At 52.3% G+C, this 72,089-nt stretch overlaps 1 protein-coding gene across 1 annotated transcript; it reads right to left on the bottom strand.

The window, feature by feature from the left end:
* Nucleotides 1-37,526: 37,526 nt before the first annotated feature.
* On the bottom strand, nt 37,527-38,075 carry LOC109758149 (uncharacterized). Its single transcript, XM_020316993.1, has one exon. It carries the CDS (start codon nt 38,073-38,075, stop codon nt 37,527-37,529), a length of 549 nt encoding a protein of 182 aa, XP_020172582.1.
* Between the last annotated feature and the right edge of the window lie 34,014 nt (nt 38,076-72,089).

The following is a 72,089-nucleotide window of genomic DNA, read 5'->3' as shown; positions in this document are numbered from 1 at the left end:
GAGTGAGCTCTTTTGCGCTTAGTATAGGTGCTTAGGCAAATGCTTAGGTGCGTACGATGTGGTAGATGCATTGGAATGGAGGGGCGCCTTTATATGAGGGCAATGAGGGCAAACTGCATTGCATTCACATCGTGCAGCCTCTTTTCCCGGACCTCCTCCCATTACTTCCCTCATGCATTAATTGAAGGAGGATGCATTGGCCGTTCAACATATCGGGAACCGCTACTCCCTCCCTCGTCTGCATTAAAGCCGTATCGGGAACTGTGCCGCCCGCTGTCAAATCGAATACTTCCTCCGTCTAGGTGAGTATTAAGTCATCTTACGAAAACCAAATAGTAAACACATAGGCGTGGTGCATTAACTCTCACGTTGTTTCTTATTTTTTGACATAAATAGAGGAATCAACCAAGAAGAGATGTGGGGCTTGTATGCTTTTAATGACTTGAGAGTATCAAACATGACATGCAGTGGTCAGTTCGTTGCACAAGAACAAATACACCCCACGTCAGCACACACGCATCTTATATAGCATCACATCCAATGGCTATAAAAGATGAATGAGACCAAATTATATCTCATCTAGATGAGTTCTAGCAAAACTGTATTAATAATACTTAGTACTCCTGCGCCATGTATCATATATTAGTATCATGTAGTACTTTATTTATTGCCATGTATGACACATAGTACTCAACTCTCTCTCTTTCTTCATTTAATTCTATGACACCTCATCAAAATTTCTAAGGCTAGTACCATTACAACCAGCCTTAGCAAATACTAAACATTAAGTTCTCTCGTTTTCCTCCACCTTGGTCACCTAGACGGAGGGAGTATACCGCGCGGGCTTTTCCTGTGTGGTAGGCGGGGCAGTTCCGCCTAGTCGGTTTGATAGAGACACGAGAAGACGAGGGAGTAGGCTGCTGCAAACGTAGGGCTGTGTGATTTGACAGCGAGTTACTGCTGGACAGGTGGGGCCCCGTGATTTGACTTGCCATTATCATTTTAACTGCGGCGCTACGACCGGCGTGAGTCTCCCGATTCCTAACCACCTCCATACAGGTGCCTCTCCCAATGCTCCACCATGTAGTAGAGGCTGGCTCTTGCATGAGAGCCCACTTCTCCACTTTTTCCTTGCCTCTCTTTCCTCCACATATGCAAAAATGCCATGTAAAGCGCACTATTGTACTTACTTGCTCCTACAGGTGCTTAAGCTTTCCACATAGGCATAAAGTCTGATGTGGCAAGTTAATCAAGAAGAGAGAGACTAGTTTGGTGACCCAAGGAAGAAACGGTGCTAAGCACGTGTACCTAGGTGAAAAGACAATTTTGAGTCTATAGCTAATTAAATGAAGCAAACTTAGGAACACCATTTCATTGGAAGAGGTCACTCCTTGGCAATGCAATAAATACTAGTACTCCCTGTGTCCCATAATATAAGAACGTTTTTGGCACTACACTAGTGTCAAAAACGTTCTTATATTATGGGACGGAGGGAGTACGATGAAAGAGATAGAGAGAAGTAAAATAAATAAATACACTTATAGCCAACCTTATAGCCAAAACCTTGTTGTAGTATGAGTGACTAAGTGATGACTATGTATGACATGCCAACATCAGATAGCCTAACGCACCATGTTAAATCTCCAAGGGCGCGACCGCACGAGCGACGCGACGGTGGTGGTAGGCACGACCACGATACGGGCTGCTGGCAGCCCTTGGATCTGAGATCAAACGGTCGCATGCTAAATTGCTGAAAATTTGCAGAATAACCCTCCAGGATAGGATATTCACCCATAGGTCTAGAATCACGCCATGCAACCGTTCGATCTCAGATCCAAGGGCTCTCGGAAGCCCGTATCATGGGAGAATGGAAAGCCACTACCCTGCCGTTCGCACGCTGGCAGTTCGCTCCTACTCGTCCCCGCACGTCCTTCAATACTACGGCGGTTCGCTCCTAGTCGTCCCGTCCATTCACATTACGGCAGTTCCACTAATCCTAACCCTCCTCCCAAATCCATGGCGTCCCAAATCTCCCCGATCGGCGGTGAGTACAAGGTTAGAACCATCACCGGCGATGAGTTCGACGTCATCTACACCCGTTCTTCCGCGACGGTGAAAGGATGCCTTTCTCGCTTCAGACACATGTTCGAAGTCTCAGATGATGAGTGGGTCGCTGGGCTAGATGTTGAGTACACCACAGTCCTGGGACGAGAGAAGGATCTAAAGGACGAAGAGAGGAAGAAGCCCACCGTGATCCAGGTTTGCGTGCATGACTTATGCTTGGTCTACCACATATGCCATGCCGACGTTGAGTGCCAGGATTTTAAGGACTTCCTCGAGAGCAACCTAGTCAAATTTGTTACTGTAGACTTTGGTAAGGACAAAGAAGTGCTGCGTCGGATAGGCCTCGTTGTAGGCAACACCTTCGACCTCCAGAAGAATCGGCTGGTGTCCTCTTGTCAGCCTTCAATGCTGACCCTGGCAGGAGCCATGGTTCATCCTTCGTACAGTAAACTGGAGAAACCTCCATACACATTTCATCGTCATGCATGGCAGCGGAATGTACTAGATATAGACCACATCCACTACGCTGCAATGGATGGCTACCTTTGCTTCAATATCTACAAGGGTTGGATGAAGAGCAACAGCCAAGTGTGCGGTTCAAGCAAAGAAGTATCGGCCAAGAGGAAGAGGGACAAGGACGAAGTCGAGGACGTGGACGAGGACTCCGAGTAAGGTGGCAGTGTCGTTGCTCATGGTGGTTCTAATGCAGTGTCTACCGGAATAGTTGCAAAGTTTAATTTCAGGTGTGCTTAATTTACTTTGAGGGGTGTGTTGTGCTGAGCCCCCAGCAGAACTATGTTATGTTTCTTCTTGTTACTTTAACTCTTCAGTACGTACATACTAGTATTTCTTACATTTCATCTTTTAGTTGGTATAGTACTACCACTCGTTTCTTCACATTATATACGTACAATATATATGGCCAACATCATATAGCCAGTAATTTAGTTGTCAAAGAATTTCAGGGTGCTTAGTTTTGTCAAAGAATTCCAGGGTGCTTAGTTTTATTTGAGGGGTGGGTTGTGCACTTGTGCTGGACACCATTATTGTGACAAGCCTTTTCAATAGTACTATATGCATAATTTGGCGACGAGCGCTCTCTATATGTACCACCTTTTTTTAATTTCAAGTTTTGCTCCATGGCGCAATCCATCGATACTACTATTGTACAAAAGTGGAGTATATACATTTTTTAAAAGGCTAGAGGGCGAGGCAGTCTAGCTCGGTCGGTTTCACGAGAGGCGAGGGCCTTTGTGATTTGACGGCTCATTACTGCTGTCAAATCAAATAGTACTGCGCCGCCCGCTGCACGCCCGCCACCTCCATTAAACCCCCCCGTTAAACCCGCATGCAAACCGAGAATCCTACTCCTGCCACACGTCCGTTCATGAGCGGGCCGGAATTAAACGCAACACCGGCCGAGCTCCTCCCGTCCGCCCTCTGTTTAAACGAGGCCAGACGCCGGCCAAGCTCCTACCATCCGCCCTCTATTTACACGAGGCCAGACAGACAGCGGGCAAGAATCGCACCCCTCCGCCGCTCCCCCATCTCCTCCTTCACCATTTTCTCCACTCTTCCGATGGCTTCCGATGAGCCGTTCTCCGGCATATTACCCGGCTGGGTGGCCCGCCAAGCCCTCCGGATACGGGCGAGGCCGCTCGGTGCTTCACCAACCTCGCTAGGCCCGACGGAGCCAGTTGCCGCCCCAAGCAGGCGCGTGGTTCAGCAACTCGCTGCTCTAGTGCAGCTCGATGAGGAGTGGCGAGTTGCTCCACGCCGACACGGCGGCTAGCACGCCGGTACGGGCGCCGTCGCTGCCGCGTCGTACCGCGCCACCAGTGTCTGCGGTGGCCGCACCTCCCGTGTCTGTGGGCGCGCCTCCCGTGCCTGCGGCAGCGCCATGCAGGCAGAGACAGAAGCCGGGTGCATGGAGAGCGACGAGTCGGTGGCCAGCTTCTCCGTGTCCGCCGCCATCATCGAGGAGAAGTAGAACACAGGAGGCCGCCGCCACTTGGGACCCATGAAGGCCACCGCCGAGGCGACGACCGCGGATTCAGGTGGTTTCTTTGCTGCTTCGTCTCTTCCGAGGACCTTCGTCGACCCCGCAAGTGTCTGACGGACATGAGGAAGACAAAGGGATCCGCGGGCGGCCATTTAGAACTAAAATAAGTCTAGATACATCCATTTCTAGGACAAGTATTTCCGGACGGAGGGAGTATTAATTATACAAGAGAGCCGGATTGGCACCTCTTAGTTCATATAAATGTAATGAAATCCATCATGTTTATATGAAGATCCGGCTTTTTTATACGAAATCCTTCATGCTTATATGAAATCAGTCCGTGTTTGCACGAATTTCATCTGGTTGGTTAGAGTTGTAAAAATGTATGCCGCTGGCATTTGATGTCGTCCTCCGCTTAAGGAAGCGGGAGGAAATTTGCCGGCTGCCGTTGGAGATGCTCTTTATGCTGGAAATAATAGTCACATCCAATCCATTTGAGTTAATTGCCTGTATGATTGACCCTCTATAAAAAGTTAATTGCATGTACAGTGTACACGTGACTTGCAGGGTGGCTACAGCTTCGTACAGAAAGTTAAAAAGAAACAAGTCCATCCTTAATCTTGTATTCTAAGTACTCTGTGGGTTCCACTGTCAGTACAGTAGCGAAAGAAGTATATATTAAATAAGTAGAGTAATATATAATATAAAAATATAAAGTTAAAAGACAGAATTCGAACTCATGTCATCGCGTTGCGAGCATCCGGCGCTAACCAGCCCAGCACATTTTTGTTGTAGACCATGCTGGAGATATATCTCCATGTCTACTCTTATATATACTCCATTCGTTCCTAAATATTTGACTTTTTCAGATTTCAAATGGACTACCACATACGGATGTGTATGTAGACATATTTTAGAGTGTAGATTCACTCATTTTGCTCCGTATGTCTTTTCAGGAAGGGGTCAGATTTGTCCTTGATTTATTTATGAGGTATCCAGATGGCACTGCACCGCCAAGAAAAGAGGGTAACATCAAAATTATGGACTACTTTTTTGAGTATGTTGGTAAGGTCCGGTCATAGTCACTTGTTGAAATCTCTAAAAAGACAAATACTCCCTCCGGCCGGAAATACTTGTCATCAAAATGGATAAATGGAAATGTATCTAGACGTATTTTAGTTTTAGATACATCTCTTTTTATCCATTTTGATGACAAGTATTTTCGGACGGAGGGAGTAGAAAACAGAGTTGGTGATGATGGTGTGCGTGCCATCCTGCAATATAGGCCGTCGGATTTATATCTAACGGATAGGAAAGAAACTATGGCAATTTTGCGAAAATATACCCACACGTCTCTCCACGTTCGCAAATAAGGCCTTCCCTCATTCAACCTTTTCTCTCACAAGATAAACTACTCATACAAATGCATCTTGATGTTCCATGCAACGCACGGGCAGCTAGCTAATTTCTTTTAAAATAGTTGCTGCGATAATTGGGTTGAAGTGATATATTTTATGTCTGCCCCGAATGATTTCAGATTCACTAGTAGTAACAAAGAAAAGGTTGCCTTGTTAATTAACAGAAAACATGGTGAAAAATATCACATGAGGCCGGTAAAAACAAGGCACACTGGGTTCAGCGTCATCGTCACTACAGCTGTGCGCGCGCGAGAAGTCTACATATAGAGGGGGCTACCGAGCGAGGCACCGAGACACAATGTTTGAGAGAGAAACCAATTGACAGATTATGATCAGATCGAGTTGTCACCCTTCCGCTGTCATTGTTGGGGGGGGGGGAGGGAGAGAAAGACATATCGAGAGTGTGCGCGGTAGGCACAGAGGCACAACTAGCGAGTGTGTGTGTGTGTGTGTGTGTGTGTGTGTTTGAAAAAGGAGTAGATAGATTATTATCAAGATCGATGTGCCACCCTACTCCTTCAGTGCCGGGTAGTGTGTGTGTGTATGTTTGAGAGAGAACCCAGTCGATAGATTAGTATCAAGATCGAGGTGTCACCCTACTCCTTCGGTGTTGGGAAGTGTGGGTGTGTGTGTGGGGGGGGGGGCAGTGACACTCACATATCTCTACTCTTATAAAAAACAGAGTTGGTGATGATGGTGTTCCTGCGATCCTGCAATATAGGCCATCCGATTTATATCTGACGGACAGGAAGGAAACTATGGCAATTTTGCAAAAAGATACCCACACCCCTCTCCGCATTTGCAAATAAGGCATTCCCTCGTTCATCCTTTTCTCCCACAAGATAAACTTCTTATACAAATGCATCTTGATGTTCCGTGCAATGCATGGGCATCTTGCTAGTAGGGAGAAGGAGTTTGTGTGACACATATCTAGCTATATTAAGGGATAGGTAGATAGCATATGTGTGAGAGACATTATTATACTTTGAGACATTAGTGGCTGTGGGTGGGCGGAATTAAAGGGGTGGGCGTGTTAGACATAGAGAGCGTGTGTGTTTCTGTGTGAGAGACTTGTAGGATGGGGTAGAAAGACGAATTTAACCCTGATGGAGGGAGAGAAATACACGAAGTGCGCGTGTGTGATTCCGATGCCCACAGGGAAATGAGATATGTATGCGTGTGAGAGAGATTGCACAATTCATTCACGTATCACTATCTAGCGACCGTGGACGTGCATCGCTTGAACATAAGTCAATATCTACTTCGTATAGTGGCCAAAGGTACAATATCAATTCAACGCTATAAAGATTGGACACTCACATATCACATTTTTTTTCTATTTAAATAAACCTTTTCAGTTGTGCATGCCAAAGTTACAGTGATGTTTCTTCAAACAACCAATGTAGCTATCATGTATATGCACCATTGTTACTCTTGCATTCAAATTCATTAGTCTTGGATGATTTAAGTTTCTATTTTGAAGTAATATATGTAATATTCATATATGAATTCAACGGGTACGCAATTTATGAAATGGAGGCTATGTAATCATATGAGGTAACACTTTTAAGTAGCTGACTACAATATCCATTTCTTTTTGTGCGCCTCTACACTAATACGTCAATGCATTATGTTTAAAGTAAATAACCAATGGCACTAAATTATCTATTTACATGAGAAATACATAGGCTGAGCGTTTGATCCCTTTTCTTTGTGAATGCGCCACTACACCCGTACGATTGGCCGCGCCCGTGTGGACGTCCAAGTTATCGGCGCATCATCCCGAGTTATTGTCTTTTTTTCTGGGGTGGACTTCACACCAGTTATTAACTGTTGACGCGTGCCCCGTGTACACAGTCTAGCATGACCTTCCCGCTAGCACGGTCCAAAATTAGTTGAAACTGGATACGAACGATCCCGCGGGCGGCAAAATCTCCCGCCTCCTTCTAAAATTTCCGCCACCTTAGTCTTTAGCATGCGAAATCCCCCTTTTGTCCTTGGTGCACGGAGACCAACAGTTACAATACCGCCCTCATCTACATGATAGGTCGGGGCTGCTTTGGTAACTTCCGGTTCCCCCACTATACGGCACCCCCATTTCCTCTTCCCCTCCCGCAAAAAACGACTAACTCCACATCACCAGAGCATCTTACATCACGCCGTCCGTACTTCATCGCCCTTTCTCCCCTCCCCTCTCGAAACCCTAGACTGCTCATCCACCAGCGTACCATAGCCCATTCACTGCCAGCGGCATCCACCTCGCCAGATCTGCTTCTGCGGCCGCATCTACCCCTCCCACCTCCCCTGGAAAGAAGTAGACTGCTCATCCACCACTGTACCACAGCCCATTCAGTGCCGGCCTTGCCCACGACGCCAGATCTGCTTCGCCATTACTCTCGTCAACCGTCGCGCATCTGCAGCGGCTCATTCGTACTCCCCACCGGAGACGCTTCGTCCACACCCCCCGGAGCCACCCCATCGATGCCCCCGTCGATGGCCTCTGATCCTCTTCGCCGACACCTTCCTCAACCCTACCAGAGCCGCTTCGCCGACACCTTCCTCAACCCTACCGGAGCCGCTTCGCCGACACCATCGTCAGCCCTACCGGAGTAGCTTCGCCTATACCATTCTCAACCTTACCGGGGCCGCTTTGCCAACTCACAAGTCCACGGCCTCAGATCCGCTTCCTCGCACCCTCATCCAACCTACCAGAGCAGCTTCTGACGCCCCGTCCACGGCCGCAGATCCGCATCGTCGACACCACCCTTAACCCAACCACCGGAGCAGCTTCTGACGCCCCGTCCACGGCCGCAGATCCGCATCGTCGACACCATCCTTAACCCAACCACCGGAGCAGCTTCTGACGCCCCATCCACGGCCGCACATCCGCATCGTCGACACCATCCTTAACCCAACCACCGGAGCAGCTTCTGACGCCCCGTCCATGGCCGCAGATCCGCGTCGTTGACACCATCCTTAACCCAACCACCAGAGCAGCTTCACCTACGCCCTCGTCCACGGCCACAGATCCGCTTCGCCCACACCGTAGTCCACCCTACCGGAGCCGCTCCACAAACGCCCTACTCGACGGTTCTAGATCTCCTTACCGGACCCCGACAGCCAGCGCAGCGTCATCACCCTCGACATTTCTAACCTGATTCCCACCGTCTGGAGAGATGCCAAGCACCCGCCATGGCCTAGGTACTTGCCACCTTTAAACCCGTCCAGCATCACCTGCCCGATGTACTTCAAATATACTAACCGGTCGCTGTTACCTGTTATGCAGCTGGCAAAAACTACAAGGACGATGTTTCTTCTGGATCTAACAGCTTGGCCAACCAAGATCCTGGACTGAGGCATTGCTATGATCTTGTAAGCGCGTCTCTCTCTCTTGTATTGTTCTGTGCCTGCCAGCGTGCTTTGCTAGGATTTTCGACCAGTAATCCCTTTGTGTAGACAATGATTTCTACTACTGGCTGCTAAATTAGATATGTAGATGTCATACATGATACTACCTCGTACCTCCGTTCCTAAATATAAGTCTTTCTAGAGATTCCACTATAGGCTACATACGGAGCAAAATGAGTGAATCTACACTCGAAAATGCATATATATACATCTGTATGTGGTCCATACTGGAATCTCTACAAAGACATATATTTAGGAACAGGGGCAGTACATTACACAAAATCGTAGGTGGCATGTAGGAATTCCAGTGCACTATATTAGGCTTCCTTAGAGTGCCTGCTAGTCCAGCATACAGAGTCATGGCTAGTTTATGGTACGCACACAATCGTTAATTGGTGGTTTAAATATGCGCAAGGGATATGCAATGTAGTATCATGTAGAGATGTCTGAAATTAGCCGTGTCAACTTGCAGATAGGGTTACACAATGAAAAAGTACAAGATGTATGTGGCAATTTCATGGAACATCGCAAAAAAGGAGAGGCAGCAGTGAGCCTATACAGTGTGCTATGGTACGTCACTCCTCCATTGCAATCATCGTGACATGTTATTTGTATGCCAGTTCTATTAGCCAAGTTTCTTAGGGACAGTTATTACGAGTTATCCTAAGAAAATAAGCACCTGTGAATATAAGCTCCATGTGATAAGCCAACCAGTTCTTTTCATTGCGTTTTCAGCTTATCTTTGGTATGATCAGTGGAAAGCCTAGATTGCATTATATTTTTTTCATTTTGCTACCCATATGAAAATTAATTTGACTTGCAAACATCACAAATTGAACCCAGTGTAGTAATTAATATGATAGGAAAACAGACCATCACTATTTGCTCAAAATGCAAATACAAAGATACCATTTACTTGGCACAATCTACTTTGGTCAATGTTTTCCATAGAGATCCCATTGCCTAATTTAAACGAAGAACGCATGACCCACATTTAAATGAAGAACAATTATTTATTGAAATTCGATGGTCCAAGTGGCTGGTTATTATCGTATAGCAGCACCACCTGAAAGCATCATATAGCAGCAGCAGCTCATAGCAACTCATCATACAGCAGCAGCAGTCTGCAATTCATCATATACCAGCAGCAGCTCATAGCAATTCATCATATAGCAGCAGCAGGAGCAGCTCATAGCAATTCATCATATAGCAGCAGCAGGAGCAGCTCATAGCAATTCATCATATAGCAGCAGCAGGAGCAGCTTGTAGCAACTCATCATATAGCAGCAGCAGCTCATAGCAATTCATCATATAGCAGCAGCAGTAGCTCATAGCAACTCATCATACAGCAGCAGCTCATAGCAATTCATCATATAGCAGCAGCAGGACCAGCTCATAGCAATGCATCATATAGCAGCAGCAGAAGCAGCTCATAGCAATTCATCGTTTAGTGGATCAAAATGAAAATTTGGCAAAAATTCAGAGGAGATCCTCACCTTGTTGGATGAGCTCATCCTTCAATAACACCTCAAGGCCATGGCCTGGGAGGAGGGGAGGGGGAATAAGGTGCCTTCTGCCGCAGTGTGGCATCAGCCGTAGTTGTGCAGCGCCCGCCGGAGTAGTGCGTTGGACGAACCACAGTGGAGCAGCTGCTGGAGACCATGAGAATGAGGGGCGGCGCCAGAGGGAGGAGCAGCCAGGGAGATTAGCCCCTACCCGCCGGCCATGTAGCCTAGCTGGACATAGCATCGTCGAGGACCAGGCCAGATGGGACCAGTGGCGACGGCTCGCTGGAGGAACCCTAGTGCTGCAGGCAGGGGATCGAGGTAGAGGGAAAGGGGAGAGGAGATACAAGCGGGTAGGGCAATGAATGCTTGCATGTTTGTTTTTACTTGAGGGTCAGGTGTGACACGGGCGTCAACAGTTGCATTTTGAGTGTAATATAGGCAGACAACAGAGTCATTTCACTATTCCCCTTCCCTTCAATATTTAGTGAGGTTCTACCCGAAACACCCCCCTCCAAAGCGAAATTAGTTAAGCCCAAGCCCATAACTCAAAAATGGCTTCTTTACATCTTTTATGGCTTATTTTGACAATATGCCCTGAAAAGGCGGAATCGAACTGGCCCTTAACCTGCAATTCAATTGTGCGTGCAATGATGAATCACTCCTGCCTGCTATCTGTACATTTAGGCATCATCATACATGGCATAACCTAATACATGTGCATTCCATTGTAGAATCTGGAATATGCAATGTTTATGTTAGTTCATACGTTGCACATGATGTTTAAATGCCCCTTAATCTGGTCAGTCAAGTGATGGTCTTTAAGCCTCCTTCTTTGCTTCTTTTCTTGATATGTAAGATTTGCTCACACATCTGTTCAATTGCTTGTTTGCATCAGCCAGCCATACTAGGACTGTTTGCTTTGATTACTTGCTGTTCTTGACCTAACACTCTAACAGAGCTTGTCAACGATTTAAACACTAAGGGCTGCTGTAGTGGGGCCTTGTCTAACTCATAGGTGACATAAAGGTTTGGCTATACACTACAGTAGGCTCTCCAAGAGTACCTGGAGATCCAGTTCGAAGGTATGCCTAGTTTTTACATAGTGCAGACATAGTAAATGCTCATTTCATTGTGTGCAAGTGCAAGAGATGCGGCATGTTTCATTATGTGGTGTTGTTTTGTTATAATCTCATCCTTTTGTGTTCATAGACTGGAAAGTATGCATATTTATCTTCCAAGGAGACGAGTAACTTGTTTGTGTCACCTTGCAGAGGGGGTGCAATGAAGATAAGATTGAGGATTTCCAAGTACAAGATGTTAGGAAGGAGCCTTGCAAGAGAAGTAGGAGCTGCGCTGAGCCTCTTCAACCTGCTAAGGTAAGTCACTGTATGCAACTCAACAGTTCAATTCCTTGTTTGTTTCAGGCATAGTTAATTTTCTCTTTTCAATTGCTTTATTTTTCCTCAGTTAATGAGATGCCCAAATAATCATGCCTGATGTTCGGTACTTGTATCACTATTAGTTGAGATAATTAAAGGCCTTACCATTTAATTACTCTGCCGAAGTGTGCCTGAAGCTTTGAAGTCTATTAACCAACTATTATTGCATGAGTCTCACAATCTAGTTTATACTACGCTAATGATTGCATAGTTTTGCCTGCTGTAGTATGTTTGTATGAAACCCTCTGCTGTTCATTATGCTCCCTAAGACTTTAATTGAGGCACAGAATGGCCAACTGCTTGCTTACTTATACGCAACGTGCTGTCTAAATTTGTAACTTGTTTGTATTTTCGATTGGGCCCCAACATCATGCTCCTCTGGTGAGCTAAGAGGGATTTCTGTATGCAGGCTGCACAAACTATCTTTTTTATAATTTTTAAAATATCATCTGCTTATGCTTCATGACGTGTAACATTTTTTTTGAAAGTGACGTGTAACATTATTGTTAGTCCTGTTTTGCCATGTAGTACAAAATAGTGTCTTGTTCGCTTCACTGTTGTAACTATATTTTTGCCCTAGTCATGTGTACTTACAGAAACATTTCAGGATGAAGTGACATCAACACAAAGATCTGCGAGCAGTGCGGCATGGCCGTTACCGAATGATTATGGATTGGAATTGGAATGTGCTGATGTTCTCGAGCATCAACTAGTGGTGGCAAGACAATGTGTACATGATTGTCAACGTATAATCAACAAGTTGAGACTGGACATGCAGGTATTAGATGGAGGAGTCAAAAAATGAAACAAGACACTGAGGTAACCATGAAGGCATTGGAGATTTTGCAGACTGAAATTTGTGCTATCTAAATCCGGCCAATCCTATTTTCTTAAGAGATTATAGTTCAAATGGAGTTAAGTTGATGCGCGTCCATGATGTATGAGCTGTATTTGCCCAGTGTATGTAATTTGCTGTTTGTGTATGCTTTATTATCACCTGTGCCGAACCATAATGCCCAGTGGGTATAATCGGCTGTAATTTCTTTATTGTATAGTGTAGGATTATTCTACCTTTCTATGCCTTGATCTCTTTGTTGTATAGTATTGAGTAGGATAATTCTTTGAATATGCTATATCGTTCAAACGGGGGCCAACTCGCCCGACCATGGCCCTTCACGGGCCGTCGGATCCATGGGCCTTCTACGTCTCGTAGGATCCATGGGCCTTGTACGTCTCGTAGGATCCATGGGCCTTCTACGTCTCGTAGGATCCATGGGCCGCCGACTCATTTATGGGTCTTGTACGGGCCTTTAATGGGCCGTAGACGGGCCTTTAATGGAAATCGTATGTTTTATGGGCTGACCATAACGGGCCGTTAATAGGCCGTATTTGGTGATACTATGAAAATGGCCCAACAAACTAACGGTCCACAAACGGGCCGACTGTAACAACATGCTAAATTTGGCCCACAAGCAGAAAATGACAGTAACGGGTCGTAAGTAACCGAATGCTGCAAATGAGCCCAAGAATAAATGGGCCCTCAGAAGGCCGAAAGTTAACTTGGGCTGGAAACGGCCCAACGGAATAACGGGCCATTAATGGGTATAGAGTGAAACACTGTTCATTACGGGCCAGTTTCACCACGGGCCGTTAATGAGTGTAAAGTAATACACTGTTCATTACGGGCCAGTTTCAGCACGGGCCGCTAATGGGCCAAGAGTTACAAAGGGCCTCATATGGGCCGAAAGACGTCATGGGCTATACATGGGCCAGAAGTGAAAACGGGCTGGAATCATATTGGATGGCCCAGATGACGCTACTGGGCCTAAATCGGAGGGCGTAACGGGCCTTGGGTTAGCGGGCTGTAAATGGGCTATATGCGAACAGGCCATTAACAGGCTTTCCATGGGCCGGCCCGCCAGCTTTTGACCAAGTCAAACGGGCCGGCCTTTTCACAGGAATGGGCCACTATTGGGCCGTGCCACGTGTCGACGTATCATACGCGCCATCTGTCCAGTGAGTGGATGACATCTATCCCAATGATGAGCCGACACGTGTTTCCTCTAGCCAATGATGATTTTACACGTGGAAAATCCCCATTGGTCGGGGCTGTTAACGGGTTATCGGATCCAAAACCCGACCCGATAGCTTAACGGCATTCCGTTACGGTGGATGCCACGTGTGGGTCACCCTTGATGAAAGCACTTCTGTGACGCGCGATTTATCGTCATGGAAGTGGACACTTCCGTGATGATAATTTTGGTAATGTCATGGAACACTTCTACAACAGCACAGGTATGACTATCTTGATTCTGTCATAAATTTGTCATGGATGTAAATGCATGACAAAAAACGCGACCTACTGTGACAAACACGTATTTTTTTTGTAGTGTCACCTGCAGACCCGGGCATTTCCTCTGCGGGATGACCCATCAGCATACCTACAGATATAACTCTGTTAGCCGGTTTCTTCGCCGAACTCCATAAAAAGTTCGTTCAAGCACTTACTAAAAATGCCGCGTCGAAGCCTCTTATTCTCCTTTACGGAGTCAGCAAGTTGGGCCCGAACATCTTTCAGTTCAACACTCAGCCGGATATTGGCATCTTGGAGATCGTTTTTCTCCTGCCTGACCTGCTTAAGCACGCGCTCGCCAGCCTTTAACTGTCGTTGAGCATGTTGCTCATCCCCTTGCACTACCTCCGGATTAACCCCGGGATCATCTGCAGAATCTATCGTTAGATTTGCATGCATGCCGCATACTAACCGGTACATGTCATTCTTGTTGATAGAGACAAGTGTTACTAGAGGGGGCCTTCTCGGACTCCTTCATTGCGGCAACTGCGGCCCGTAGCTGGGCTTTGCACTCTTCCAGCTCTTGAGACAATTGGGTATTCTTCTCCGTAAGAACCTGCACATATAATGATCCTTAAATCAGTTGTGTCAACTGTTTCAAGTCTCAGGGGCTACTAATATACATAATCATCAGATTTTCTAACCCGTATATCCTTTACATACTGGTCCGTGGCTCTGGCAAGACCATTTTGAGCAGCACGGATGTACGCGTCTCCTGAGTTGAAGGCATCGAACGCCTCTTGGGAGAAACAAGCGTCACGGAGTACGGCCCGGCGACGCCTGTGATTCATAGCGCTCTCCACTTCGGAATGTGTAGCGGATAGCCTATCCGCATCCTCTGTAGGAGGAACATCTGGCGTTCGCCCCATGTTAGCGTTCGCCTCTATGTCCGGCTCTGGAGCCTGACTGGTGGAGGCGTGACCGGCGGCCTCTCTGGATATAGTCCGACGAGCGTTTTTCCTTCTAGGAAACATGGACGTTATTATATTTTAAAAGACGACAACCACAGAGCGGAGTTCTGTATCATACCTCTGTGACGGCGTCTCAATCCTGACCGCCTTCCTTTTAAGCCTACCCGGCTTTGGTGCCCCTTGTTGGTGAATCACTGCGGGTTCGGCATGGCGTCCCGAGGGCCTTCCCTGTAAGACACCATATGTGTGCGGTAGGTGAAGTGCAGAAAAGGCGATCCTTCTCGGAAGTTGGGACTCCGGTTTTACTTACATGCGATGCAGGGAGTAGTCCAGCATAATCGGCTATGATGGCCACCATGGCATAATCGCAGCTCAATTGATAGAACGTCCTGTTAATCAGTCCCACAAATATGTCCAGATCCTCTTCGAGTCCGGGATCGAGGGCCCGGTCAGGGTCCTCTGGTTGTGGAGGCGGGCTGTGGACCTCCCTCACAGCTTTTCGCAGCTCCTGCTATGAAACAGCAAGGTAAATATTTATGACAAACAAAGTGGGAAGGTCTGGAGTAAAAAGTGGCAGCTCACCCAGCTTGGAGGGTTGTACATGGAGAATCCATCCCGTGGCTTAATGCGGATGAACTCCTCTTCCTCTCCTTTGTACAAATCAGACAGGATTTTTGCTAGAGCAGCGACTGAGTCCAGTCCCTTACGACCGCAGCGGGTGGCATCGTCTTCTCCGCTGAAGTGCCACATGGGTTGTCCCCGATATTGAAGTGGCTGCACCCCCGCATTATACATATGGGCATAACCTCGATTATTGTCAGTCCTGATTGAGCCTGCGTTTTTATCCGGCCCATCAGGTAAAGAACTTCTCCGTTATCTTCCTCCTGGGGGCTCCGAGGGCTCCAGCTGTGGCGTTTCTTCAAGGGAGCGTTGTCGAACTCAGGAAGGCCCATCCGAATAGGGTCCGGAAGGGGGACGTCCTCCATATAAAACCACTCCGAAGGCCAGTCCTCGGATGTCTTCTTCGGAGTTCCGGACAGGTATCCAGTCCCGGCGATGCGCCATATTTCGGCTCCGCCCACTTGGTATATTGACCCCTCCTGTTTATGGGGTACGAGGCAGAATAGCCTCTTCCATAGCTCGAAATGAGCTTCGTAGCCTAGAAACAGCTCGCAAAGGGCGACATAGCCGGCGATGTGTAATATGGAGGCGGGAGTAAGATTATGCAGCTGGAGGCCGTAGAACTCCAGGAGCCCGCGGAGGAACAGATGAATTGGAAATCCAAGCCCTCTTAATAAGTAAGGGAAAAGGCATACCCGCTCCCCCATGGATGGGTTGGGAAAGCCATCCGCTTGCTCCCCGCCGTTGTAGGTGGCGAGCCCGGCTCGAACAGGGACCATATACGCTGGAGGGAGAAATCCCTGGGTCTGCAACTCTACTAATTGGTTGTGGGGGACAGAACACTTCTTCCAATTACCGGGCTTAGGGCTACGGGAGCGAGAGGAGGAGCTCCAATGGCCGGCCATGTTGGAATGGATTTTTTCTGGGCGCGCTCCGATGGATACTCGCTGTGGGAGGATGATGTGATGTGGATCTGAGAATCCCCGTCTCATTAATAGACAATTTACTCGCATGGCTGGGGTGGCAAATGTAAAAATGCCCTGGCTTCTCGCATTCGCTCGACACGTGGAAGATAGCCATTATTAGGCACAGAAGCCAAGGAGTGCAACATTTATGGGAAGCCGGACACTACTCAACAAGTATTCAGGATTTGGAGAAGAACCCGCCTTGCAATGCCGAAGACAATCTGCGCGCCGGACTCATCGCCATTCAAGCCTAGTTCGGGGCTTACTGAGGGAGTCCTGGATTAGGGGGTCCTCGGACAGCCGGACTATATCCTTTGGTCGGACTGTTGGACTATGAAGATACAAGACTCAAGACTTCGACCCGTGTCCGGATGGGACTCTCCTTGGCGTGGAAGGCAAGCTTGGCAATACGGATATGTAGATCTCCTCCCTTGTAACCGACTCTGTGTAACCCTAGCCCCCTCCGGTGTCTATATAAACCGGAGGGTTTAGTCCGTAGGACAACAACAATCATACCATAGGCTAGCTTCTAGGGTTTAGCCTCTACGATCTCGTGGTAGATCAACTCTTGTAATACTCATATCATCAAGATCAATCAAGCAGGAAGTAGGGTATTACCTCCATCGAGAGGGCCCGAACCTAGGTAAACATCGTGTCCCCCGCCTCCTGTTACCATCCGCCTTAGACGCATAGTTCGGGACCCCCTACCCGAGATCCGCCGGTTTTGACACCGACACGCACCATACCAAAGTAGCTCTTTGGAACAGGCTCATTGGGCCACAACCGGATTATGACGTTCTTCATGGCGTCGACGGATATCCTATGAAGCTCGGCCCATTGGGACATCTGTTCATTCAGCAATAGAGGGCGCTTTGATGCACCAAATTGTGACCAGAAAAGCTTCTCCATGGCATACCCCTCTTGTGCTTGGTAAAATTGTGCCGCATCAAAAGAACTCTTCGGCAAGTCCAAAAATTCAGTCGGAGAACTCCAGACCTGGTTCAACTGAGCATAGTCCGGATCGCCAAACTTAGTCTGAAGCAAAAAGGGCTTACCGGCCGCTATATCCTTAGCCTGCCGAATTTCTTCACCAGCTGCCCTAGATTCAGACCGAGCTTCACTCGCATCTCGTACGGCCTTATCAATTTTAGCCATTTTGGCTTTATTCTCCTTCTAAAGGTATTCACAGCGGCTGGCAGTATTCTTTAATTCAAGCGCCAGTGTGGATATTTTCTCCTCATTTTGGCGCTGAGCTGCTTGTTCGGCTCTTAGCTCAGCCGATGCCTTCTTGGCAGCCGCATCACTACACTGGGCCTGCTCCTTGGCCCGGGCTAGCTCCGCCCGAAGAGCTTCAACGGCGGCAGCACCATCTGCACTCATGCACATTTCATATAAAACTCTTTTCGGCGTCAGGCCTAAATAACAAACACATTGGTGTAAGGAACGCTCGAAATACATACCTTGCGAGTCGTCAAGACGCTTGTTGATCAATGCAATGTCATCTTCCGCAATATCCAGCTTTCGCTACAGTTCGACCACTTCCGTATTTCGGGTAGCCGCAAGTGGAGAGACAACCTATATTCCAAGTTAAATCAGGGTTAGTACCTGGGCACATCTTTTTGATCCTCCGATCGCTTCCTTCGGAAGGCAACCCGAGTCTCAGGGGCTACTGCATATACAACAGGTGCATTCTGTCAATATTATTCAATTGGCAAAACTATATCACAAACCTCAAAACCTCTTAGAAGGCTCGAGAAGGCCTCGTTCAAGATAGAACCCTTTCTACCACCGTAACCATCAAGGCACGGTGCTCCTCTGAAATGGACGCTTGTCGCAGCATGTCCGTCAGCATTTCCGGCGCTCCGGGGTCCACGGAATCCGCCGCCAAAGTACGGCAATCCTTTGAAGGAATCCGTTTACTCGCCTCCAGAATCGTCTCCGGCTGTAAACCGGACGGTTCGGGGCCGTCATTCTTGATTCCTGAACCCTAAGTGACAGAGGCACTACCTTCGGGTAACGCACTACTTGACGATCGGGAGGAGCCCTTCGGGACAACACATCGGTATCATCCCCCCCGTTGGGCGAGGAGGCCGGAGAATACGTGTCACTCTCCATCATCTCCGGAAGAAGGTCTCCCGAGGAGGAGGACGATTGAGAAACACCAGGCATTAACATGCGTGGATGTACATATGTCGGATGATTACTTCACTAATAGGAAAAGAATGAGGTATGTTTAAAAGTGCCCCAGCTTCACTTACGGTTTGGCCAGAGGTTCGTCCTCGTCATAAAGCCCTACGGCAGCATCGCTCGCCCGGCCCGAGCCCCCCGACGATGGCATTTTTCCTCTCTTGGAAGGCTTCCCCTCCTGATCTTCGGAAGCGGCCCTCTTTTTGCCATGGAGGGTTCCCTCTGCACCTTTGCCCTTGGACAAAGGGGTTTCGGTTTCCCCGAACACAGCGTCTAATTCATCCTCAGGGCGGGTATCACCTCTGGGCTTCCTGCTCTCGCCCCCCTCTGGGGACACCTGGTACGGTGTTGGAATCAACATTCTCGTCAGCAGGGCGGTCGCAGAGTCTTCGGGAAGGGGCGCCGGACACCAGATTAACACCGCTTTCTTTATCCAGCCCTATATAGGGACGGATTGTTCAGTATCTTGTCAAGAGATGCTTGAATGGAAGGTGTTTGGAGATTGAATACTTACCGCAGTGTCTGGATGATTGCAGTCAAGGCCAACGTCTTCGGTGGTGTCCGGCCATTGCTCCCTTTTCCCGAAATACAATTTGCACATTCCTTTGTGCGTGGTGCCGAAGAAGTGCTAAAGAGTCCGCCGCCCTTCTGGATTAAACTCCCACACACGGAGAGGCCGCCGCTAACATGGCAGGGTCCGGCGGACTAGCATTATTTGAACGACGTTGATAAGATCGATGCCCTTCTCGGTAAGGCTTCGGATGCGACTTTGCAGAGTCCGCACTTCATTGACGGATCCCCAGTCCAATCCCTTATTGATCCATGAAGCAAGCTGAATTGGAGGGCCGGGTCAGAACGCAGGCGTAGCCGCCCACTTGGAGCCTCGCGGCTCGTTGATGTAAAACCACCCCTGCTGCCATAGGTCGGAAGACTTGGTGAAAGATCCTTCAAACCAATCCGCGCTGGCAAGCCTGCCTATTATGACACTACCGCACTCTGCCTGCTCCTCCTCTGTCACCTACGGCCTCACGTCAAAGGTCTTGAGCCACAAACCAAAGTGCGGAGGAGTCCGGAGGAAGGCCTCACACGTGACGATAAATGTCGAGATGAGGAGAATAGAGTCCGGGGCCATATCGTGAAAATCTAGCCCATAATAGAACATGAGCCCGCGGACAAAGGGGTTAAGCGCGAACCCTAACCCGTGGAGGAAGTGGGACACAAATATTACCCTCTCACCGGATTTGGGGGTAGGAATTGTAACACCCCGCATGTAACTTTCCATAATTGTAACTCCGACTCTTGCCATTTTCGGCTATGTGTTATGTTATTCCCTCTGTGGTCGGGTTTTGTCTTTCGGTTTTGTATTTTGTCATGTCATGCATTTTCATATCATGTCATCATGTGCATTGCATTTGCATACGTGTTCGTCTCATGCATCCGAGCATTTTCCCCGTTGTCCATTCTGCAATCCGGCGCTCCTATCTCCTCCGGTGCACCCCTCTTGTTTTCTTTCGTGTGCGTGTGTCGAACATTCTCGGAATGGACCGAGGCTTGTCAAGTGGCCTTGGTATACCACCCGGAGACCACCGGTCAAGTTTCATTCCATTTGGAGGTCGTTTGGTACTCCAACGGTTAACCGGGCATCCGCAAAGTCCATTTGTGTGTGCAGCAAAACCCCCCTCAAAAACCAGCCCAAAACCCACCAAACTCACTTCCATGCTCTAGGTCGTTCGATCATGATCGTGTGGGCGAAAACCGCATGTCATTTGGAGCCTCCTAGCTCCCTCTACCTATTTATATGTGAGACCTCCCGTATACAAACGCAGACAAACCCTAGCTCCTTCCCTCGCGCCGCGCCGGACGCGTCCGCCGTCGGCCAGACAAAATCGCCACCGCACCGGCAGCCAATCCGGGGCCAACACGTGTCCCGCCACCGCCCGTACCGCGCCGGCCCGTCGGGGCCCACCCGCGGCCCTCCCGGCCCGTCGCCGCGCCCTCCCGCACGCGCCTCCGCGCCGCCGCCTCTCCTCCCGTCCGCCGGCCCGGCCACCCGCGCCTCCGCTGCGCCGGGCAGCGCCGCCGCCATCCGCCGCCGCGGCCGCCTCCGCCGTCCGTGCCACGTCGCCTCGCCGGCGTCCTTCCCTCCGCCGGAGCCCGAGGTCCTCCGGCCTCCCCGACGTCGCCTCGCCTCCTCTACGGCCTCTCCTCTCCTCCCGCCGACGAGCCGCACCGCCGCCCCGGCGAGCGCCCTCGAGGCTCGGCCCCGATCTGGATCCAGCCACTGTATGCGTTGACTTTTCCCGAATCCAAAATTCTTCCAAGTCTTTTTCTTTTACAGCATATTGCCATGTTCATCGGGGCATAACTCCTTGCTGGTACCTCCGTTTCACGCGTGTGATATGTCAAATTGTTCGTCTCGTGATGCTCTACATTTTGCTCAATTGCACCATGTTCATTAGAGGCCATCTTGATGCCCAAATCTCTGATGCAAGAGTGCTAGTTGCTAATATCTTCGGGTTCTTATCAGAACTTGAGGATTTGTCATTTTTGTATCATTTAATCTGTGCATCTTATGGGCATGAGCTCTACATGTGTTTTGTTGTATGCCATGCCATCTTTCCAAGGGTGTATGCCATGTATTTTTGTGATCTCTGTGGTGACTAGCACAAGCATGCAAAGTAGGCTCCGTAATGTTTCTGATTTCAGGGACTGTAATTTCTCCAAGACTTTGTCTGCTGTTATTTTGTTGCCATGTAAACTTGATGCTACAGAGAGATCCATGCATATTTTGGTGATGTTAAGTAAGGATGTTTTGTAGCTATAGTTGTAGTTGATCCATTCCTGTAATTGTTTGCAATTATAGAGTGCCATAGCATGACTCAATCTTGCTCTACTTTTGCTATAAAATATTTCTGGCAGATTCTTAGCATGATATGCAATTTTGCCAAGCTTGTTGTAGTTGATCCATACATGCTATGCTTATAATCTTGCCATGGTTAGCTTCATAAACATTCCATCTTGCTGTAAGTATGCTTGTTTTGTCATGCATTGCTCTGTAGTGAGTGCATAAAGCTCACAAAGAGGCCTACATATTATTGTTTCTGCTATGCTCTGTTTTCTGCGAAGTCTGGAACCTGATAACGAAACTTGCTATGTTTACATGCTTGCCATCATATCTTCTGGTCCTTTTTGGCTTATGGTCAGTAAGGGAATTTTGTCATATGAAATTAGTAGAACACTTCCATGCCTTGTTTTGCCATGTTAAGTTCCTGTAGCATGTTGATTTCGTGCTCTGAACATTGCTACCTGATGCTGTTTTCTGCCATGTCCAGTAATTTCAGTCTGTGAACCTGTTATCTTTTGCACTTTTGCCATGCTTGTTTGAGCTTGCTATGTTGTGAACTAGCCATAGCTCGGTATTCATCTTTTGTCAAGCATGTCCTGTAGATTACTGTCATATGCTTTGTTTCTATGTTGGAGTGCTGTAGCATTGTTACTTGTTGCATTCTAAGTGCTATCATGCTGTTAATCGCAGATTCGTGTCATTCTTGTTTTGCTTGCCATTTGCAAACCGTGCGTCCGTTTCCGGTGATCTTTATATCGATTTCGACCGAAATCATCTCATCTTTCTAGTGGCATTCTTGGTTTGCCAAGTTACTGCCTTGTTCATCATTTTCCTTCCGGAGCACGCGTATTCATCGCATATCATATCTTGCATATCATACATGTTTTGCATCATGTTGCTTGTGCATTTCTCGTGGTTGATTGTGGTTCCATTTGTTTGTGTTCTTGTCTTGGGTAGAGCCGGGAGATGAGTTCGTGAACGAGGAACCTGTTGAGTACGCTTACGAGGATCAAGCTTTCGACAACTCTGAGAACCTTGCAGGCAAGATGACCACCCCTCGAAATCACTTCTATCTTTGCTTTGCTAGTTGTTCGCTCTATTGCCATGCCGCGCTACCTATCACTTGCTATATCATGTATCCCATTTTTCCATGTCAGCCTCTAACCATCCTTTCCTAGCAAACCGTTGATTGGCTAAGTTACCGCTTTTGCTCAGCCCCTCTTATAGCGTTGCTAGTTGCAGGTGAAGTTGAAGTTTGTTCCATGTCGGAACATGGTTATGTTGGGATATCACAATATCTCTTATTTAATTAATGCATCTATATATTTGGTAAAGGGTGGAAGGCTCGGCCTTATGCCTGGTGTTTTGTTCCACTCTTGCCACCCTAGTTACTGATATACCGGGATTATGTTCCTTGAGTTTTGCGTTCCTTACGCGGTCGGGTGATTTATGGGACCCCCTTGACAGTTCGCCTTGAATAAAACTCCTCCAGCAAGGCCCAACCTTGGTTTTACCATTTGCCACCTAAGCCTTTTCCCCCGGGTTTCGCGAGCCCGAGGGTCATCTTTATTTTAAACCCCCGGACCAGTGCTCCTTCAAGCGCTGGCCCAAACCGAGCGATGTTCGGCGCCCCCTGGGCAACTAGGGTCTATGCCAACCCGACGTCTGGCTCATCCGTTGTGCCCTGAGAACGAGATATGTGCAGCTCCTATCAGGATTTGTCGGCACATTCGGGGGCTTTGCTGGTCTTGTTTTACCATTGTCGAAATGTCTTGTAAACCGGGATTTCGAGACTGATCGGGTCTTTCCGGGAGAAGGTTTATCCTTCGTTGACCGTGAGAGCTTATGATGGGCTAAGTTGGGACACCCCTGCAGGGTATTATCTTTCGAAAGCCGTGCCCGCGGCTATGAGGCAGATGGGAATTTGTTAATGTCCGGTTGTAGAGAACTTGTCACTTGACCCAATTAAAATACTCAACTGCGTGTGTAGCCGTGATGGTCTCTTCTCGGCAGAGTCCGGGAAGTGAACACGGTCTGAGTTATGTATGACGTAAGTAGGTGTTCAGGATCACTTCTTGGTCATTTCTAGATGACGACCGTTCCGTTGCTTCTCTTCTCGCTCTCTCTTGCGTATGTTAGCCACCATATATGCTTATTGCCGCTGCAGCTCCACCTCATTACACCTCCCTTTCCTATAAGCTTAAATAGTCTTGATCTCGCGGGTGTGAGATTGCTGAGTCCCCGTGACTCACAGATTCTACCAAAACAGTTGCAGGTGCCGACGATGCCAGTGCAGTTGATGGGGTCGATCTCAAGTGGGAGTTCGATGAGGAACGTGGTCGTTACTATGTGTCTTTTCTTGATGATCAGTAGTGGAGCCCAGTTGGGACGATCGGGGATCTAGTATTTGGGGTTGTCTTATTTTCATCTGGATTTTTACCGTAGTCGGTCTATATGTTTGTATTTTGGATGATGTATGAATTATATTTATGTATTGTGTGAAGTGGCGATTGTAAGCCAACTCTTTATCCCATTCTTGTTCATTACATGGGATTGTGTGAAGATGACCCTTCTTGCGACAAAACCACTATGCGGTTATGCCTCTAAGTCGTGCCTCGACACGTGGGAGATATAGCCGCATCGTGGGCATTACAGGAATAACCTGCCCCTTTGCAGGAAGCCGATGAAGGATTTCTGGGGTCAGATACCTCGCCGCGGGGAGCTTTGCGATATCCTCCTCCGTGACAGAAGAAGCCACCCACCGGCCTGAACGGCTGGATCCGGACATGATTGGGGCTGGTGGAGATTGGAACCCGACGGTTAGAACTCGAGGTGGCAGGGGTTGAGGAAGAAACAAGCGCAAAAGAAAAAGACGAGACTCGGTCCCTATATAAAGACCCCAAATACTGAGCGTCTCCACCTGGGTCTCGAAACTTACCTATCCCCAAAGAGTTGTGCCCAGGGGACGGTTGGGCTACCCACGCCTGCATTAATGAAAATCCAGTGAATAAAGGGGACACGATCTCTGCCTTGACAAGACGTGCCAGTAAAACCGCGCCCCGAGACGTGGGGCGACGTGCTAGCCAACGGTTGGAAATAGTAACCGGGCAGGCGTGATACGATGTCATAAACAGTTGTCAGCAAATTGGACTCGTGGAATATTGTATTCTCTGCAATTATATGCACAGGTCCGGATATACTTACTACATCCGAAGACTATTCTGGAGTTCGGAAGGAGGGAACCCGCCTTGCAATGCCGAAGACAAATCTGCGCGCCGGACTCATTGTCATTGAAGACAGGTTCAGGGGCTACTGAGGGAGTCCTGGACTAAGGGGTCCTCGGGTGTCCGGCCTGTTATCCTTTGGGTCGGACTGATGGGCTGTGAAGACATGAAGACCGAAGACTGTACTTGTGTCCGGATTGGACTCTACTTGGCGTGGAAGGCAAGCTTGGCAACCGACTATGTAAATTCCCTCTGATGTAACCGACTCCATGTAAACCTCGATCTCTCCGGTGCCTATATAAACCGGAGAGCGTAGTCCGGATAGAGATATACACATTACCATAGTCATACAGGCTAGACTTCTAGGGTTTAGCCATTACAGTCTCGTGGTAGATCATCTCTTGTAACACTCATATTCATCAAGATTAATCAAGCAGGAAGTAGGGTATTACCTCCATAGAGAGGGCCCGAACCTGGGTAAACATCGTGTCCCCCGTCTCCTGTTACCATCGACCCTAGACGCACAGTTCGGGACCCCCTACCCGAGATCCGCTGGTTTTGACACCGACACCCGCGAGAAAGCAATCCCGGAGCCACAAATCCATCACATGTCTCAAGTAACCAGTTCTAGTTGTAATATATTAGGATACAAGTCTGAACGTCCATTACCGTGGACACAGTATTCGAATATATAACTTCCCTGCAGGGGTGCACCATGTTACCAAACATGCTTGATTACTCTGGCCGGACACACTTTTCTAGATCATGCCCGGCCTCGGAAGATCAACACGTCGCAGCCCTACCTAGTCTCAGTAGAGAGGTCCCCACCGGTCTACATCCTAAGCACTCCGGGGTCTTGGGCCCATCGCCCGTTGCACTCTGGGTCGTTGCGAGCAGGGTGGATACCAGCACCGCCTCGGATGGCCAGCACGATCCGACCGTGCCGCAATGCTGAACTGGCTGTCTGACAAAGCTTCGGCTGATACCACGATGTCGAGGCCCATAACTATTCTCGTGTCGTGGTTAGTGCGTAAAGGCCAAAGGCCAGCTCAGAACAAATACCCAAACCTGTTAGTGCATTTGGGGCTCGCGGAGATGAGCAAAGACTCACGATAATGTGACACCATCGCCCCGTCTCGTGGACTTACGGTAAGGGCCCAGAATGCCCGGTCGTGCCTCGTAGAAAACTCGTGGGTGCTCTACAGGCCCGCCCGACTTTCACATCAACTCGCGGGTACCCATCGGGGCCGACCCGACTTCAACGATCGTATCAAGTAAAGTTTAGGTAACCGTGTGTCCAAAAGATCAAGGGGAAAACCCAAGGAATTACCCTCGGGGGATTCCCACTTGAGGTAACCATCAAGGTGAACATATGGGGAACCACCCTCGATGTTCACACTTGAGGTGTTGCACGATAGAGTCATATCGGGAGTGGTCAAGGAGGAATCACCCTCGATGACCATGACAGAATAGCTACACTACAAAATTATCATCAGGAGTGCGTTACGAGGTATCACCCTCGGCACTCGATAGTAGCTTTGCAGAGTCGAGCAACAAAAGGGGCGTGATGTGATTTGAGGTGTCGGGCTCTGGTCGTCGATCACGTTGATTGTCGTGGTGGGCGCATGACAGATGCCAAGGGATGGCTAAGAGAGGAGGAGGCTCGAGGGCACTGGTGGGCTCCAGAGGAGAGGTTGGCATGAGCGAGCGCGGGACGCAAGACATTCCCAGGTTCGGGGCTCTCTAGAGAGATAACACCCCTAGTCCTGCTGAGTGTGGTTTATATGTAACAGTACAGAGTCGCTCCTAGAGCTGTATGGAAGAAGAAGGAAGGCTGGCCAGGGCTTAGGCTGCTCCCTTCTCCTTGGGTGTGTGTGAATGTGTTCTTCGGGTGCGTGTGAGTTGCTTGCCCGTATGCATGAGGGCTCTTGGGGGGTTTTATAAGCTAACCCCCAGGGGTACAGTGGTAATGTTACAAGGCCGTGGGGTCGGGTTGTCATCGTCCGGGAAGCCTGTGCTGGGACCCAACGGGTGTCAGGGCTCGCCGGGTTCTTCGGGCGTGGGACCCGCCGGGTGTAGGGGCACTATTTGCCGTTTTGTCAATCGTTAGGGAGTGGCCGGGTTGAGTCTGCTACAGTGGCGCTCCGTCAGGTCGCCGCTTGCTGGCATCAACAGTGATGACGTGTGCACTGTAGCCACGCCAACCTTGGTCAGCGGGTAGGTGGGGCACTGTTGCCACGCCCGGCTGACCAGGGGCGTGGGAGGGGCACTGTTGCCTTGCTCATCTGTGAATGAGGACTCGTCCCATCGTACGACCTAGATGGGATGGGAACTGACCCGTGGCCGGGGTTGGGGAACACGCCAAAGGGGAGCTGGCTTGTTGGAGAAGTCTTGGTGCGGCGGGTTCGGCTGCCTTGCGCCGGCCATTGGGGCCGGGTTGAGGAATTCGGCCGGGTCGAGTGGCTTGGCTGGGTCGGGCGACCCGTCCAAGCGTGAGCCGGCTTGAGGGGCATTGCTGGCCCCGTAGTTTTTGAAAAGGATTCGGGTTCCGTTACCTGCCTGGGGTTCATCCCCCCGACAGTAGTCCTCGAAGCTGTGAAGGTCCGCCGTCTTCGGGTGGGAGGGCCTTCGCAGTCCCCCCCTCAGGAGGTGAATTTGGTGACCGCCGGGTTCGGCAACACCCACTTTGTGCCGGCTTCCGGAAGCCGGATCACGGCATCCCAGCAGGGGCGGGAAACCGAAGAGTCCGCAGAATCTTGAGGCAATCTTTTGGGCTTCGCGCGGGCGCCACGTGGCGCCCGGGAGCTGGAGGGGCCTGACAGGCCACGCGCGTGACAGGACGGGACGACGCGCTGGGGCCCGCCGCCGCGCGCCCTCGGCCCACGCACGTGGATTTATTGCGGCATCCGCGAGTCGGTTGCCATTCTCTAGGAAGTTATTGCGGGGAAGTGGGACGGGCGAGTGCAAACAATCCCACTTCCCCACGTTCGAATCGCGGGTTATAAATTGGGGGGAGGGGAGTGGCGGAAATCATTCTCGCTCGCACTCCCCTGCCTCTTCATCCTTCCTCTGCTTCTTGCAATCGTCGCGCGCTGCGACGTCCATCGCTTCGAGCAGAGCTTCATCGCCGTTCTTCTTCCTTTCTTTTCTCCGTCTTCGTCGATGGCGCTGCCGTCGGGCTCGTGGATGGGCTCGACCATCACCATGGACGACATCGCCTACCTCCGCACCACCAGGCGATTGCCGGGGAGACGGAGGTTGCTGCGCGCCTGCCGCAGTGCGAGCGGGAGCTGCGGCCCGAGGGCACGGAGCGCGTGGTTTTCTACCCGCACTTCAAGCACGGGTTCGGTCTTCCCGCGAGCACCTTCTTTCGCAGCTTCCTGGAGTTCTTCGGGCTCCAGCCCCATCATCTTAGCGCGGGCGCCATCATGCGGCTTTCAGGCTTCGTCACCCTCTGCGAGGGGTACCTGGGGGTCGAGCCTTCCATCGATCTCTGGGTGCGCTTCTTCTCCTTGAAGCAGCAGGGGCCGAGGGCTGGGGAGATGTGAGACTGCGGGGCCGCTGTCATCTCCAAGCGGTCGGGCTCTGAGTGCCCCAAGATGCCACTAGAGGATTCTACCAAGAAGTGGCAGAACTCTTTCTTCTACGTCCGCAACCTCGGCGCGGACCACATCAACCTGCCGCCCTTCGTCGACGCGCCGCCGCGGGCGAAACAGAATTGGGGTTATTACCCCAAGCACCCGTCACAGGAGGTGCTCAACCTGTGCGAGCGGGTGTCGGTGATGAAGGAGCGGGAAGGGCTCACCGACACCGACCTCATCACCACTTTCATCAGGCCCCGAGTGCTGCCGCTGCAGCAGCGCAGCCACCTCATCGGTCAGATGACCGGGCTCCAGGACCCCAACCGTATGTCGAACTTGCGGCTGGCGGCGGACCAGGTCACCCGCCGGGTCAACGACATCTCCAGGGCCGGGCTACGGGATGACTGGGAGTTTGGGAAACCTCCGTACAGCCAGGCGAACCCGGCACCCGTGGTGAGTCCCTGGTCTTCATACTTTGCTGCTGCTCATCTTCTTGTTCGCCCCGACGCGACGCGGGACGTGCTTCTGAATGCCATCCGGCATCCTTACGACCGGGCGCCAACGCAGGTGGCGCGGGCCGTCTCGGAGGAACCCGCGGCCCACGATGGAGGGGAGGAGGCGGCCGCCGACATCGGCGCAGGGCGCCGCACGGGTAAGTTTGTCCTCTGTATTTCTTGAGTTGCCGGGCGCGAGGCGGCGTTGGGAACGCTGATGCGAGTCATCGATGTAGTGGTGCTAGGTGGAGGAGGCGGTTGCGCGACCGGAGCCGGGTCGTCCCGGGGGGCGCCGGCAGCGAGCCGGCCGCATGGGAAGGACAATGTCGCACCGCGGGCCCCGACTGTGAAGCGCGCGGCGAACCCGGCCGGGGGCGCGAAACCTCCCACCAAGAGGAGGCGAGGCGCTTCGCATGAGAGGTCGGCGAGGCCCGCCGTTCCGATGGTACCCGGGTAAGTTCCTTGTTGTTTAATTTGGACGGTCGAGCGGCTCTTCTTGGTTTTCGTATGTTTACTTCTTCGTGCTTTAGATCACCGATTTCACTGGCGCTGGCGGCGGCGGACGCCGCGTCCACCAAGGGCGTTGTATTCCGGAGGACCCAGACCAACGCTGGCGAGGAGGAGGCGGCGGATCTGGACCTCGGCCTGGACCCGGCCGACGCCGAAATCCAAGCCAGGCGGGACCGGAAAAGGGCCGTGGTGGAGGTAGAGGCGGCGTCGACCCAGGCCTGGGTCAACGCTGCGACGACGTGGGTGCGCGCCGGCGAGGACCCGGAGTGGCCGGAGATGCCGGCAGGGACGGTGCTGGTGGTGACCGTCTTCGTGCCGGTGTCAAAGGGGGGACGGGGCCGAGGCGGGCGTGCGGACGCGATGGACCTCGACCGGGAGGTCGTGGTAGTTGGGGATGACACTCCGCCGCGGACCGACATGGTCGAGCGGGCGGGGACCGGCGGAGGCGGCGGTGACGCCATCTTGGAGGAGGCGCCGCGGACGGCACCGGAGGGGATGCCCCAGGCATCGATGAGTGCGGTGTCACCGGTGGTGACGCCACAGGTCACTTCAGCCACCGCGGCGGTGATGGCGCCGGAAGGAACGCATAGAAGGCGGCAGAGAAGGCACCGGCCCCAGAAGAAGCGGTCAGCGGAGAGCACGCCCTGGTGCTCAGGCCGGGGGGTCGCTGGGCCGCCGGGTCGCAGCCGGCCCGGGGCGGGTCTAGCGAGGTCTTCTTTGGGCCCCTGACCCAGGAGGAGGTGGCGATGGCCGCCGTGAGCCGGCGCCTACGGGGGCGGACGAACCGGATTTAGGCCTTCGCCCAGGCCGAGGTGGAGCAGACGCGGGAGCTGGAGTGCGCCGTGTTCGTAAGTTTTCCCTTGCCTTCTGTTTTTGTCTTTTGTTGCTTCTTTCGTGTGGGGGCGCGCCAGCGCACCCACTGAGTGTAGCCCCCGAGATTCGGGCCAACTGCATAGCAGTTGGGTTGAACCTTAAACTGCTCTCTTGTGTTGATCATTGCTCCTTGCAGCAACTGGACTCCTATCGGGTCAGCGTCTTCAACCGGCTTCTGGAGAAGCACCGGCAGCTCAAGGAGTAGCTCGCCGCCAAAGAGGAGGAGCTCCGCGTTGCCGCAGGTATTTTTCTTGCGTGCTCTTTTTTAGTGGGGGCGCGCTAGCGCACCCATTGGGTGTAGCCCCCGAGATTCGGGCCAACTGCATAGCAGTTGGGTCGAATCTTAAAGTGGTGCTTGGTTTCTGAATCTTTTTTCTGTAGCCGAGGTGCTGTCTTGGAGGAATCGGCTAATTCGAGCCGGCTTCCACTACGACCGGCTTGTTGCCAACGTCGGCCAGCTCGAGGAAGAGGTGGTGAAGGCGAGGGCGGAGGCGAGGGGAGCCCGGCAGGCGCTTGATGACATCGGTCGGCTGCAGGAGCAACTGTCGGACGACAAGCGCCATCTTGAGGCCGAGGTGGAGCGCCTCAAGGCGGAAGCCGCCAAGGTTGTGGAGGCACAGCGGGCCCTCGCCGAGTCTGACCAGCAACGTGCCAAGCTGGCCGATGACAAGGGCCAGCTCCAGGCGGAGGTGGAACGCCTGAAGGGGCTGGTGGCCGTGGCGGAGGAGACCCGTCAGGGGAAACCCGTCGCCGTGAGGAGGCCGAGAAGACGGCCGAGGCCAAGGACGCTGAGCTGAAGGCGCCCCTCGCCAAGGTCGCCGACTTGGAGAAGACGCTCCAGGAGCGTGACCGCACCATCACCCGGGAGCGGCGCGGTATGTTGCTCGAAGCGCAGTACCTGGAAGAATCCTTCTCCAGTAAGTGCTTTCCTTGGGTTCTGCCAGGCTGGGATCCTGGCTTTTTGTCCTTGGTGATTTTTTCTGACTTGCTTTGCTTCTTGACAGGGCCTTCCCGAAGACGCGCCCGCTGGCGGAGGAAGTTGTCCGCTTTCAGTGTGACCCGCAGGGAGTCGTCGGCTCTGGAACTGACCGCAGGTGGCTTGGACCTTCCCGGAGATCATGACCGCCGCCGAGGCTCGTTTGCATGTCTTGAGCGAGCAAATGGGGCGGCTCTCTGAGGCCGGCCCGGCGATGACGGCGGCCCTGTGGCCGGGCTCCGTTGCGCCGAGTAGCTTCTCGCGTCTGGCGCGGTGGTTGGAGGTGGGGCCGGACGGGCTCCACGAGTGGCGCGTTTCTGCTGGTCGTGCCGGTGCCGAGATGGCGATCCGGTTTGCGATGTCTTGGCATCCGGACCTGTCGCTGGAGGCATTGATGGGCCAGTGAGCTGGCTCGGAGAACCAGCTGCGGGCGGAGGCAGGACGGATCACTGCCAGGGCCAGCTACATTGCCGGGTTCGCCTTCCATGCCGAGTTCCAGCCGGAGCGGGCGGAAGATGGCGGAGTTGTGCCCGCTGATGACTATGGCCTGCTTCCGCACGACCCGGAGGGCAGCTCTGAGGAGACGGGCATCTATGGTGATGATGATGCCGAGGAGGAAGGTACCGGCACCTCGGCGGACTCGGAGGCCACTGAGGAAGGGCTGGCAGCTGCGTGACCCGGCACTGGAGACACCTAAGGCTGCCCTGTTTGACTTAGTAAAAATCTCTGTTAGGTAGCAGGTCCACCCACCGACTAGGGGTGCTTGGGTGTAATGAATTCTGGCCTTGGGCCTATTTAAATTTGAACTCGTGATGTATATATTTCATGGATGTTTGCACCTTTTGCCTTCCGTTTCTTGAGCCGTGTTCTTGCGACCTTCCCCACTTGAGCCTCCCCCCTGCGAGTCTGATGGCCGAGGCTCCGATCCGTGACAAGGAGTTCGGTCTTTGAGAGGAGCACGCGGTACTTAGGCCTTTGAAACATTGAGAGCGAGCGAAACACCCACTGGGCCGGCTGGCGGCAATCTGGCGAAGCCGGTTGGCGAGCAGCCGATCATGCGGCAATTTAAAAGTGGCGGGGCCGGGTTGGGTAACCCGGCGGTCCTTGACTTAGTATTCGTGGCGCGCTGGTCCTTTGTCCCGTTGTGCTTGCCAGCCGACAGCCGAAGCTGGTTCTGTGGCCTAGGGCGAAGTGGAGGACGCAGCAACCTTAATGCGTCAGGAATCACTAAGGAAGGCGGCGGGTGGTGACCAAGCCGGCCAGCCCCCGGGCCCCCGGGTCGAGCAAGTCGAGCCGGTGGCCGGGCTGGTCGAAGAGGATGGTGGTTACGCGCAAATGCAGGGGACACAATAGCTTGGTCGAAAAGGGGCAGCCCCCGAGCGTCGTTCGGGGACTCCATAGTTTTCATACGATTACAAAAGGCAGCGATACATACGTGCACACATCTAACTGTAAAATGGGCGGAGGAGTTCCACGTTCCACGGCCGGGTTGTTTCTTCGCCGGCGGTGTCTCTCTTGCACTTGTTTGACTTGCTGGCGTTGATGAGGTAGTAGGCGTTGCGGTCACACAAGACCTTGCTGACAATGATGGGGCCTTCCCACGGGGAGGACAGCTTGTGCTAGCCGGCTTGCTGCTGGACGAGTCGGAGGACGAGGTCTCCGTCTCGGAACGCGAGGGGCTTGATCTTCTTGCTGTGGTAGTGCCTCAGGCCTTGTTGGTAAATGGCTGACCGGCTGAGCGCCAGGACGCGTGCTTCTTCGAGTAGGTCGACGCCGTCTTCGCGGGCTTCTTTGGCTTCGGCTTCAGTGTACATCACGATGCACGACGAGTCGAACTCGACGTCGGTCGGGATGACAGCTTCGGCTCCGTAGACGAGGAAGAACGGGGTGAACCCGGTCGACCGGTTTGGCATGGTGCGGAGGCTCCAGAGGACGGCCGGCAACTCGCTGCCGGGTGAGCGGACGAGCGGCTCAACGAGCCGTGGCTTGATGCCGGATAGGATGAGGCCGTTGGCCCGCTCGACCTGGCCGTTGGACTGCGGGTGTGCAACGGATGCCAGGACGAGGCGGATGCCGGAGATGGAGCAGTATTGCGCGAGCGCGCCCTTGGCGAAATTGGTGTCATTGTCTGTCATGATGCTGTTTGGCATGCCGTAGCGTACCGCGATGTCTTTGATGAACCAGACCGCCGTCGGTCCATCCGGATTCTTGATTGGCCTTGCTTCGATCCATTTGGTGAACTTGTCCACCACCACTAGCAAATGCGTCATGCCGCCTCGAGCGGTCTTGAAGGGCCCCACCATGTCGAGTCCCCAGACCGCGATAAGCCAGGCGATCAGGATGGTTCGGAGTGCTGAGGCCGGCTGGTGGCTGCGCTTGCTGAAGCGCTGGCATACCTCGCACTTGAGGACGAGCGACTCAGCGTCTTGGAGGGCCGTGGGCTAGTAGAAACCTGTTGGAGATATGCCCTAGAGGCAATCATGTATGATGATATTTCCTATGTGTTTATGAATAAAGATAGTCCTTGTACATTATCAATGATGTGTATCAGCAAGTACGTGACTTGTTTGTGGGACTATGCATTGTATGATGACTGTCCTAAAAGGTCCCTAGTCGAAAGGGTTGTGTGGACGCGCAGCCAACTAGACTAGCATATGACACGGTCGATGGCTTGGTCTCACTAGCCATGGAGCATTGGATGCTAACCGAATAATATGGACTTGGATGGATCTGGTCGGATTCGACGTAGTCGGATCCGAGTCGAGATAAGGTCCGAGTCCAACAAACCCAACTATGAGACGCAACGATATGTCATCTATGAGTCTCTAGTACAACATACGTTCTATGTCCTAAGACCTGAGCTGACGCATGTACTCGGGATGGTGACAGACTTGCTTTGGGCCGACCAAACGCTACACCGTGACTGGGTAGTTACAAAGGTAGGTTTCGGGTTTGTCCAGTGCCATGCTGCGAGACGTGGTCGAGCAACATGGGATTTGCCCCTCCGATCAGGAGAGATATAATCTGGGCCCCTCGTGTGATCCGACCAGGATAAGCATGGCCATGCGACAAGGATTATGAGATAATCCAGATTATGGTCGGCATCAGTGGAACGAGAAAGAGGTCGGGCTAGCACAAGGATGACAGACTCGCCTTGAGCCCGACAACATATATCGTGTGGCAAAAGGAATGGAAGTATGATGTACAGGTTCGCCTAACCAGCTTCATAGTCTGCTTGGTGTTCGGCATGCCTTCCTAGGGGCCGCTACCAGCTGTGCAGTTCGGAGGTGATCCGAACTGCGACCAAGCCGGCTTGAACCTAAGGGGTCGCACGCTTAAGGGAAGGAACCTACAAGGTCAGATCCGAGGACACTGGTCGGATATGATCCGAGCTGTATTCGGATTGTGGCCGAGTAGACTTATGGGCTTTAGGGTCCGTGTGAGGCCCAAGTGTTGAGCCCGCCACAGACGCCTATATAAAGTGGAGGTGCAGCACACTCAGCGGTTGATCGCTTCGGCGCTGTCACTAGGGTTTGCATGTGTTGCGAATAGACACCTCCACTCGCCACCAGTTGTGTGATCGGACCTAGCAGTCCGCCGCACGACGTTCCTCCTGCACGCGCGGATAGCTTTAGAGGTGGTGCACCTGCACCACTCCGGCGAACCTGTACGAGGGATCCAACGACCGGCTGTTCGAGGGAGATCGGACAACGAGGAGACGAACCACGCGGACGCGCTGCCCCAACTCTTCTTCCGCTGCACGGCACTGCGCCTAGTGGTAACGAAATGTGATCCATCTCCCATAGCATGTTCCTGGTTGTTCTACGTGTAGGAAAATTTTAATTTGCATTCTACGCACCCTACCGTAGAACCCAACAAAACCATGGCGGCAAGCCTTGGCCACCAGGGACCACGAGGCGGTGTGGTGCCCGCACTTGCCCTGGTGTATGTCGAGGAGGATCTCAATGCCCTGGTCCTATCGACGCAGCACTGAAATACGCCGATGGAGCTGCGCTTGACGAGCTCGTTGTTGATGATGCTGTAGGCGGACGCCCGGCGCTGCACTTGCCAGGCCTCAGTCTCGTCCATGGAGAGAACCCCGTTTTCCAGGAACTCTGAGATGGGCAGGGCCCACGGCGAAGACGGCCACCATAGCGGGTTCCGGGGCGGCAGCCCCCGAGCCGGGGTCGGCAGTCCCCGGGCTGGGATCGGCAGTCCCCAGGCCGGGTTGAGGTGCGGCTGGGTCATCCGGGACGTAGATGGACTCGGAGTCCGGAGACGGCTTGACGGACGGCTTGTGCAGGTGCTCAAGGGAGACGCCGGACGTGATGGACTGCCGTAACGAGGCGATCTTGGCGAGCGTGTCGGCGGCCTCATTTTCTGCGCGTGGGACGTGGAGGAACTCGCAGCCCACGAAGAACCCAGACAGCATCTGGATGAGGAAACGGTAGCTCGCCATGTTGGGGTCTCGGGCGTCCCACTCGCCGGAACATTGCTGCACCACCAAATCCGAGTCACCCTAGCACATGATGCACCGATGCCGAGTTCTTTGGCGAGCCGGAGGCCGTGCACAAGGGCTTCGTACTCGGCACGTTGTTGGAGGCGGTGAAGTGGATCTGGAGCGCGTACCGAAGCCGGTCGCCCTTCGGGGAGGACAGCACGATGCCGACCCCCAGGCTGAGACACATCTTCGAGCCGTCGAAGTGCATGCGCCAGTGCGTCGAGTCCGGCGGTGGTGGCAGGTACTGGGTCTCGGTCCAGTCGACGAGGAAGTCGGCCAAGGCTTGGGACTTGATCATAGTGTGAGGCTCGTAGAGGATGGTGTGGCCGGCTAACTCGAGCGCCCACTTGGCGATCCGGCCAGAGGCGTCCCGGCACCCGATGATCTCGCCGAGGGGGGCCGTGCTGACCGCAGTAACAACGTGCTCTTGTAAGTACTGCTTGAACTTCTTGGCGGTGAAGTACATGCCGTAACACATCTTCTAGTAGTGCGGGTAATTCTGCTTGGAGGCGGAGAGCACCTCACTCAGGTAGTAGACAGGGCGTTGGACGGCTTGGACCTTGCCCTCCTCTGGTCGCTCGACCACCATCACCGTGCTGACCGACCGCGAGGTGGCGGTGATGTAAAGCAGTAGCGGCTCCTCGGCCGGTGTGGCCAGGACTGGTGCGGTGGAGAGCATGCACTTGAGGTCCCGAAAAGCCTCATCCACCTGATCGTTCCATTCGAACGGCGTTGTCTTCTTCATCAGCTGATACAAGGGCAAGGCCCTCTCGCCCAGCCGGCTGAGAAACCGGCTGACCGAGGCCAAGCAGCCCATGAACTTCTGGACATCGCGTAGCCGAGCCGGCTTGCGCATGCGCTCGATGGCCTTGATCTTCTCCGGGTTTGCCTCAATGCCGCGCTCCGAGACGAGGAAGCCGAGTAGCTTTCCGCCCGGGACGCTGAAAACGCACTTCTCCGAGTTCAGCTTGACTTTGTACTCGCGCAGGTTGGCGAAGGTTTCCTTCAGGTCGTCGAGGAGCGTGAGGTGGTTATTGGTCTTCAGCACGATGTCATCCACATAGATGTGGATGTTGCGGCCGAGTTGCGGCAGCAAGCATTTCTGCATGCAACGCTGGAAGGTGGCGCCGGCGTTCTTCAGGCTGAATGACATGGTGATGTAGCAATACGGCCCACAGGGCTTGATGAAGGACGTCTTCAGGGCATCGGCTGGGTCCAGCTTTATCTAATGATAGCCGGAGTAAGCATCCAGGAAGGACAAGAGCTCACAGCCGGCGGTGGAGTCGATGACTTGGTCGATCCGCGGGAGGGCGAACGGATCCTTGGGGCAGACCTTGTTTAAGCTGGTGTAATCTATACACATGCGCCAAGTCTTGTTCTTCTTCAGGACGAGGACTAGGTTGGCCAGCCACTCGGGGTGAAACACTTCCATGATGAAGCCGGCCGCCAAAAGGTTGGTGACCTCTTCACCAATGGTTCTTCTCTTCTCTTCGGAGAAGCGTCGCAGGGGTTATACGGACAGGCTTAGCGTCCTTGCGGACGTGGAGTTTGTGCTCGGCGTACTTCCTCGGGATACCTGGCATGTCGTTTGGGGTCCATGCAAAAATATCCCGATTCTCACGGAGGAAGTCGACGAGCTCGCCTTCCTATTTGCTATCGAGGCGAGTGCCCACGACAACGTACTTGCTGTAGCTGGGGCCTTCCGGGTTCAGCTTCACTTTCTTGGTCTCCTTGGAGGGCTTGAACGAGGCCTCGTCGGCCGGCTCCTCGGCCGGAACTGGTGCGGCCGACGTCTCGTTGGCCAGGGCGACGATTCGGTCGAGCTGGCGCCGCTCCTCGGCTATGACCAGTGACTCGGCCAGTTTGGCGCCCTCTCGGGCGCACTCCAGGGACTTGCGGTAGTCACCAGTGATGGTGATGAGGCCCTTCGGACCCGACAACTTCATTTTTAGGTAAGTGTAGTGAGGGACCGCCATGAACTTGGCGAGCGCGGGCCGGCCCAGTAGCGCATGGTATGCGCTGGACAGGTCCACCACCTCGAACCAGAGCGGCTTGCGTCGGAAGTGGTTGCTGTCGCCGAACAGGACGTCGAGCCGGATCCGGCCGATCGGAGAGCAGGAGAGGCCGGGAACGATGCCATGGAAGATCGTCTGGGTCGGCTCCAAGTCTTTGGCCTCGAGGCCGAGCTTGGTCATGGTGTCACGGTAGAGGATGTTGATGCTGCTGCCACCAGCGATGAGGACTCGGGAGAACATGCACGTGCATCGAGGTGCGACGATGGTGGGGTTGAGGACGAGGGTCTAGCCACCCGGGTTCGGCATGACAGCCAGGTGGTCTTCCTGGGTCCACCTGACTGAGCGCTCCGACCAGTGCATGTACTCCGGCTTGGCCAGGATGACGGTGTTCACCTCCTGCCGACGGAGGTGCTCACTGCGCTTGTTGTCGCCGAGGCTGGTGAAGAGGATGTAAGTCGTGTTCTGGGCGGGGTAGACATCATTGCGCATCGCGCTGCATGCCGGGGGCGGTGGAGGAGGCGGAGGCGGCTGCCCCGCTCCCGGAGCCGGGGCCGGAGGAGGCGGGATGTCGCCCCTCATGAGGCGCTGGGTGATGGTGCACTGCCGAAGCGTGTGCGTGGACGGCCTTGCGCCGCTGTGGTGCTTGCAGAGAGCGTCGAGCATCTCCTCGAATCTCATGGCGGGCTGCCATGTCGTCTTGCCGGTCTACCGGCATTTGGCGCCCGGGTCGGTCGCGGACGCCTGCTCGGCGGCCGCGACGAGCCGGATGTCGTAGCGCTAGGCCGGTTGGTCAGCCTCGCGCTTGTTGTTTTCCTGGTTATGCTGCTGCCGGCTTCCTTCGCCGGCCGGCTTCGGAGGGGGAACCGGCTTTGCTTTGCCGGCTTCATCTAGTGCCACCTGGATCTTCATGGCGGAGTCGGCGTTGGCGTACATGTCTGCCGTCACCATGAGCGCGGCCATGGTGGCCGGCTCGAAGCGTAAGAGCTTGTGCTTGAGGAGGGTGCCATCCCGGCACCCATTGACGAAGTACTGTATTTCTTGGACTTCGTGGACGCCCTCGCAGCTGTTTTGGAGTTAGGTCCAGCGTGCGAGGTACTCGCATCCGGTTTTCGCCGGTCCGTGCATGCACATGGCGAGCTGGCTGGGGCGGCCGGGTCGCCGGTAGGTCCCTGTAAAGTTGCGTACGAAGGCTTGCTCGAAGTCGACCCACGTGTTGATGATGCCCACCGACAGGCTGTTCAACCACGTGCGGGCCGACCCCTAGAGCATGAGCAGCGCGTAGCGCACGGCGAGACGGTGGTTGCCACCGGCGATGCCGATGGCGGTGGTGTAGTCGGTGAGCCAGTCCTCCGGCTTCACGGTGTTGTTGTACTTGGGGGTGTCGTAGGGAAGCGTGAACCCTTTGGTAAAGGGCTCGTCCCGGATGCGCGGGCCGAAGCACGCTGGCCCGACGGGGCCGCTTTCCTCCAGCTCCTGGGAAAGGGCGAGTTGGTCGAGGCGGTAGCGGGCGTCGGTGTCGTCAATGGCGCGCGCGCCCAGCCGGCTGGTGACCGCGCCGCGGGGGGCCGGGTCGAACAAAGCCGGACGTCGGCCGGGTTGGAGTGGAGGGTCGAGCCTGCGTCGGTCTTCCAAGGCCGGCTCGTCGCCCAAGCCGCCGGCAGTCGCCGGGGCGGGGTTGCGCCGGGTCCGGGTGCGGCCGGAGTGCACCTCGCCGGATGGCGAAGACGCCGTGCTCTGGTGGTCGCCGGGTCCGTCGGCACGGAGGGAGCTGGATCCCACCGGCTTGGCGAGTTGGTTGAGGCGGTCCTGCTGCGCGTTGGCCGCGTCGAGGAGGTCGTTCACCCGCTTGAGGCGCTCCTTCAGCTCCTTGCCCGCGAGCTGACCCAGACCGACTGCGGCCGCCTGGGCGGCACACATGTTCTTCACGGGAGTCTCGTAGACGGGCGGGATGACGCCAAAGGCGCGGCCTCGCCTGCCCAGGATCGCACGTCGGCGACCCGGCTTGGCTCGGCCGCGGGGGGCGTGAAGCTGTAGGCGGCGTTGCGCTCCAACTGAGCGGAGTCCAGGCGTCGCTGCATGGCGGCAAGCATCTCGTTCAGGTCCAGCAGGCGCTGGCGGTCCTCCTCGAGCCGAGTCTGGGCCTCAACGATGTTGGAGGCGTCGATGTCGGTGGCGATGGGGACATGAAGGCTCTGCATCGTGGCGCACAGCGGGTTGGGCGAGCCGGCCCGGTCCGCTGCGGCCCTGGCTTCACTGGCCTTCCTCGCCGCGCTGAACGAGGAAGAGGCGCCGATATCAGTGATGAAGACCTCGACGCAGAGGTCCGTTCCTCTGGCGGGAGTACCGCCGCCGAGGGAGAAGGGGAGTCAGAGAAGTCAAGTACCTCGCTGGGGTACTCATCGGCCGCGGGCGCGTCGGAGATGTGCAGTGCGGCGAAGGAAGCGGCGAGCGCGTCGATGACGTCGTCCGCCAGCGTGACGGGCTCGTCGGAGTCGGAGGGGAGCCCTGTCTGGAACATGCTTCCGGCCAGGACCTCGAGCTGCCCCATGGTGGGCGCCAACTGTCGTGGTGGGCGCACGGTAGATGCCAAGGGATGGCTAAAGAGAGGAGGAGGCTCGAGGGCACTGGTGGGCTTCAGAGGCGAGGTCGGCATGAGTGAGCGCGGGACGCAAGACATACCCAGGTTCGGGGCTCTCCGGAGAGTTAACACCCCTAGTCCTGCCGAGTGTGGTTTATATGTAATAGTACAGAGTCGCTCCTAGAGCTGTATGGAACAAGAAGGAAGGCTGGCCAGGGCTTAGGCTACTCCCTTCTCCTGGGTGTGTGTGAATGTGTTCTTGTGGTGCGTGCAAGTTGCTTGCCCGTATGCATGAGGGCTCCTGGGGGGTTTTATAGGCTAACCCCCCAGGGGTACAGTGATAATGTTACAAGGCTGTGGGGTCGGGTTGTCATCGTCCGGGAAGCCGGTGCTGGGACCCGCCGGGTTCTCCGAGCATGGGACCCGCCGGGTGTAGGGGCACTGTTTGCCGTCTTGTCGATCGTCAGGGAGTGGCCGGGTTGAGTCTGCTACAGTGGCGCTCTGTCAGGTCACCGCTTGCTGGCGTTAGCAGTGACGACGTGTGCACTGTAGCCACCCCAACCCTAGTCAGCGGGTAGGTGGGGCACTGTTGCCACGCCCGGCTGACCAGGGGCATGGGAGGGGCACTATTGCCTTGCTCATCTCTGAATGAAGACTCGTCCCATCGTACGGCCTGGATGGGATGGGAGCTGACCCATGGCCGGGTTGGGGAACACGCCAAAGGGGAGCTGGCTTGTTGGAGAAGTCTTGGTGCGCCGGGTTTGGCTGCCTTGCGCCAGCTGTCGGGGCCGGGTTGAGGAATTCGGCCGGGTCAAGGGGCTTGGCTGGGTCGGGTGACCCGGCCAAGCGTGAGCCGGCTTGAGGGGAGTCATTGGCCCCGTTGCTTTTGAAAAGGATCCGGGTTCCGTTGCCTGCCTGGGGTTCACCCCCCGACATTGATCGAGTCGTCGATTATGAAGCAGGGGAAACAAGGACAAGGTGGGGGTCATTGATGGATCACTAACCAACCTATACTAAGCCGTTTAGAATAAGCAGGTAAGGTACAACAACAGAAGCGGGCGATGCATCAGAATAGGAGCAATCAATTACAGTAGCAAAAATCTAAAGAAAGCATGAGAGAATGGAATGGGTGATATCGGGATGATCAAAGGGGGGGGGCTTGCCTGGAAGCTCTGCTGAAAGGGAAGAAGAGTCGTCGTCGACGTAGTCGATCACAGGGGCATCAGCAGCAGTCTCGAGGGAGCCAGAGAAGAAGAGGGGAAAGAAACAGTAAAGACGGAGCACACAGATGCATTACTAAGCATGGCATGATGATATGCGGTGCTAAGGGTGTTCTAACGTAGTGTTACTCGATACCGACGAAGGGGGATAACATCCGGGAATGTTTTCCCGAAGTCCGGCATTTTCTGACAGACGAACCGGAGGGGGACGGTTGTAGGTTCTCTATGCTAGGGACGCGTGGCAGATGAACGGACAGTTTATTCAGATTCATCTCGTCGTTCTGAGCAACTTTCATGTATAAAACTTTTTCATCCGAGTTACAGATTATTTTCTATGATTTTCTGAAGTTTAAATGATTTCCTGGATTCATTCTAATTCGAGTTAGAAACAGTGAATACCTTTTTTACACAACAACACCTACCCACTATGTATGACCGGTGGGGCCAGGGGCTGGGTTTGACTCAGTCAACAATTGACTGGTCAACCAATGAATAGTACAAGTGCGGCCTACTTGACATTGAAACAGACTTGAACGCACAGGCACTTGGCCATGGCCACGGCCGCAGCCGAGGTGAGCGCGGGACAGCAGCGGCGAGCACCGGCATACACGGGTGGCAATGGGAGCTAGTACGCGGTGACAGCAGCAGGTAGCGGCAGCAACAGCAAAGCAGCGATGGTGCAAGCAGTAGGCCGGGACGCGGGCACGCACGCACGCATAATGCAGGGACGCCGGCGGCTGTAGCCAGCAGGCCCAGCAGCATGCAGCAGCGCATCACCTGGGAGGCGGGCATGCTCGCACGCCCGGGGCGCGGCCAACGCGCAGCTGGGCGCGCAGTGTGGGTGAAGGGTGGGCGTGCGCAGGCGAAGCGGCTGTAGTAGGCCGCGCCGCAGCACGCAGCAGCAGTAGCCGGAGCAGGGCACGCGGGCGGTAGCGAGCGGCGAGCGGGGCAGAGGAGCAGCAATAGGCAGCAACATCGTACTAGTAGAGCGGAGGCAGCAAACAGAGCAGCGCAAGGAGCAGCAGGCACACGGTACGCGGACACTGAGATTCGGCCATGGCGGCCGCCGGCTCGTACAGGCGACTACTGCAACGGAATCAAAGGGGAAACAAGGGGAATCGGGGAAGGGCCTCCCAGCGGTTCTCGATGACGTGCTCGGGAGGCCGGGGAAGCGCTGAGGATGGAGATCTGGGGCGGGGAAGTGATGACCGGATGCGAAGAAGATGACCGATGGCGAGTGCTCAGGGCCTCCTAGTTCGAGCCCTTCGGGGTGGTGATGGATCTGACCACGAAGGAGCTCCCGGACGCCTTCTCGTGGCCCGGGGTGGCTGCGAGCTTCACCGGGGCGCGTCCATGGCAGCACTCAGACGCGCGAGGCAGAGAGCGACGAGGGAGAGAGAGGGTCCAGAGGGAGTGGGGTGAGTGGAGTGGCAGGAGGAGGAGCCCGAGGAGGCGCGGGTGGCGGCCTTATCCTCCCCGCGGCGACGCCGGCGAGGTGGTCGGGTTAACCATGCCCCTGTAGCGACCGTGCCACGGGAACAGGGGAGAAGGAGACCGGTGGGGGGGTTAGGTGGGCTGGCTCGGGTGGGGGTGGGCCGAGGCCCAGGAGGTGTCAGGGGCCTTTCTCTTTTTATTTACTTTGCATTTTCTTTCCTTTTTCTTCTAACTAGTTACTGCTTTAATTAGTTTAGGGCATTAAGACACTTTGCAAAAACTGTTGGTTCACCACTATAATTAGTTATGGAATATTTGCAACACCTTGAACATTTTAGCTTTGACATTTGAAAATTTTATTTTTGACTTTATTTTAAATTTGAATTTGGACCGGATTCGAACCAACGTGAGTTTAACAACAGTAATCGTGATGACCTGGCGCCATTAACATAGGATTACTGTCACTTAATTATCCGGGCGTCACAATTTTCTAGTGTCAACATAGAACAACACGAGTGTTGTGGTAAGTTTTGGAATTTTTAGCGTTCGTTTGGACATTTTTATACATTAACTGGGTTTTCTTGGCATTTTATGTGCATAATTCGAATTTGAAATACATGCACATGCTCCAGTGCATATAAATTGGTTGAAAAATCAAATATGTGTCCTTGGGTGCATGCTTAGGTCCCATGCAAGAAATGAGAATGAATTTCAAACACCAGGGCATTGTTGATTGCCGGCAAAATGTTGAGATACCTGGTTTTTAAATTCTAATAAATCCAAAACTCCTCTGAAACTTGGCATGCTATCATGGAATGGCAGCCGACATGCTGTGGTATTTTTCGTGTCCATTTTGAGAGAAGACGCACTCGAATAACAACCAACAAAGGCATTTTGAAAAAATAGCTACCACTTTAATATCATAAATGTTTGTATAATTAAAACCGTGTGCGTTCTGTTAACCATTCACGTAACCCCACGTGTCTTGGTTTTTATGGCTATAGGAGGTGCCGTGCAGACAGCTGCTTGACTGAACGGGAGGTGTGCAAGCGCAGTCCGGTGCGCAGGCTCACCAGGAAGCATGCAAGCTATTCAACGCAGGAAGTGTGCATCTCTTCAACGCAAATGGTTCAGATTACGGTATGCAAATTAAAGCCAGACTTCGGCGCTAAGCCAAGAGACACTGCGATTTGTCAAAATATGCAGCTAAAAATCAATAGCACTATCTAATTTTTGCAACTAAAATTCAGTAATTAAGCATAGATTTCATTCATAGATTAAGCAGTCGTTCTCACCGGGAAGCGAGACAGCCTTGGACTGCCGCCCGCCTTGCTCACACAGTTTTGTCTAATCGATACATGGGCATCCCGATGCAATGTTTGAATTTGGGCACGCTCTGCCAGCGGTTGGGCGTGCGCACGATCACGTCGGCGGGCCCATATGCATGCGGTTGCGCCGCGCACGTTGCCATGCGATGCAGTTATGTGCGGCACAATGGAGTTACATGCTACAAATTAGAACTGCCATCAGGGCCTGCCGATATTCCTGGCCGTCTGGCTTCCCCTTTAATTCCCGCGGCCATTATAACTGTGTCTTCAACCTTTCGATCGCGCCCCGCAACACAACAAGCACACCCACGACGACACATAGAGAGGGGATGTCTAGCGGCGCTCCAATGGAGTTCGACGAGCATAGAGTGGAGACCCATGCGAGGGAGACAGATCTCTCGGTGGTGTAAACCATCAACCCGGCTGTGGTGGACGACTACATCAACAGCGTTGAGCAGTTGCTTGCTTGAGACAAGTACAAGGTGGTCGGCATCGACCTCCAGTACACCGCCGGTCATCCTGACATAGATCAGAAGGTTGCCGCCTCCCAGTTGTGTGTGCGCCATCATGTCCTCATCTACCACTACTGCATGGCCACAGAGCCTTGCGACCATTTCAACAGGTTTGTCAACAGCACCAACTACAAGTTCGCCACGATGGAAACCACCGACGATGTAAAAGCCCTCAGGGTTACGGGCTTGGCCTGCGAGAACCTTGTCAAAATCTGTGAGCACTACAGGGTCTGGAGCAGCACAAAGGACTCCCTGGTTGAACTCGCCTCAGCCATCATCGACCCCTACTACGAAAAGATGAAGTTGGATGCCCAGAGAACAAGTCCCGTATCCTGGCACAGGGCCTGGATGCGGTAACTAGATGAACCTCGCCTCAAGTTCGCGGCCAAGAGCGTGTACACATGCTACGAGATGCACAGGCGGATCATTGACATGAGGAAGTGCCTCGTTACCCAAATCGATGAGCCCGGATCGAGCCACAAGCAGAGCAAGCGTCACAAGAAGTAGATGATGATCAGATGATCGTTTATGCTAGTTAATCATGCATGTAATATATAGTTTACTTTATTGGTGTGTGGAAATTTCATGTGTGTAGTAGCCACCTATGTAATTATGCATGTAATAGTTAACTTTGGTGTGTGCAAATGCCATGGTTGTAGTAGCCACCTATGTAAGTGGGTGTTTAATTTGGTTATGCAACCATGTCCTTATAAGTGTGTGTATATCTATATGTTGTTGTTCTGTATGCAATCCCATCGCACAACACACATGTCATATTAGCAGCAACCGTCTGTGTTATTATCGGTCTTCGCACACATTTCTGATTACAGAGCTATTTGCCGCGTATCACACACATCTTGTTATATTGAACCGTTTCTGTTCTCTTGTCTCAACACAAATAGTTCATCCGAGTGAACCGCATGCCGTATATCGCACACACCTTGACCTGGCTGACCGTTTCTTTTGTTTTGCCTAATCACAAACAGTTCATCCGAGTGAACCGTATGCTGTATATCGCACACACCTTCATCTGGCTGCCTGTTTCTTTTGTTCCTCCTCATCGCAAACAGTTAATTGAACTGAACCGTATGCCTTCCATCGCACACACAACGAAAATCTGAACCGTGTTTGATGCATCTATCATCGCAAATGTTTTGCACCTTTTTTGACGGTTTTTTACACCACTGTTTGTGATTATTGCATTGTACACAGTTTCGTCGAAGGGTCTCTAATCGTAGTGTCACGTTAGCAGCATCATGCAGTAGTTCTAGCATAGTGAATAACATTTAGTTTCTTGTCAACTCTTTGTCCTAGAACAACACCAATAGCATAATCACTATCATCACACATAATTTCAAAAGGCAAGTTCCAGTCAGGTGGTTGAACAATAGATGCAGAAATTAAGGCTTTCTTGAGTGTTTCAAAGGCTTTGAAACAATCATCATAAAAAACAAAAGGAACATCCTTTTGCAAAAAAATTGTAAGGGGCCTAGAAATTTTAGAAAAGTCTTTGATAAACCTCCTATAGAAACCAACATGACCTAATAAACTACGAATACCTTTGATATCTTTAGGACATGGCATTTTCTCAATTGCATCAACCTTAGCTTTGTCCACTTCAATACCTCTTTCAGAAATTTTATGGCCCAAAACAATACCTTCATTAACCATAAAGTGGCACTTCTCCCAATTCAAGACAAGATTTGTTTGCTCGCATCCCTGCAAAACTCGATCAAGAGTGCTTAAACAATCATCAAAAGACTTCTCATAAACAGAAAAGTCATCCATGAAAACTTCAACAATCTTTTCACAAAAATCAAAGAATATAGTAGTCATAAATCTTTGAAAGGTAGCAGGTGCATTGCATAAACCAAAAGGCATACGTCTATAAGCATAAGTTCCAAAGGTACAAGTGAAAGTGGTCTTTTCTTGATCAGGTTGCGAAACAGGTATTTGTGAAAAACCAGAGTATCCATCAAGGAAGCAAAAATGTGTGTGCTTAGATAATCTTTCTAGAATTAGATCAATAGAAGTCAGAGGGTAATGATCTTTTCTAGTTACTTTGTTTAATTTTCTAAAATCAATTACCATTCTATAGCCTGTAACAATTCTCTGTGGAATAAGTTCATTCTTATCATTAGGAATAACAGTAATACCTCCTTCCTTAGGGACACAATGAAAAGGACTTACCCATCTACTATCAGCTATAGGATAGATTATACCTATTTCCAGAAGTTTTAATATTTCCGTTCTTACCACTTCTTTCATCTTCGGATTTAACCGACGTTGGTGATCAACAATGAGTTTAGCATCAGGTTCCATATTAATCTTGTGCTGACATAGAGTAGGACTAACGCCCTTTAAGTCATCAAGAGTATATCCAATAGGAGCTCGGTGCTTCCTTAGAACTTTCAGTAATCTCTCTTCTTCATGTTCTGAAAGGTTAGCACTTATAATAACAGGATATATCTTCTTCTCATCAAGATAAGCATATTTCAAAGTGTGTGGCAATTGTTTTAATTCAAACACAGGATTGCCTTTAGGTGGAGGAGGACCTCCTAGAATTTCAATAGGCAAATTATGTTTAAGCAGTGGATGTTGTTCAAAGAAAATATTATCTATTTCATTTCTTTCATGCATATGTAAATCATTTTCATGGTCTAGCAGATATTATTCTAGAGGATCAGTAGGTGGCACAACAATAGAAGCAATACCAATTATTTCATCCTTACTAGGCAATTTTGTCGGATTTCGGGCTCCGCAAACCCTAGATAGATTCGAACTCTGGGGTGCGTGCGAAGAACTCAACCTTCCCAGTCTGCCAACCCGTCGGTCCCACGGCCTAGCTCGCCGAACTCAAAGGAAAGAGGACACGGCAGTTTACCCAGGTTCAAGCCACCTTGCGGTGTAAAACCCTACTCCTGCTTTGTGGTGGATTGGCCTCGAGGTGGGCTGAGGATGAACTAGTATAGTGGAAGAACGACCTTAGGAGGTGTGTTCTTGAACTGGTGGGGGAGAGGATGAGCTGAGTGATCTGGATCTCCTCCATGATCTGGATCCCCTCCTATGGTGGTGGCCAGGTCCTATTCATAGTGGCCTCGGTCCTCTTCCCCCAAAATGGTGGCGGGAAGGGATCCCACAACGGCCAAATTCGAAGGGAGACAACTAGTACATCTTATCCTGACAAAAGTAGTCTCTGCTTGCAAAAGCCTATGGTCGAGACGTCGTGGTGGGCTCGGCGATGACCTCGGTCCCGCTGTCTTGGCGGTCTTGGTCTTGTTGCATGGGAATGGAAACCTTTGGCTGATTCCTCAGGACTCCGCGCCTACACTTGCCTCCTTAGCACCAAAGAGGAAACTGCTGTCCTGCGCCCGCTGGCGCCCGCCTGGCCTTGGTCGTCACGGCTCACGTCATCTGAACCTCACGAGGTGAGGCTTGCATAGAAATCTCCGCTCCTCAGTAGCCGGCCTGAGGAGGCCGCTCCTTCTGGAGGTCTTGGTGTCGTCTGCCTCGTGAGGCTTGGCCCCTCGCGAGGGTCTTGTTGATGCTGAAGGTGGGCCATACTAGGCCATCGAAGGAGCCACGCCATGGGCCGTAGGCAGGCAAGTATGGGTACCCCGGGTCCCAGAATGCCGGCAGTAGCCCTCGGGCCCAAGGCGCGCTCGAACTTGGCTTCGAGGCGAAGCCAAAGGGCAAGGGCTGAGCGTTGCGGTCCCCAATCGCTAGCGGCCTTGGTCGACGCGTGGCACTTGATGGGATGTGGGCGTCTCCGCTTCCCCACGCGGTCTCGGCAACTGCTCCGGGCTGAAAAAAAGGATGGCGCCTGCCGCTGAGCCTTCATTTCCTTCCCTTCATCTTGCTCAAGATCCCCTTCTCACTCTGCTCAGAGCGCCTCCAGATCTGCTGAATCCTTTCCCGGAACTCGTCACCGATGGCCACCGACAAGGCGAAGTCGTCAGCCCCTGCTACACGCTCGGCCTCCTGGTTCGAGCCGGCCCTGAGCGCGTCCTCCGATGCTAAGGAGAAGCACCTTGCCGCCGTGCTCCCGCTGACGGCGTGCGGCGGCAATGAGGGAGGGGAGACGGCACTCGGGGTCGGCTCCGCCATGCCGGAAACCTTGGGTGAAACCTTTTACCCCTTTTTTCTGCACAACGTCTTCGCGGGGCTCGTCCCCCCTTCTCCAATTTCTTCCTTGCCATCCTCAACCATTACCGGATCCATGCCCTTCACCTTCATCCCAATTTCATCCTCCTCCTGTCTATCTTTGCCTTCTACTGCGAGGTGTTTGTGGGGGTGATGCCCTCCGTCGCGCTTTTCCGCCACTTCTTCTACCTCTGGATGGGCGACTCCCATTGCTCCGGGTGCGCCAGCTTCATCGCGGCTCATGGCAGGAACGCGATCTCGAGGGCCGGGAAGAAGGTGGAAGACTTACGGCACAAGTGGATCTTCATGGACACCAAGCGCTCCCACACCCGGCTGGAGCTGCCGACCGTCTTCCCGACGAAGCTGGACCGGTGGGCCCAAGAGAAGCTCACCGACCCCTGGGTGGAGCGGTTGCTGGAGAAGTTGACGGCTGACCTGAAGGCGGCAAAGCTGACAGGGGCCATGATCATCAAGGAGTTCCTGACGCAGCATCTGGCTCCGCTCCACGCGCACTCGCGCACCCCGTGGAGCTTCAAGGGCGCGGAAGACGACCTCCGGTTGCGCCCGGGTGACCTGTCTGACGAGGAGCTGAGCAAGGCCGTGCGCACCTTGCTCAAGAAGGACCTGGGCAGCCCCCCAGAAACCCATCTCCCATTGTACCGCTGTGACGACGGGGAGGAGGTGGCCGCCGCCATGCCTGTGTTCAACGAGCGGGGGCTCGTGCCACTAAAGCCTTCCCAGCTCCCGAGCTCCCCGGTGCTGGTGTCCTCCGGCGATCTCTTCGGGGAGGAGGGGAAAGAGGACTCGGAGGCGACCTTGGAGGGGGTGGGGGAGACCTCCCCCCCACGGCAGAGCGAGCTCCTCCATGCCTTCTCTGATGACGACGACACCGGCGAGCGCCTGGTCGAGGGGTCGCCGCGCTCCACCGGGGTTGCCACGAGGTCTGGGCGCACCCTTCTGAAGAGGCTGAAGTAGGGGACCCCGAAGAAGGACAGGTCGGCACTTCTTCCCCAGGGCGGTGCCTCCTCTTCGCTGTCGGCCGCCTCCACTTCGCCGCCGGCCGCCACAGTTGCAGAGCCGGCCGCACGCTTGTCCGCCCCTGAAGATGCGGTGAAGCCTGTGCCAAGGAAGCTCGGGGGCGCCGCACTCCTGAGCAGGAAGAGGTCGTACGTCGTCGACGACGAGTAAGTTCTTCACCTTAACTTTGTTTCCCGCTCTTAACATAGTGCTCAGACATTTTCCTTTCGGCGGTTAGGCTGCTGCTGGCGGTGAAGAGGAAGAAGGAAGAGGTGAGGGCCTCCGAGGCCGAGCGGGCCGCCACGGCCGCAGCGACCCCAGCGCGGGAGATGAGGTTGCCTTGCGTCCTCCTGCGGCAGGGTTGCCCTCTCAAGGCTCAGGGTCCCAGCCTCAGGAGAAGACCGCCCCTGTGGCCAAGCCGACTCCGGAGGCACTCGCCTTCAGCGCGCCTGCTGACGGCCATCCTTGCTGCTGCTGCTGCTCCGCCAGTCTTGACGTCAATGCCGTCTCCTCCCCCAGCCATCACGCCGGCAGGCCGTGGTTCTTCTGCCATGCCCGATGCTCTGGAGGAGGCCTTCTCCGCGCTGGACCGGCTCCGAGACGATCTTCGGGGCCCCGACCGGCGTAGGGCGTCAGGGCGCCTGGAGCTGGTCCCGGGGTGGCTCCAGGCTGACTCATCCATTAGAGCGGCCTGGGGCAAGGCCGAGGCTGCCGCCGAGGAGGGCAGGAAGGTGGCCGGCATGGCCACGACCGCTCGCGACGTGGAGTTGAAAGACGCAGCTGCCGCCGAGCAGCGCTGTCATGCGGCGGAGGCCGAGCTGAAGGCCCTCCGCGATGAGCAAGCCACCCGCACCCGCGAACTCGAGGAGCAGGAGGAGAAGCTGAAAGCCCGGGAGGCTGCGGTCACCGACCGCGACGCCGAGCTGGAGCAGGTGGCCCAGGAACGGGCCACGGAGCGCAACCGCCTGGAGAAACTGAAGGAGGAGGTGGAGGCGGCCCAGGCGTCCCACGCCAAGCTCATCTCCGAGGACAAAGCTCGGCTGGAGGCCAGGGAGAAGCTCCTCGCTACTACTGAGGAGGCTGCCGCCGTGGGGCGCGATGACTTTGTCTCCCTCGAGTAGATGTCCCGCAATGCGCTACAGGACCTCTACGGGGATGGGTACGAGAAGCCGATGGCGACTCCGGAGCAAGGCCCCGCCGGGCTGCTCCCCAAGCTTGCCGCGGCGCTCGAGGGCATCGTTGTCAGAGTGGGCCCCATGATGGAGGGCGAGGCCCGCGCGCTTTTCACCTCAGAGGCGATGCGCATCTTCAGCCACCTCCATCTTCAGGACCCCAGCTTCGACCTTGGCGCGCTGCTCGAACCTGTGGACCCTGAGCGCCACGACGCTACTGCTAAGGCCGTGGAGGGACAGGTGGAGGCCCTGCTGCAGAAGTTCCTCGCCATCGACCCCGCGGCCACGGCTGATGGCAAGGACGGTGGCGACATTGTCGATGGTGGGCCTGCTCAGGCGGGCAACGGCGGTGCTCAAGGCTGAGGAAGAAACCCAAGGCGACGCTTCTCCCTGTTCCAGTCCTGCAACATTTATCGTGCCTCGTGGAGGCGTAAGAACTTGTGCTCTGAGCTTTTAAGAGACAGTGTGTTTTGTAATAATTTGCTAGGGTTCTGCGATTTCCTTTCTGTTTGCTTTAGTGTTCTGCGTCAGAAGGGCCCGGCCCTGTGCATACCTCAGTCGCCATTGGGTCGTCAAGATCACCAGGATGAGACCAAGGGGTTAGGGGCTACGTGGCTAGTTAGGCTCCTGAGTCACGATGCTCAGGAGTCCCCCTTGACGTACGAACAACCCTCGGGAAGGAGATGTGGGAGTAGGTCTTGGCATTCTGCGTCGGCAGGGCCCGGCCCCGCGCATACCTCAACCGCCATTGGGTTGTCCGGATCACCAGGACGAGACAAAGGGGTGAGGGGCTACGTGCCCAGTTAGGCTCCTGAGTCACGATGCTCAGGGGTCCCCTTGACGTACGAACAGACCACCATTCCTTTCCTCGCCGGGCTCTCGCTCGGCAAGGGTGCACAAAGACCGGGTCCAAGGGACCTGGCGAGGTGGTGTACGCCAGGCGTGACCTGAGCGTAGCCCCCATGCCCAGCCCACTCGCACAACTCTCCCGAGGGAAAAGTGGCGCGGTGAGGCTGAACATCAAGCCGTGTGGCTCTCCAGAGGTTAGTGCAGCCGCTAGGCTGCCCTCAGTTGTTTATCACCAGCGTGGAACATGGCGCTTCCGCTCTTGCACGGGCATAGACGCTCCTCAACAGTGTCGTCCGCCAGCGCGGAGCATGGGGCTTCCACTGACACATGGGTGGGAGCTCCCTTTGAGGGAGACTACGGGGCATGTACAGCCCCGCCCTGCCACGTGGCTTGCAAGGCAGGGCTGGAGGAGGTGTGTATGGCCACTTGTGAGCCAGCGCAGGACTCACAAGGCCCTACCTCTAGGCGGGTTGCGCCTGAATGTGGTTCGGAATACTTGAGATGGTCCTGCGAGATGGTTAGGCAACCTGCACCGAGTGAATCTCCGGAGGTTATCGCATGAGAAAGCCAAACACCAACGACCCCAGGAGGTGACGTGAATGGGGCCGGCCCGCTAGACAGAGGTTAGCCGTTGGGTTTGTCGACGCTGCAGGGACGGAACCAAGCACACATGCCGTGCCCAGTCTTCTCATGCGAAAGTCCTGAAGAAAGACAACCGGCGCGCGGCTCCCGCGGCGGCGAGGCTCCCGCGGCGGCGAGGCACCGGGTCGCGCGCCCTAACTTATCTGCCCCTGATTAGCTCATGCGAGAACAAGGCACCAAGGACCATGGGAGGTGACGTGCACGGGAGCTAGCCCGCGAGCCAGGGCTCAGCCACTTGGGTTTAGCGACGCTGTAGGGACGGACCCGAGCACAGGCGCCGTGCCAGTCCTTAATCATGACGCAGTCGTGGGTGGGTTTGCAAGGGCGTACAACGTTCATGGCGATGAAGCACCGGACAGACAGGTGATATCATAAAGCAACTCATGGATAGGGTAAAGCCAGTTCTAGTAAATGCAAAGAACCATACATGCCGTAGGGACGGACCCACATGTCTTGGGGATAATGCAGCCTGAGGGGCGGTCCCAACTGAACAAACCAAAAAATGTCACCTGGCACCGTTGCTGAAGAAGTGTTGAGGTAGCCGAAGACGCGCGCTGCAGAAGTACATGGGATCAATTGTAGCCTTTTCGATAAGTAAGAGTGTCGAACCCAACGAGGAGCAGAAGGAAATGACAAGTGGTTTTCAGCAAGGTAATGTCTGCAAGTGCTAAAATTGTAAGTAACAGAGTAGTTTGATAGCAAGATAATTTGTAACGAGAAAGTAACGGTAATAGTAACAAAAGTGCAGCAAGGTAGCCCAATCCTTTTGAGGCAAAGGACAGGCCAAAATGGTCTCTTATATAAGCAAAACGTTCTTGAGGGTACACGGGAATTTCATCTAGTCACTTTCATCATGTTGATTCGATTCATGTTCGCTACTTTGATAATTTGATATGTGGGTGGACCGGTGCTTAGGTGTTTTTCTTACTTGAACAAACATCCTACTTATGATTAACCCCCTCGCAAGCATCCGCAACTACGAGAAAAGTATTAAGAATAAATTCTAACCATAGCATTAAACTTTCGGATCCAATCGGTCCCTTACGGAATAGCGCATAAACTGGGTTTCAGCTTCTGTCACTCTCGCAACCCATCATCTAATTACTACCCCACAATGCATTCCCTTACGACCAAATATGGTGAAGTGTCATGTAGTCGACGTTCACACGACAACACTAAGGGAATCACAACATACATACTATCAAAATATCGAACACATATCAAGTTCACATGATTACTAGCAACATGATTTCTCCCGTGACCTCAAGAACAAAAGTAACTACTCACAAGTGATAAACATGCTCAAGATCAGAGGGGTATTAAATAGCATAATGGATCTGAACTTCCACCAAATAAACCATATAGTAATCAACTACAAGATGTAATTGATACGTCCATTTTGCATCATGTTTTCCTACTGTTATTTATGATGTTTTTATGCATAATAATTCTTTTTGGAGTAATTCTAATGCCTTTTGTCTCATAATATGCAACGTACACACAAAGTGGGAGAATTCCGGCAGCTGGAAATCTGGACCTGGAAAAGCTACGTCAGGCCACCTATTCTGCACAACTCCAAACAAGATGAAACTTCATGAGGATTTTTTATGCAATAAATGAGAAATATTGGAGCAAATAAGTACCAGTGGGGGCCACCCTGGTGAGCACAAGACACCAAGGCGCGCCTGGGCCCCCAGGCGCGCCCTGGTGGGTTGTGCTCATCCAAGCCCACCTCCGGTGCCCATCTTCTGGTATATAAGCCATTTTGACCTAGAAAAAAAATAAGAGGAGGACTTTTGGGATGGAGCGCCGCTGTCTTGAGGCGGAACTTGGGCAGGAGCACTTTTGCCCTAAAGTGGAGCGATTCCGCCGGGGGAAATCACCGTCATCATCATCACCAACAACTCTCCCATCTTGGGGAGGGCAATCTCCATCAACAAATTCAACTGCACCATCTCATCTCAAACCCTAGTTCATCTCTTGTGTTCAATCTTGTTACCGGAACTATAGATTGGTGCTTGCGGGTGACTAGTAGGGTTGATTACATCTTGTAGTTGATTACTATATGGTTTATTCAGTGGAAGATTATATGTCCAGTTCCATTTTGCTATTTAATACCCCTCTAATATTGAGCATGATTATCATTTGTGAGTAGTTACTTTTGTTTTTGAGGTCACGGGAGAAATCATTTTGCATGTAATCATGTGAACTTGCTGTGTGTTCGATATTTTGATAGTATGTATGTTGTGATTCCCTTAGTGGTGTCATGTGAACGTCGACTACATGACACTTCACCATATTTGGGCCTAAGGGAATGAATTGTGGAGTAGTTAATAGATGATGGGTTGCGAGAGTGACAGAAGCTTAAACCCTAATTTATGCGCTATTCCGTAAGGGACCGATTGGATTCAAAATTTTAATGCTATGGTTAAAATTTATTCTTAATACTTTTCTCGTAGTTGCGGATGCTTGCGGGAGGGTAATCATAAGTAGGAGGTTTGTTCAAGTAAGAACAGCACCAAAGCACCGGTCCACTCACATATCAAATTATCAAAGTAGCGAACACAAATCGAATCAACATGATGAAAGTGACTAGATGAAATTCCCGTGTACCCTCAAGAACGCTTTGCTTACTATAAGAGACCGTTTTGGCCTGTCCTTTGCCTCAAAAGGATTGGGCTATCTTGCTGCACTTTTGCTAATATTATCATTACTTGCTCGTTACAAAATATCTTGCTATCAAACTACTCTGTTACTTACAATTTCAGCACTTGCAGACATTACCTTGCTGAAAACCACTTGTCATTTCCTTCTGCTCCTCGTTGGGTTCAACACTCTTACTTATCAAAAAGAGCCACAATTGATCCCCTATACTTGTGGGCTATTTTCTGGCGCCGTTGCCGGGGAGTGAAGGGCCTTTGGTAAGTAGAATTTGGTAAGGAAACATTTATATAGTGTGCTGAAATTTACTGTCACTTGTTACTACGGAAAACAATCCTTTGAGAGGTTTGTTCGGGGTATCTTCACCTCGAACGGAACCACAATTAGCTACCCCTCAACCTACTGCACCTACTGAAAATATTGAATATGAAATTTCTTCGGGTATGATAGAACAACTGCTACCTAATCCTTACGCAGGAGATGGAACCGAACATACTCATGAGGGGCCAAGCCTCGCGAGTCAGATGACCCCAAGACCTCCTCGAGGGGCGGCCTCCTCAGGCTAGCTCCCGAGGAGTGGAGATTTCTATGCAAGGCTCACCTCGCAAGGTTCAGATGACATGAGCCATGACGATCAAGGCTAAGCGGGCGCCAGCGGGCACAGTGTACCCATTTCCTCTTTTGCGCTAAGGAGGCAAGCGCAGGCACGGAGTCCCGAGGAATCAGCCAAAGGTTTCCATTTTGGTGCAACAAGACCAAGACCGCCAGGACGGCAGGACGGAGGTCATCGCCGACCACTATGGCGTCACGACCAGAGGCTTTTGCTAGCGAAGACTACTTTTGTCAGGATAGCGTGTACTAGTTGCCCCCCTTGAAATTCAGCCGTTGTGGTATCCCTTCTTGCCTTACATTTGGGAAGAGGACCAAGGCCACTATCAATAGGACTTAGCCACCACCATAGAGGGGGACGGATCATTCAGACCATCCTCACACCCACCAGCTCATCCAGCACAAGAACACCTCACCTCCTGAGGCCGTTGTACCATTGTACTAGTTCATCCTCAGCCCCTTGAGGCAATCCACCACAAAGCTGGAGTAGGGTATTACACCGCAAGGTGGCCCGGACCAGTGTAAACTGCTATGTCCCTTCTACATCCAGTTCATTGAGCTAGGCAGTGAGATTAGTGAGTAGGCAGACTCGGGAGGACGAGTTCTTTGCACGCACCCAGAGTTAGAACCTCTCAAGGGTCTGCGGAACCCTGAATCCGCCATTTGGCGCGCCAGGTAGTGGTGCATCGGAGCCTCTCTTCCGCCGGTCGACCCGCCACCGCCCCACCGCTTCCATGGCTGACGCCCGTCGAGCCCGTACTGAGCGCGGGCCGCCCTCTCTGCTCGCGTCGCCCAGATGGCGCCTGCCGGCGGGCCTCCCCGTCGTTCTCCATCGCCTGCCGCCAACGCCACCACCGGCCTGGCGGGGCACGAGCAGCAAGCTTCGTCGCTGCACCCCTCCGTGCGGCGCGATGGACGCACGGCCACCCCGTCGCTGACTCCTGCTGGTTCGTCATCTCATGCTCGTCGCGCGCCGGCGGACGCGTAGGCTGCGCTGCTCATGGCGCACGAGCTCCTATGCTATCACCCCGTCGACGACTTCTACGAAGACTGGCTGGACCACATCGCCGAGCTAGTCAGCGTCGCTGGGGGCTCTCCTGCACCGTCTCTCTCGCTCCCTTGCTCGCCGCCTGCTGCGGGCGACGTAGCCCATGGAGCACCTCCTGCACCTCCCCATCAAGACGTCGCCTCGGGCCAAGGTGGGCGGCCCCACAGCGTGACCCGCCGTGCAGGGCGCCCGCGAGTGAAGAAGAAAGCTGCCAGGAGGTCCAGCGGCCGCAAGAATATGCTCCTGCACTCCCATCACCACAACGTCAAGACCGCGCGCCGCCTGCGGTGGTGGTGCGTGAGAGCCAAAATCAGGCTCCACCTCCACGATGGGCTCCCGTGACTACCGCGGTCTGCCGTGCCTTCAGTCCGGAGCTTTGCAGTATTATCTGGCCGGGGAAGTTGAAGCTTGACCTGCCTCCACGCTACGACAACACCCCCGACCCTGCTGAGTTCCTGCAGCTCTACGAGCTGAGCATCGAGGCGGCCAACGGCGACGAGAAGGTCATGGCGAACTGGTTTCCCATGGCCCTCAAAGATGGCGCACGCTCGTGGCTCCTGAACCTGCCCGCGGGATCGATCTCCTCCTGGGGCAAGATGCGCGAGCGTTTCGTCGCCAACTACCAGGGCACTCACGACAGCCTGTCGGCTGTGGCTGACCTATAGCGCATCAAGCAGCAGCCAGGGAAGACCCGGCAGAAGTACATCCAGCGCTTCAATAGTGTTCGCCTCAAGATCCCCAAGGTTTCGGACGAGGCCACCATCTCGGCGTTTTCTGATGGCGTCCATGACCTCAAGATGAAGGAAGAGCTCGCCATACACGAGGACCTATGCGCGGCTCTGGAGATGTTCAACGTGGCAACCAGGTGTGCGAGAGCTGAGGAGGGTCGCCTCTCCCTCCTGGAGCTCCCGGGGACAGACCCAGAAGACAAGAAAGCCAAGGCTAAGGACGTGAAGTGCAAGGGGCCGGCCTTGCTTGCGGCTGAGCCGGAGATGAAGCGTGGCTGCGACCACCCAGAGTCATCCAAGGGCAACCGCCACTACAAAAAAAGACACATCCGTGACATTTTGAGCCAAACAAAAACAATTTCTGTCATACTTATGGCACTTCTATGACGATAATTGTGACAAAACCCGGTATCATCATAGATGTGGTGGGCTCCTACTTCTATGACAAAAAATCATGATAGAAAATGGGCTTTTCGTCCTGGGCAGGCCGGAGACGCAGCTGCATGACATTCTTTGGGCCGTCCATGACGGAAAAAACCGTGGTAGAAGCGATGGCTAGGAAAATATCGGGGTGTTCCCGGTTACGGTGGGTGGTCGGGGCCGAGCGATGCGCGTTTCTCTCGTACACGCACGCGCGTGGGTGCGAGGCGTTGGGCTCTAACTAAACCCAAGAGAGGCGTTCGCCTACTGAACCCGAGCGATTGCACTGTAGGCTACACATTACTGAACCCGAGCGATCGATCTATGGCTGTTAACTAAACCCGCAAGCGATTCCTTCGCTACTGCTGCTAACTACAGTCGATCGATGCTGCCTCTGGATGAACTGTGAGTGTTGCTGGGGCGGTTTGGATGAACAGTTCTCGGTGGGGGTGGATGAACAGGACCCCGTTGTGTTGCCTCTGGATGAACACGACCCCGATCGATTGAGCCGGTTGGGGCTGGATGAACAGGACCCTGTGGAGGGCTGGATGAACAGGACCACCCCGTGGAGGGCTGGATGAACAGTAGACGGTGGAGGGCTGGATGAACAGTAGCCCGTGGAGGGGTGGTTGAACAGGAGCCAGTGTGGAGAGGGCTGGTTGAATAGTAGCCGGTGGAGTAGCGCGCAGTGGAGGCTGGATGAACAGGAGCCCATTGATGAACAGTCGCAGGTGGAGGCTGGAGGAGGTCGACGGTGGATGAACAGTAGCCCGTGGAGGCTGGAGGGGGTCGACAGTGGAGATGAACAGTATCTCGTGGAGTCCCGTTTTGCGGTACGCCACACCCCTCCCGATGAACAGGACCCCCGTTTCGACCTAGCGCTCCAACACAAGTCCGTTTCCTCCGTTTTGCTGTACGCCACACCCCTCCCGATCAACAGGGCCCCGTTTCGACTGTAGGAGGTCCGTTTCCTCCGTTTTGCGGTATGCCAGACCCCTCCCGATGAACAGGATCCCGTTTCGAACGTGGCCGGTCGAACACAAGGCCGTTTCCTCCGTTGTGTGGTACGCCAGGCCTCGTTTCCATCGGCTGTTTCGTCCAAGCTCTCCCGATGAACGCAACGACACATTCCGTTCCGTCCCAGCCGGTTGGCTCCCCATGAACACGGCGAGGACGCTGTTTCTCCGTTCTGACCCAGCCATGTACACGAGCCCTGGTCGTACGTATGCGCGAGTAGGCGTTCGAGACCCTGCCCGTATGTACGTACGTGGCCGTATTTTCTTTCTTCCACACTGGCCGCTGTACGTACGTGTCCATGCTACGTGCGTGCCTCTACTACAACACGTGCGCGCCTCTACATGGACCAGTATGTACGTACACGTTTGCGAGCAGAATGACAATGCTACGTACGCTTCGACCAGGTGGGTCCTGACTGTCAGGCACTTCCTTGCGTGCGAAGATGTAGCTGGTGGGTCACAGCAGTCAGGGGGGCGAATCATTTTTTTTTTGCCCGGACGCACTTCCTTGCGTGCGAAGATGTAGCTAGTGTGTCCCAGCAGTCAGGGGGAAACGTTTTTTTCGCAAAATACGGTGGCTCGTCCAATGGGTCCCCGCTGTCAGGTGGAGGAATAATTATTTTGCACGTAATAAGGAGGCACTTCCTTGCGGCTGCCGTGGAGCCAGCTGTCAGCCTCTCCATGTACAATACCCTTCCGATGGAAGTCGGTCGTTGACCACATTGACCATGCCACGCCAAGAGCACCACGGCAGTGGACGACGGCGAGGCCTAGGAAGGGGATGACGCGGAGCCGGGGAAGAGGCGGCAGTGGATACCCACGCGAAGAGGAGTACGAGGGTTCACTGGTTCCGCTGCGGTGTGAGGTTGCCGTCGCCGCAGAATAACAGGGGGTGTGGGTGAGTGGAGGGATGGCCTGGCCAGCGGTGGGAGTAGTAGGGGCGGTGAGGCCTCCGCGGCACCACAACCGGCCACGGGAGGCAGGAGCAGGCGGCACGACCGGCGCTGCTTTGGGCGGCTGGAGCAAGAAGACCAGAGGTTGAAGAAGCACGATGGCCGTTGGATGGACATCGTACGGTCACTGCAGCTAGAATCGTTTATATTGACTAAGTTGACAAAGCCCTTGGTACCCGTCAACTTAGTAGGCCCACAGGTCATCCTCCGAAACGGTGCGCCCCAGATGTCAGGGGGAGGTATCATTTTTTGGGCGGGTGAAGCTAGAATATCCGAGATTGAAGAAGAAGCACGGCATCATCCAACGGCCACTGCTGCTAGAACCGTGTGTTGACTATAAGTTGACAAAGCCTTGCATACGCGTCAACTCTTTTTTTTAGGGGACGCGTCAACTTAGTAAGGCCACAAGTGTGTGGCAGAGAACTTATAGCCCATTTGAGATTTGTAAGAATGTGCAGCCAATTTTTGAATTCTAATGGAATTTACTACAGCCCATTTACAGTTTGTTAAAAGTACAACCCATTTCAACCAACCGTTCAAAACAGAATTCAACAAAATTTCCCACATTTTTATGGGATCCGAAATATTTTTATCCCGAAATTTGTAGTCAGATTAAATACAATTTCAATATAAGTTTATATTACGTAAAAATCCAACAAAACATTGCGCTCGCAACAATTAATGAAATTAAAATTTTCAATATCCAAAAATAATATTTTATAAAGTAATTACGTGTTTGGTGCATTTTTTATAGTTACTGCCCAATTTTTATAATTACATCCCATTTATTATTTCTTAAAGCCCATTTTCTCGTTAAGCCTAATGCATCCCTCCTAGAAAAGATTTGCAGCCCAGCGGGGCGGAGAATAACAACTTGACCTTGCCCGGGTATTCCTAAAAAAAGTATAGCTGGGCTAGCCAGTTTCAGCTTGAAAAAAATTAATATCTGGGCTGGATATCTGGCCTGGGCTAGACGGGCCACAGCCCGCCCAGTTAATAGCTGCAGCGATGTTTTCGTTGTTGTTCAGAGGAGAAAAATTAATATCTGGGCTAAACATCGCTCAAGAAAATCTCTGCAGTGCTCACACCTCAAAAACACAAATACTGCTCGAGCTGCTTGGTCCCAGCTGTCGGCCGCTTCTTGTGCAATTCTCTCGTTTATTGACTACATAGGTTGACAATGGTGTGGGACCGTGATGTCAGGAAACCAGGAGGAAGCAAAAAATATATAGTTTTATATACTAATAAGGAGGCACTTGCGTACATGCGGCTATGGCCCTGGTGGGTCCCCACTGTCATCCTCTCCAAAGTCATCTCCTCATCCTCATGTCAGTTGGCCATGTTGACAACGCGAGACGGCGGCGCCATGGCGAGCGCAACAACTCGAAGGACGACAGAGAGGGCCTCACGGGCCCTACGGATGGTCTGATCCAGCGCCCGCTGCTCATTCGGGAAGCCAGGATCATAGGGCCACATGTTCGCGACGGCATTGTCGTTCGCTTGTTCACCAGTGCTCGTTGAGGAGACGGAGGTTGCAGCACAGGTCCTCCTGCGCTGGTAGCTCTTCCGCCATTAGGGCGTCGAAGTGCGGCCGCACCTGCTCTATGGTGAACACGACATGAATCGGCTTGGACAGTGGTGCCGGCTCCTGGTCGGAAGCTACGTCCATCGTCTGATTGTCGTCGCTCAGCTCGGCGAGCTAGCTGGCGAGCCAGCATGTCCGGCTGCTGGACCGACCCGCTGCCAAGCACGAGTCTGACTGCCCTGGCCCACCCAGACCGCCTCCCTCGCCCGCGCGCGCTTTCCGCCCGAAACGGTCAGCGCCGCCCGCCCCGCTTCCCGGTGCAGGCGATTGCTCCGCCTTCAAATGACACAAGTGTCGTCCGTCCATCCTTCTGCCACCCACATTAATGATACGCGGTTGCCGAGGCGGCGACTCCGGCGCCACACGTCCGTCCCTCCGCTGCCCACCATTACTATATAAACTGCTGCGTCGGCCATAGCTGCAGTCATTCGCATTCGTTCGCTTTCTCTTATCCACATCACTACTGCCCACCATGGCTTCCTCACGCTCCAGCGCTCTTTGGGACAGGCGGACGACGGACCACAAGGAGATGTCAGCCATTGCTGCCGACTGGCCATCCGGCATGCAACCGGAGGACGACGACATCCCAATGGAGAACATGGTAGTCGACGATCCGGCGCCAACCCCTCCTCTGCACCATCCTCTCCGGTGCATTGCACCGTGACCATCGGCGAGGCCCGTGCCCAATATATGGACATGGTGAGGCAGAAGCGTGAGGAGCAGCTCCGGGAGGCGCAAGCCGACGCCGCCTACAACCACCATCTCCTCCAGGAGCACCTAAAGGCGGAGGAGCAGATCGCCGCGGAGCGGGCGGAGCAGGAGGCGCTGCTCAACTCGTACCGCTCCGCCCGCGAGGGCCGCCTCGAGCGCTGGCGGTACCGCATGCGGGTGGCGGAGGTTGCGGTCGCCAACAAAGAGGGCGATGAAGCGGGCGAGGCGCTGTTTGGCGAGACCGAGGACGAGGCAGAGGACAATGCCGGCTCTGACGAGTCCCCGCTCCACTGGCGTCGACGAGGCCCTGCTCCGCCAAGGCCCCGTGGTGCCAACAACGAGGCAGAGGACACCGCCGGCTCCGCCGAGGCCCCACCCTGTCGGCAATGAGGGGGAGGATTTCCCCCGCTCCGCCGAGGCGCCGCCCGCCAACAACGAGACAAAGGACATCGCCGGCTCCGCCGAGGCCTCGCCCCGCTGCCAACGAGGCCGCGCCACACAGAAAACGAGGAAGAGTAGAACACGGTAGGTCGCCGCCGCTCGGGTCCAAGTAAAGCCACCGCTGCTACCCTCCGGTTGCTGGCACTGAGCTGTACATCATGGAGCAATTCTATGATTACAGGATGATTGAAGAGCGCTCCGTGGTTGAGCAAGCTCATGAGATACAGTCATTTGCTAGAGAACTTCAGCACTTCAGTTGTATGCTACCGGACAAGTTTGTTGCCGGAGGTATCATCACTAAGCTTCGTCCTTCATGGATCTCATTGGCACTTTTGATGTGGAAGAAAAGGTGAGCGCAAAGGACACACGTGCTCGAGGAATTGAGGGAGGATCTAGTGCCAATCTTGTATAGAAGAAGAACTTCCAGCCCCACAAGTTCAAGAACAAGGGCAAGTTTGATGGTAAAGCAAAGTTTGATGGGAAGAACAAGGCTGTGCAACACACGAACTTCAAGAAGAAGAATGACAAGAAGAAAGGTGTTTGTCATGTGGGGATCCTCATCATTGGGCTCCTAGTTGCCCTAATCGCTATGACAAGCTAGGCGGGTTGACCACTGACGGCCGGTTAGCATCTTGGCGGCGACGTGGAGTCGGAGAGCTACGCTGCTTGTACTTAACTGCTGGTGCAGTTGGCTGACTGACACGTGGGCCCAATAGGCATCTGGGCCACATGTCAGTTACGCAACTGCACCTGCAGTTAAGTCACTGAAGCTTCTGTTCGGCTCAGCCGGACACAGGTGGGTAGCTTCGGTTAATTAATTATACCTCCAGTGCACCCCTTTTTAGTTGAAGAATGTATGAAATGTAATGAAATCTGGCATGTTTATATGAAATCCGACCGTGTATGAATGAATTTATTTCGATTAGTTCGAATTCTTGTCTCACTGGAATTGGATGAACATGCAAAACAATACGTACTAGCATTATTCCTAGGGTGATCACCTCGTTTGCAGCAGTTTCACATGTACTCCCTTCGGTCCTTTCTAGTCTGCATACAAGTTTTGTCTGGAGTCAAAGTATCTCTACTTTGACCAATCTTATAGAAAAAGTATGCACTTTCACAATGTGCGGAGTAAAAAGGGACAGAAGGAGTACAAAGAGTTTGAGCAGCTTTTTAGCGTTCCTGTACATTGCAATCAAACACACAAACCTGACATTTCATAGAGAACATTCAAAACAATCAATGATTATGCATCTCAGCGATTCACATGTCAGAGCCAATATTTACTTCACAACTAAAGAAAAAATGGATCGACGCTGCTGATAGCAAAGGGCGTCCCATTCGAAAATATCAAACACATGTCTTCTTGCTAAAATCAATGAGCAAAATTTGACAAGGTTGTCCCATTCCAAAATATCAAATGCCTACGATTGTGGAATGGGCAGGGTTTGCCATCAGTTCGGACATTGACATGGCACCTCGTGCTAAATAAACCAGCTGTTCTTCTTGTGCAGTTCCACCAAAATCAACCAAATTCGCGCGGCACCTACTTTCTTGTGGTGGAAATGAATGATTCAATGTATTCATGAACATTTTGTGCAGTTCCCATTGAAATCAAGCTGAGCACCCCTGTTTGCACAAATACAAAAAAAGTGATTAGTATAAAGCAAACTGTACTATGAATTGATAGTTTAAACAGGCATCTACATGGTCCATGTAGAGCACACTTTTAGAAAAATGGAACTCACCGGAAAGAATCCTAGAACAACATTGTACTCGTGCATCACAGAAAGAAAATGGAGATTTGTCAGTCCATCTGAGCTGAAGTTAGTTTGGTCTTGTGGGGGGTAATGTAACCATCCTTCAACTGCTCCTTCTGATGAGAAGATAGACAGGGCTTCTTCATCCTGGCATAGTCGGAACTAGTCACTTCACGTACTCCATATTCTTCTTCAGAGGAGGATGATCCTGTTGTGCAAAGACAAGAGGACAACTAAATGCTAGCATCCATGTTTGCTCGAAAAAAGGAAAGGAAATATTTAAAATAGCACAGATGAAGCACTTCTCAAGGACAATACCACTTTTTGATGACAGTATCTAAACAGTAGCACAACACCAATAGAGATGACAAAGCTCAATCATATGGATGAAATCAGTGGGCGAGTACCAACCTTTGTCAGGAGGCTTATTGTGTAGAGCATACAGATGAAGCACTTCTCCGGAACCATCTGTTGCTATCTACTATGGTGGCCATGCTTACTATATACTCCTCGATTAGTTAATGTTTCCAACATCTTCTTGTGCAGTTCCACTAAAATATATGGTATCTTCAAAGAAGATCCCTGTTTGCACAAGTAGAGATAATTACGTATTACATTAAGAGTGGCATCAAATCAGTGGCAAAAAAATTGCTCGTTCCAGCCATACCAATAAATTAAGATGCAAAACTATATCATTACTTGTGTCATCATAGTTCCAGTGCTTCATTACAGCACCGGGAGTTGATTTTTGTTTTTCTTCCGCTTGTTCTTCCCCTTCATCACTTGGTTCAATAACAGACAAGCTTCGCCTTCAATGTAAGATTTGGCATGTCAATTAGGTTGCACAAGTATAGCACTAAACAATGACATTAATTTTCTGATGAAAGTAGCAAAATACAGGCCAACAGTTGTGAAATATCCTTATCTTACCTCAATGGGATATTACGGTGCACATACAGATTGGAAGTCTTGTCTCCATTTGTGCAGTTCACTAAAATCAAGCAACATTACCATACAAGTAGCACAACATATGAAAGCACACTACAGAATCATGTGAAAGAAGGCTAGTACTGACCTCTCATGGCGCGGAATTCAAACAACTCACAAGAAGAAGATCTGGACCAAATTTGCCAACACGGATAGGAAGTAAGATCTCCTCTTGTGCAGTTCCACTAAGATCAAGAAATCAAGCAACATTTTCGGTGTGACATTTTGGTTGAACTGCACAAAACACTCTTAAAACAAAAGTGTTTTGTGCAGTGCAACAAAAGGTCACAATGGCAACGAGATGAAGTAGATAACCCTGTTTACAAAGAGGTGCAAAGGAAACAACTAGTGGTCAATAACGGTGGATGACACAGACGCCAACAAAAAGAAGCATCTACCTTATCTAAATGGGAAAGAAAGCAAGACAGTAGCATTCCTCAAACGGTGGCATTGATTAATATTAACAGAGAGATTATATTAACAATAAAATTTGTTAAACATGCAATTTGCTTTTAACTGTGGCATTGCATCAATTTTCCAGCGGCATTATTAGAGGGTGTTTGTTTACAGGGACATTTTGGGGGAGGGACTAAAAAAACTCCGTGTCAGTCCCATCTAAACCAAACAAGAGGGACTTTTAGGGACTAAAAGTGGGCATTATGGACTAAAGAAAGAAGACCCCGAGGGAGAGTCTTTTTGGGACTTTTTCCAACAGTTGCCCCTGCCACGCATCACACCTTATCTCTATTAGTTCATTACTAGGGGTAACATTGTCTTTTAGCATGTCATTTAATAACCTCTAGTCCATGTTTAGTCCCTGGAACCAAGCAGGTAGGGACTAGGGAGTTTTTAACCAAACAGGGCCTTAGATTAACAACAGCTAAAGAGTTGCATGGGACAGTGGACGCACCAACACCATGTGCATCTACCGATGTACTGGGGTGATGCACAGTCTATTGCAATAAAGAACAAACAACCAAGGAGCATATTTGTGTTGGTCCCAGTTTTGTTATCTTTAGAAACCTTTCCCTATGTGAGCGCAGCAAATCTAGTCCTGCTCAAACTCTACAGCCTTGTCCCCCAAAACAAAAGATCAGTTTGTTACAGATGTGCGTACTGCGTTTGTCATTGTTTTCCCTTTTCGACCGACGTAGGTGCTGGATAGCTAGTCTGTACTAGTACTTTCCCCCTTCCTTTCCTCTTTGAACCACGTCCTAGATTTATGCTATACAACTTTCCCCACTACTTTCCCCCATTCCTTTCCTCTTTGAACCACGTCTTAGATTCATGCGATACAACTTTCCCCACTGCTTTCCCCCTTCCTATCCTTTTTGAACCATGTCCTAGATTCATGCTATACAACTTTTCCCACTACTTTCCCCCATTCCTTTCCTCTTTGAACCACGTCCTAGATTCAGGGTATACAACTTTCCCCACTACTTTCCTGTTTGATCCAACACCTAGATTCGAGTGCAGAAGCGGAAAAAGCCCACATGCAGCTAGAGCAATGCATGTGGAATAAGTAAATTATACCTTAAGGTTCTTGGGGTGTGGTTCGGTGGGCGACCGGAGGCCGTTCGGCCCACACTATGTACGGCAGCGAAGAAGAAGGGGTCGGAGGCCCTCCCGCGCCGCCGCTGGGTGAAAGTGAACAGCTACGCCGGTAGTGGATTCCCTCCCTCGCCGACGGTGACAGCATTAAGCCTCCTTCCCTTCCCGGCGGACGGATCCTGCCGGCTCTTTGACCAGCAGTGAGGGGAGAGAGAGAGAGGCCAACAAAGTCTTGTTTAGATCTGGAGAGGGTGAGAGAGTGTGAAGAGAGCAACTACAAACAGACCAGCAGTGAGGGGAGAGAGAGAGGCCAACGAAGTCTTGTTTAGATCTGGAGAGGGTGAGAGAGTGTGAAGAGAGCAACTACAAGCGTTGAGGCTCCAGCGTGTATATATATACTGGAGAGAGTGTGAAGGGTGCAAATCCTAGAAAACAAGCGCCGAGGCTGCAGCTGATTGTATAGCTCCGTATCCATCCATTTTGAGCAGTCAAAGAATCCTCCTGGCACGAATTATGCTCAAGTGTAGTTATTGAACCCGAGACCTCAAGTTTGATGAACGAACAGGCTAACCAGCTACACAACCCTCCCGTTATGTTCAACGAGAGGAAAATAAAATTTTATACATTCCTGCATTTGTGTGACAAGCATGCCGTGTTTTTTTGTGTATGAGTCATTGGGATTTAAACCATAATCGTGTCATGTGGCTTTGGTGGTAAGACTATCCACAGTGGTGCAGAAATAATGCAGCCTTAGTCACCTTACCTCTCTCCACATAGTACATTGGGTCCCACCAGTCAGAGGGTGAAACAAACAAATTAATAAGAAAAATTAAAAGCGCCAGCGGTGTATCTTACCTCACACATCTCGCTACTGCTCGGGAACACTGTCCAATTGATCCCTCTGTTCGCTCATGTACTATTTTAAGTGAATCCTTATTATAACATGCACACAATTTTGGGCACTTGTATTCGACCTAAGTTAGTGTGCCACCATATCTTGTACGACTCCCTCCGTCTAGGTGTAATAAGTCACGTTAGAAGGTGTAGCGAGACCAAGGTGCAAGCATATTGGAGGAGAAGGAGAAACTTGACCGGTCATTCCTCCAATCAAAGCCCTGATTTCTGTCTCTAAACGCAACAATTAATCCAAACAACTAAGAGATGCCGTTTTACCTACCATGTAGGGCCACGTATTAACTCGCATGCAAGCCGACTTTGATTTCTTGACGGATCAACGAGTAGTTGCGCTCCATGCATTGGGTTTCCGGGGGAGATAACAAGGCATAGTAAGGAGCGTTGGTTACATTGCTTAGGCTGGTCATAGTGGTGAGTAACTTGGACTAGTAACATGCATATGTTACTAGTCTATGTTACTACTACGCGAAGTTTGCCGTCGGAAGCGAGCCGATCTGGCTCTCCTGAGCTAGCAAGGTTTTTCTAGCCCACAAAAGCTAACATATTTTAACAGTTCCAAACGCCTAACCTTGCCCGGCTATGCTATAAGCTGTTCTTGCTAAGGATCCAAATGCTCCCTAAGTAACAACGCTCGCTAGCAACGAGGCCAGGAGGGGATTGAGATGTGAAGTTAATGGACGACGCCTAAACATTTTGGGAATATCTGATTTCCGTAAGATGACTTAACACCTAGACGAAGGGAGTACTACTCCTCAATCCAGGTTTGATGGAATATTTGTCACCTCTTCGCTTCTTGTACGTACTCCATTTTTATCTCACTTCCTGTGGCTTCGCACTTGCACGATTTTCCTATTCTATGAACATGTGTGTGCGTGTGTGTGTGTGTGTGTGTGTGTGTGTGTTTAACAGCATGTGTGTGTTAGAGAGAGCGACATATCGACCTACTCCTACGGAGAGATGGTGTGTAGTGTACGATTTTAGCCGCGAGAGTCGGTGCATCCTCTCGTTTCCGGGCGTCCGGTAGGGACAGGCGGACAGCTGCCACGCCCGCTCCTGACCAGCCTGGCCCACCCAAAGCCCCTCCATTGCCCGCGCGCGCTTCCCGCCCGAAACGGTCAGTGCTGCTCCACAGAATCGGTGCCGCATTCATGCCTGGGCAGAGCGGACGCGACCTCTCACTGGCGCCTGCGTTGAAGGGAGAAGCGGATTCAAGAGTGATGGTTGCTTCGTCCGTCCAACTTACTACTGGGTCTATGTGATTTGATGGCTCATTGGTCATTATTACTGAGGTGGTAGGACTGCTGGATGTCCCACGCTTTCAGCGAAAGGAAGTACTACTAGATTACAATTTTCTCCATTCTTACGGCAGAGGAGTGCAAGAGCAGTGAAAACACGCAGGCTCAGTGATTACATGGCCCACCTCACACTATCACCATATTTTCTGGACACCGTGCGACACCTAACTCTTTACATAGTACTCCCTCCGTTCCTAAATATAAGTCTTTGTAGAGCTTCCACTAGGTGGACTACATACGGAACAAAATGAATGAATCTACACTTAAAATGCATCTATATACATCTGTATGTGGTTCATGGTGAAATCTCTACAAAGACTTATATTTAGGAACGGAGGAAGTACTAGTATAGTACGTGCTATAATTTATCAGCGAGATAGTACAATGCTATGAAGCTTCCAACTTCTGTTACATGTATCTTGCGTCCAAGGTTGCCCGTTGCAATTTCATCAAATTCAAAGGAGACTAACATGCATGCTATTGCATCTCAATGATTGATAGATCATAGCAAATATGTACTCCCTCCGTTCCAAAATAAGTGTCTCAACTTTATGCAGGGGGTGTTTGTTTGCAGGGACTTTTTAGTGTAGGGACTAGAAAAAGTCCCTCTTATAGACTTTTTAACCAAACAGGAGGGACTACTAGGGACTAAAACTTGCTTTTTGGGACTTAATGAAGAAGACTCTCAAGGAGAGTATTTTTTGGGACTTTTCCAACAATGCCCCTCCCTGCACCCATTGCCTCGCTGCCCCATGGTGTTGTTTGGTTATTATTTTTCTGTATACTGGGGGTAACATGGTCATTCAATAACCTCTAGGGAGGGACTTGGGACTTTTTAGTCCTGAAAACAGGGAGGGACTTTTTAAGGAGTAGGGACTTTTTAGTTGGGACTAGAAAAAGTCCTAGGACTTTTGAACCAAACAGGGCCTCAATATGGACTACATACGGAGCAAAATGAGTGAATCTACACTCTAAAATACGTCTATATACATCAGTGTTTGGAGTATGTACTAGTAGTTCATATTGAAATCTACTAAAGGACATATATATTCCAAACAATATGATAATCTCTCTATCCAAGGTAGTAGGGACGAGGAGTAAACGGAGGGAGTAGTAAAAATTTCTCCTCGTCCTGCGAGCCACCGCGCGCGTGGGCGAGGGAGCGGGCGTAAGGCGTACAATACTACTACTACTACTAGTAAGCAAGCTTCACCTCATCCTGCGAGCCACCGCGCCCGTGGGCGGGGGAGACGGCGTACTAAGCAAGCTTCTCCTTGTTCTGCGAGTTGACGGGAAATATCAAAAGTACTCCAGTGTATAGAGCCTTGCCTCTAAGGTAGGCCCCACATGGTTTGCCTCTTTTTTAACATAACGCGTCAAGTCACAATTTGTTTGCTCACCCATGGTAGACGATCCTCCCTCCATCTAGTGGATAACCAGTACACGTGTCAAATTACCATGTGGGCTGCCTTTTCGTACAGAAATGAGCTCCAGCGTGTACCTGCGCGGGTGTGGTTGGGAAAGAGACGGGAGTACGTGCGCCGTGCGTGGACCTCTTCTCTTCATGCACGTCCCCCACCTACGTGGGTGTGTGTGAGAGAGACAAACCTAGACAAATGGCTTGTGCGTTCGTGAGTGTTTTTTGTTTTGGGGGGAGGTTGATTTCGTGAATGTATTTGTGGGAATATGTATCGATGATATCTCAAACAAAATTTTGCATGCAATGTGTGTGAAATGGAGGCCTATCCATATCATATATAGAGGGCCGAGCGATCCACGAGAAGAGAGGGAGAGGTCATAGATAACGATAGAGTCAAAGAGAGGATCAAGTGGGTGGGTGCGAGATCGATGAAGAGAGCCATCGAAATTGTGTGTGTGTGCAAGTCAAAGATATAGGGCGACTGGCCTACCGGAACGTCAGAGGGCACAGGTCAAGTTTGTGTGTGGCAGGGAGACATGACTAGAGCGCTCGATGTATCGGTGTGTGTGTGTGGGAGGGGGGTGGGGGGAGGGGTAGGCAGAGGCCTCACTATAGAGGTAGAATGACTCGTATATGTGTTGAGAAGGAGAGACCCAGCTATGTCTTGAGGGAGATCGGTCCACATCCATACATAGCTGAAGGACGGGAAATAGGATGGGACAGAGAGAGAGAGAGAGAGAGTAGAGAGAGAGGAGAGAGAGGGAGGGAGAGGGGTAGAGTGCTGGATGGATGATGGAGTTGCTTCTCAAAGATGGTGGGAGAGGCCTACTAGACAAACTGAGGGTGGAACTGCAATATTATCAATAAGAGTGGGGATGTGTTTCTGTGTGTGCCTGTGCGTGATAGATCTGTCGGGACGCATCCATGGATGATGAAGGGGAACCATGTGTTTGGTAAGCAAACCTAACTAGATTGGTAGATCAATTGTAGTTTGTCGGAGGAAGGGAGAGACATAACTAATGAGGTAGATCGATCGACGCGTGGGGAAAAACGAGTTATAAGGACCTAGCTAGCTATATGTATAGAGGGGGATCGGTCGGTGTACGTCCATTTGTTACAGGAAAATAAGGCCAGGCGAGATGGATAGACAGAGAGAATGGAGCTAGGAGGTGGTGCGAGAGGCCCAGCTACTAGCTAGA

This window comes from Aegilops tauschii, chromosome 4 (assembly GCF_002575655.3).
Source record: "Aegilops tauschii subsp. strangulata cultivar AL8/78 chromosome 4, Aet v6.0, whole genome shotgun sequence".
In the NCBI taxonomy this organism is placed as follows: Eukaryota; Viridiplantae; Streptophyta; class Magnoliopsida; order Poales; family Poaceae; genus Aegilops; species Aegilops tauschii.
This window is presented reverse-complemented; position numbering and strand designations above follow the sequence as displayed.

What these genes read in the sequence shown, in the direction of transcription:
- LOC109758149 (XM_020316993.1), bottom strand. Translation starts at nt 38,075, where the DNA reads ATGACCAAGCTCGGCCTCGAGGCCAAAGACTTGGAGCCGACCCAGACG.